Raw genomic sequence first — 72,089 nt, 5'->3', positions numbered from 1 at the left:
CATTGAAAGAGCGTAGAGAGAATTCTTACACTGATGATCAATGGGAAGGTCTAGATGCCCATGTTGTGGCCACAATTAGATTACATCTTGGTGAGACCATATTCTTCACAATTATGGACAAGACTATAGCACGAGAGCTTTGGGACTCTCTATGCACAGCTTGGGATGGAAAAACTGCTTACTAACAAAGTTTTCTTGATGGAGAAACTTATGCGTTCAAATATGAAATATGGTAGCAGTGTTAATGCACACTTGAATGAGTTCAATAGCATATTTTCTCAGCCGACATAAAAAGGATTGGGTTTTGATGATGAAATGAAGGCCATTTTCTTGTTATGTCCTTTGTCTTCTTCTTGGGATACATTCAATACTACGATTAGTAACTCCACATTAGGTGGTAAACTGAAGGTTACTAAGTGCATTGCTCGCTGAAGAAATTAGACGTCAATCTCTCGATAGTGGTGGGCATGGAGATGTATATATAGCAACTGGCCATAATTGCCATAGGCAAAGAGATGGACGTAGTCGTAGCCGCGGTCGTTCACAAGATTGTAAAAATTGTCACACTCGTAACAAGAACCGAGGTTGTGATTTGAGAAATTTAGAATGGGTTCATTGCGGTAAGAGAGGCCATTTGAAGAAAGATTGCCGTATTTTGCAGTGTAAAAAGGGCAAAGCTATTGTGAAGCATGAAGCTCCAAAGCGCAATGTAAAGATTGAGGATATCAATGTGGTTGAATCTCCACCTCCAGAAGTCGTTCCTAACGTGTAGCAACCGTCAAATGTACTTGTTTTCTTTTTTTATTTGAGTCCAGATGCGTTATTGGCTCTTGATGAGTGTTATGCAGAAAATTTGATCATTGATTGAGGTGCCAGTTTCCATGTTGTTCCCCATAGGGAATGGTTCTCCACATATACTGCTATGCATGGTTCAGTCAAGCTTGGAGATTCCTATCAGCTTGATATATGCGGTATGGGAGATGTCAAGTTATGCATGACAAATGGCACAAAATTTGTGCTTTGGAATCAGTTGGTCAGCTTGATGCTCTAGGATATACTATTATTTTTGGCAATGGTTCATGGATGGTGCGTAAGGCAAATTTGGTTGCCATAAAAGGTCACAAATCTAGATCATTGTACTCTTTGTATGTCTTTTCAATCAAAGAGTGTTCTATATATGTAGCCGAGCAGCCTTCTACTAATATGTAGCATAGCCAGCTAGGCGATATGAGCCAGAACGGAATGAAAATCCTTCAACGTTTGGGCTACTTACCTGTGTTAAATTATTCTGATTTCAATTTATGTGAGCATTGTATCTATGGTAAGGGTACTAGGAAAACTTCCTCGCCATTACATCAAGAGTTGGAAAACCCTCGAAATTTGGTTCATTGCAATTTATGTGGGCCTATGACACACAAATCTCTAGGGGGAGCACTATATTTCCTCACATTTATAAATGACTCTACTCAAAAAGTGTGGGTCTACCTCTTCAATGGAAAAGATGAAGTGTTTGCTACATTTCAAAAATTCTTAGCCATGGTTGAGAACCAATCTGATACAAAGATAAAAGCTTTACAAACTGACAATGGTGGAGAGTAGGTCTCCACAGAGTTCAAGAATTTTTGTAGTAAACAAAAGATTCAATGACAGTTTACTACGTCGTACACACATGCTCAAAATAGAATTGTTGAGCATATAAATCGTACGTTTCAAGAAAGAGTCACAGCCATGATATTGATGGCGATATTACCTCCTAAGTTTTGGGGAGAGATTGTTATGACAACGGTACATATCATCAACAGATCGCCTAGTACTCCATTGAATTTCAAGATTCCGCAGGAGATGTAGACTTGCAAGAAACCAACTTATGATAGATTACATGTGTTTGGGTGTGAAGCATGTTCACACATTCCCAAAGAACTTCGCAAGAAGCTAGATCCCAAGTCACACAAGTGCATCTTCATTGGTTATGGTGCAGATGGAGAGATGGGATATCATCTCTGGCACCCAAAATCTAGAAAGGTCATTCGCAACTCACAAGTGATATTCAATGAATTTTAAATGCATAGACAACTTGTTAAAGAGGTCGCATCTCAAAAAGTCAGATTTGAGGATGTAGCCTCCAAAAATTTGGGAAAACCAACTCAGTCTACCAGTGACATTCCTACCACTAGTAGTGCTCAAGAGAGAGTGGAATCCAGTAGTCATGAATTGAGGAGATATACATGTGTATCTCGTATCCTTGAGAGGTTTGATCCAGAATTGAACTATGTGTTAGCTACTAACTACAATGAGCCACTTGTAACAAAGAAGTTATTTAGATGGAAGATAGCATGAAGTGGAAGCAAGCTATGCAATTTGAGTATAATTCAATTTTAGCCAATGAAACTTGGGAATTGACAAACTTTCCAAAGGGTAAATAGGCCTTGCCTTGCAAATGGGTGTACAAGAAGAAGTACAAAACAGAAGATCTCGAGCCTAAGTATAAGGCTAGATTGGTTGCTAAAGGCTTCAAGCACAAGAAACGCATAGATTTTGACAAGATATTTTCTCCATTAGTCAAGATGAGTACAGTACGTCTTGTGCTTGTTTTAGTAGCCACTCAGGACATGGAATTGGTCCAAATGGATGTGAAGATGGTGTTTCTTCACGGGGATCTTGAGAAAGAACTCTACATGAAGCAGCCAAATGGGTTTGAGATCAAGCTTGAGATGCCAACAAGGGAAAAACTAGTGTGTAGACTCAAGTGTGTGTAGGCTAGTGTGTAGTGGGAAGCAATGAAACATATCTTGAGATACAACAAGGGTTCAACCAACAAGTGCTTACGCTTTGGGAATAGTGATGCATCCATAGTTGGATACACTGATTCGGATTATGCGGGTTGTGTGGACACTAGGAGATCCATATCCTGACTCCATTTTCCTGTTTGCTAGAGTGGTAATCCCTTGGAGATCAGGTCTCCAAAATTTCACTTTGTCTTCCACCATTAAGGCTGAGTATATTGTAGTTTCTAGTGCTAGCAAGGAAGTGGTATGGTTATCTCGTGTAGTGGGATACCTTGGTATACACCAGATTCCAGTGCTACATTGCGACAACCATAGTGTGATTAGATTATAAAATAACCCCGTGTTTCATTCCAAGTCAAAACACATCGAGGTCAAGTATCATGTGATACGAAATATTTTGGCTAGCAAACGCATTGAGTAAGCCAAATTTCACACGGATGACAATCCTGCAAATGCTCTTACGAAGAACTTAGCCACAAAGAGTTTTGCACATTGCATTGAGATGATTGGCGTAAGTTGAAGCCTCAATGCTTCACTAACATAGGCCACTTGGGTCACTATGGCCTTCAAGTGGGAGATTGTAAGTGTGCATGCCATATTGGTTGGACGCCAGGTGTCGTCCAACTGTACACTAACCTTATTATTTAATAACGAGTGCAATAAGGAGTAGTGGTAAGTTATCCACTCAAGCTCCACCCCAAACCCAAGCGTACTATCTCCTACACAGCACACCACACTCCTACACTCGCACATGCGCATCCGCTCACCTCACAACCTCGAGACAGTCCCATGAAACCCATGCACAAAATTTACAAGGTAACAATGGTTACGCTCAATGTTCAATCCAAAAAGGATCCAATGAGAAATATTTGCATCAAAATATGAATTTAGCTATCATTCATACTATAGACACAATACCTAAATGATGACAAAAACAACAAAACGCTTACTTTTCATTGCAAGAACTCTGTATCCATAAGAATATCTAGCATCCTGTTTCGACACCTTGCAACAAAATTAGCATGTTGTCTCATATTTTCTCTTCGGTCAATGCTTTTAGGGCAGCTACAAGTTTTTCAAAAAACCTGCAAGATTAAACAAAGGGTCAAAATTGCAAAACTAACTAAAGTACAATTGTCTCCGAACAATCTGTGAAACTCGTGCACAGAATTTGGACGAGTACAATGCTTACACTCAATATCCAATCTAAAAGGCTCCAATGAGAACTATTTGTACCAAAAAATGAATTTAGTTGTCATTCACATTAGACACAAAAATGAGTTTAGCAATCATTCATAGTAGACATAATACCTAACCAATAACAAAGACAGTACAACACTTACTTTTCATTGTAAGCTAGAAGTAAAACTTTGGACGTGTCCATGTGGATAGTATTGAAACCAATCAACAACATTGATCAAGGAGATAGACTTTAAGGTGAGCACCATTGATAGTTGTTTATCTAGCACAGCTACCTCCAATTGAAGATTCCACAAGAGGTTTGAAACCAACATGCTGTGAGTAGAAAAAACTTGATTAAGAGAATAAACATGTCTGATTTGAAAACCAAGTTTTGCACCAAAAAAAATCATATACCATAGACCAAAACTTATAATTTGGTATGTCAATTCCTTCTTACTATCTCACGATGGTAATCTAAAGGAAAAGTGCAAAATGCGTCTCCATGCAAAAAGTGCAACATCAAAATGGGGACCAAGAAATATCAGGGCTTCCCTGTTGACTTCACCAATGGCCTCCGCTATCTCTCTATCTCGTGATTCATCGTAATACTCTTCATCTATTGGTTCTTAGACCCGTTCCATGTTCAAAGGTACTTATATACGTTACCTTCACTTTACTTATCAGAGGGATTGTCAAAATGGTGTCAAGGTTTTATCAAAAATTCGACTCCGACACAAGGGTTTTGTCATATTAGTAATGCAAGAGCCTTAGATGAATTGATATTCTAAGGTATCAAAGTCACTCTGTGGACCTGGGTTGTGAGTACATAGATATCTTGAAAAATGTCAATAAGAAACTTTTTGGTGGCCTCATGAAGGCAACCCATTGCCCTTCTAGCCCCACCTGAAATTGAGGTTGACTCTCTCATAGATCTCGCACGCAATTCTTTGAAAAGAAAGCTTAGGGATAGCAAGGAAAATATGCCTTTGGAATTTTTAAAGCTCAAGTAGAATGACTCGGTTCTACTCATATCTTGACTCTGTAGACTTCTATGTAAATTTAGCTGAGTTTTGTCTATGGGTATACCTTCCATGTTGTCTACTTTGTGCAAGCCATGTGAAATAAAAAGAAGATAATTGAGTGATCAGAGAGAACTAGCACAAAAGACATGTTTGAAAGGAGAGGATAGAGGTCTAACAATAGCGGAGTCTCTAAAAATAGAGGTGTTATATATGTGGGTGGACATCATCATCATTTATTCAAAAAGCAACTACTATATTTAATAGGCTTGATCATTGTGCGAGGTTTATTGCCTTAGGAAGTGTGAACAACACACATGAATAACATGTGGTAGCATTGTCATGCTCAATGACTTGTGGGGGTGGTGCCAAAATGACAATGAAGCGGTTGTGCGCTACATCGCAATATAGAGGGGTCTCAACCAACCTGTTGGAATTATGGCTGCAGGAAAACACACACATCTTGGAGAAGACAAAGGAAGCTCAATGCACACAACAGAAAGTGTATTACTTAGTGTTGTGGTAGCATTGTCATGCACAATGACTTGTGGGGGTGGTGCCAAAATGAAAATGAAGCGGTTGTGCGCTACATCTCAATAGAGGGGTCTCAACCAACCTGTTGGAATTATGGCTGCAGAAAAACACACACATCTTGGAGAAGACAAAGGAAGATCAATGCACACAACAGAAAGTGTATTACTTAGTGTGCAATGGAAATATTGATAGCCCTAGAATGATGGACGTATATACAATGCACGGGGGAAAAACCTCCTTATGATGAAAAAAATGCCCCGGTGGTCCTAGGTGTGTTCACACACATCACTACCACATGTATATGGTAATTAATCCCCTTTGGAGTGATGCATTTAACGAGAGCTGGAACATAGAGTAAAGGGAAGTGACATGCCCTGAGAACATGATTAGTCCACAAGGGGCTTAAAGAAGAAGTTGTGAAGCCTCAAGTTCAGGGTTTAGGTGTAGAAGCGGTATCTAGCATGTTAACTGAAGATTTGACAAAGGGTGAGAAGGAGATCTATGTTCAATTGTGTGCATCCTATCTTAACTTGTTTGCAAAGGAGTACAAATATTTGAGAGGAGAAAAAGTAGTAGAGCACAAGATTGTTCTCAAGGAGGGATACAAGGCTAAAGCAAGAAGTTGAGAAGATTAGGGGAGATTCAAAAATAATCCCTTTTGCAGGAGATCAATAAGCTATTGGATGGAGGTATCATATACCCTTTGAAAGATTCACAATAGGTTTTTACAGTACTTATAACCCTAAACAAGAATGGGACTAAGCCCAAAACTTTGCAAAAAACTTCAAACTTCTCACGAGACAATGCCTTTGTGAAAAGATCTGCAAGGTTGTTCTGTGTTGGCACATAAGCTAAGCTAATCTCTCCTACTGAGAGCCTCTCCCAGACATAGTGGTAACTCACCTCAATGTGCTTTGTGCGAGCATGAAAAACTGGGGTCCTCGCAACTGCCAATGTACTCTAATTGTCATTGTAGATAGTGTTGCCAGTGTCCTATCCAACACCCAAATCATCCATAAGGCGTCTGAGCCAGACACACTCAACCGTAGTTGTGAAGACTTCCCTGTACTCAGCCTCACAACTAAAAGTGGCCACATTAGGTTGCTTCTTGCTCAACCATGATATACATGAATTGCCAAGCATGAAACCAAAACCACTGGTGGACACTTGCATGTCAAAACAACCAGCCCAATCTGAGTCCAAAAAGCATGTAAGTCTGGCGGCAATGATCCCCCCTTGGAATAAAACAAGCCAAGATATAAAGTGACACTCAAGTAGCAAAAAGTACTCTTGACAGCAGCATCATGAAGACTCAATTTCAAACCTGTTTCCATGGGAGTGGCAATAGGTTTGCAATCCTCAAGTTCAAATTTACATGGCAATGTACCTTTTCTAATACAAGGCAATGCCACGATCACACTGCTTAAATTATATACCCAAGTAATGATGCAACAGCCCCAAATCATTCATCTTGAAAGTAGCATTCATATCAGTTTTAAATTCAGCAATATGTCTCTCATTTGGTCCAGTGATAAGCAAATCATCTACATAGAGAACCACAATGACAAGTGCATCACCCTCACGCTTTACATACAATGTGCTTTCTATTGGACTATTACAAAAGCCTCGTTTGACCAAATGAGTGTCATCCTTCTCATACCAAGCACAAGGAGATTGCTTCAACCCATACAAAGATTTCTTACATATGCATACTTTATCCTCTTGTCCTTTCTTGTGACAAAACCACGAGGCTTTGTTACATAAGCTTCCTCAAATATGTTAGCATTCAAGAGAGCAGTAACAATGTCTGATTGATGCACATCCCAACCAAAATGAGTTGTCAATGCATATAGAAAACGCACAGTAGTCATACGACAAGTGGGAGCAAAATTCTCTTCATGATATTTGCCTTTTTGTTGTGCATATCAATCTCATGATCTGGCTTGCATTTCAACTTGTAAACCAACTTCATACTAATGGCCTTTTTGCCAGGAGACAAATCACATAAAGTCTATGTGTCATTCTATAAGTGCATCATATTCTAATTGCATGGCAGCCATCCAATTTTTTGAATTTTGTGCTTCATCAAAAGACAGAGGTTCCTCAACGTCATGTAAGCTAGACACAACCAAAGCATAACAATCTGATGCATAAGATGCATGGCGAGTACGACTAGACAAAGGTGCATCCAATTCACTGTCATGCAAAGTATGCACCAACCATTTTGGCATACCTCTAGCTTGCTCATTTTCAGCCCTTTCCTCATCAAGTACATCATGTACATCTACATCAATAATAGACTGATCTGTAACATTTTTAGAAACCTCCATAGGCTGTACATTTACCTCAATGGAATTTACATTAAAACTTCCACCACAGAAAAGAGGCAACAAAGTGTCATAAATATCATGTGAGCTTACATTACTGTCTCTAGTACATAATACCAAGGGCTGAATAGAATCTTCCACAAACACAACATCTTGTGAGACCAAGATACACTTTGTTTGTGGATGATAAAACATGTAACCTTTGCTTTCAGCACCATAACCAAAAAAGTACATTTGAAAGCCTTATCATCCAATTTCTTATGCTACATTTGTGGCACCAAAGCATACGCCAAACAGCCAAAAACATGCATGTGCTCAATAGAAGGCTTTCTATGATGCCATGCTTCATATGGAGTCATAGACTGAGGACACTTGTTTAGAACATAAGTGGCACACATGATGGCCTCAAGCCAAAACAAACGCGAAAAAGCTTGACTTTTGACCATACATCGTGCATTTTTGTAAGTGACCTATTTTTCCTCTCATCAACACCATTTTGTTGAGGTGTATAAGGCACTGTATATTGGTGTTTTACCCACGACTATCTAGAAATGCATTAAATTCATGAGACATATACTCCCGCCCTTGATTGGAGCAGAGGGTGTCGATAGTACATTTTGAGACATTTTCAGTCATAGCCAAAAATTGTTTGAAGTACATAAATACTTCAGACTTTTCCTTAAGAGGATACTCCCATGTATGCCTGGAGTAATCATCAATAAAAGTCACAAGCAAAGGTAATTTGTTAAATATGGAGCCTTATTTACCCCCTGTAATTTTTTAGTATTAAAAACGTACATATGTAAGACCCTCGTTATGAGGAGAAGCCATCATGCGTGAAGGAGAATCATTGGCCAAAAGATCTTAATTTCCACAGCTAGAGTCTCGAGCTTTGCTCGATACTGGCTTCGCCAAAATATTATGGCCGGCGGGCGACAGCCAGAAATTGGTCAAAAAACGACCGATCGGTTGGCTGGTGGCCGGAAGTCAATGGACGGTGACCGAATTCAATTTCTAGTGACCAATTTCAAATTGGATTTGTATTCTCAAGGACAGCCACACAAGGGTGCATGGGAGAATTCAATTAGGACTTGTCTACACAAGGGCGGCTACACACGGTTGCCTCTCATGAGAGAGGGCAACCCTTTTGGCCTATAAAAGGAGGCCTTTTCTACACACAAAATGAATTGAGAAGTAAAGCATTGTGATGCATTGTGAAGTTAATGCAACAAGGTGGACGAGAGGTGGTGAGAGTGAAGCAAGACGGGAGCTCCTAAAGGTTATAATCACTTTGTAATCTACTTCTTGTTTTGAAGTACTAAAGCCATTGAGTGGCTGCTTTCCCATGGATGTAGCCCACATTTGGGTGAACCACATATATTGTGTGTGCTCTCTCTCTATCTCTCTACTCTATAAACTCTCATGTGTAAAATTTGTCTCTCTCCATTAAGTAAACTACTCTAATATCTACTTAGCTACGTCCTATTTCCTAACAACTGGTATCAGAGCAAGGTTTTCTCGTAGCTAAAGTATCTCAAGGAAAGGATTCCTTGAATTGAGTGGGAGTAATGGCGGAGGAAGGGAAGCTCAAGATCAAGAAGTTCAACGAAGATGGAGATTGAAGATTATCTCTACCAAAAGAACCTTTATTTGTCACTATGCACTCTTGCAAAGAATCCCACAACAATGGCACGAAAGACTTGATGAAGTCACTTGACTCCCTCTACGAGAAACCATCAGCATCCAATAAGGTATTTCTCATGAAGCGCTTGTTCAATCTCAAGATGGAATAGAATGGTTCAGTTTGCAGAACACCTAAATGACTTTAACACCAACATAAGTCAAGTTTGTTCGTCATTTTTTATGACGAAGAGCGAGCTCTCCTTATACTATCGTCTCTACCGAATAGTTGGGATAGCCTTGTGATAAATCTATCTCTGACACAAATACTCTTAAGTTTGATGATGTTGTGGGTGTTCTCCTAAGCGAGGAAATGCGAAGGATAAGCACATGTGAATCATCAAGTGTTGCACTATCAGTGGAAATAAGAGGAAGGCCTAGGGAGAGGTTCAAAAATCAAAAGGATCGTGATCGCTCAAGCTGGAGCAAGTCACACACAAAGTCAGTTCTTGAATGTTAGAACTGCAGCAAGAAGGGCCACCTCAAGAAGGATTGCTAGTCCAAGAAGAAGGATTCGGAGTCTCAAGACAACAAGCGAACATCGAAGACCAATGTGGCAGAGAAAGTAGAGAAAGATGCTTTAATTCTCTCATTAGACAACGTGTTTAATTCCTGGATAGTAGATTTCGGGGCTTCATTTCATGCGACACCGCACAAGAAGCATTTCCAAGATTACACAAAAGGTGATTTTGCGTATTTATACTCGAGAGATGATGAAGCTTGTGAAGTTTTTGGCAAAGGTACATTTTGTGTCAGAAATGCTAATGGAAATGGATGGAAGCTTAAAGATGTTAGGCATGTTCCTTCTCTTCGCAAAAATTTGATCTCTATAGGACAATCTGCCGATGAAGGTCACAACATTGCATTCAGAAACAAATGGTGGAAGATCTCAAAGGGATCTTTGGTGGTTTCTAAAGGAGAAAAGGTTGGTACACTTTACTTGTGTACTGTCAGCACGCAATCTTCAACTTGTGCAATAGCTAGAGAAGTCGACAGTGCAGTGTGGCACTACCGGCTTGGGCATATGAGTGACAAAGGAATGCAAATCCTTCAATAGAAGAAGCTTTTCTCAGGTTTGAAAGAAGTGGATTTAGAGTCCTGTGAAGATTGTGTTTATGGAAAACAAAAGAGGGTAAAATTTCAAAAAGCAAAAAATAAAAGAAAAAATAAAAAACTTGAGCTGGTTCATTCTGATGTTTGGGGTCTTGCATGTACACCATCCCTTGGTGGCTTGTTGTATTATGTAACATTCATAGATGATGCAACTAGGAAAACATGGGTTTATGTAATGAATAATAAATCCGATGTTTTCATATGTCAAAGATGGAAATCCTTTGTGGAGAATGAAGCAGGTATCAAGGTTAAATGCCTCAAATCTGAGTATGGAGGCAAATATTGCAGCCAAGCTTTTGTGCTAACAAGGCATTTAGAGGCAAAGGACAACCCCAAGGACACCTCAACAAAATGGAATTTCGAAAAGGATGAACACGACAATCATGGAGAGAGCAAGAAGCATGCAGCTACATGCAGACCCACCGCTTGAGCTTTGGGCGGAAGCAGTAAGTATGTCTGTGTACTTAATCAACCGATCACCCTCGACGGCATTGGATGGGGGAGTTTCAAAAGAAGCATGGACAGGTAAACTGGTGAATTATGCATTTCTCAAGGTGTTTGGGTGCGAGGCTTTCATGCACATAGATAGAAGCCTAAGGTCAAAGCTAGACGCAAAGTCTAAAAAGTGTTTATGCATTGGCTATGGAGAAGCTGACTTTGGGTATCACCTATGGAATCCTAAAGATGGTAAAATCTTTAGAAGTACGGATGTAATTTTCAACAAAAAAAATATGTGCAAAGATTACTTGGAAAGAAAACAAGCAAAAGATATAGGTGATGAGTACATGGAGCTTGAAGACGATGATGACTCAAGGATTGCAAATGGTGACAATGTGCAACAACATCAACCAAATGAAGAGCCTAAGTGTGTTCACACACATCACTACCACATGTATATGGTAACACAACCGCACCCCTTAGTTCATGTTTTGTGGCATGACAAAATTTTATGTCGCAACACTACACGAAACAAGCAAGAGGGGTCTTGTAGGCACACCTCCATCTTGCATTGGGACAACAACAAAAATTTGTCATGCCACAACACGACATGGAGGGTTCTCTATCTAGGGTCTACTGATGTTTCGTATTGTGCCACAATAATCAATTTTTTGCACCACAACGCGAGAGACAGGAGGGGATCTAGCAGGCAAATAGCATTCTCATGTTGTGGCACGATATTTCTTTGTTGTGCCACAACATGACATGGAGGGTAGTCTGTCTAGGGACTATGATTGTTTTGCGTTGTGGCATCATATCTACTTTGTCGCACCACAATGCAAGAGAATGGAGGGGGTCTGCCAAATATACCTTCTTCTTGTGTAGTGGTGTGACATGTTTTTGTCAAAGCACAATGCGGCATGGAGGGTTGTTTTTCTAGGGTTCACATTAGTTTTGCGTTGTGGCAAGACAATCAATTTGTCGTGCATCTATGTGAGAGAATGAAGGTGTTTTAGTAGGCATACTCCCTTACTACATTGTAATGCAACATTTCTTTTTCACCACAACTCGATATATAGGATAGTCTCCCTGTTTGCTATAGATGTATCGCATTGTGACTCAAAAATCATATTGTCGTACAAAAAGGACTGCTACACTTGTTTTGCATTGTGGCTTGACATAACTTAACAATACCTTTTGCATCATCACCGAGGACCAAAAAATGCAAACATTAAGGCAAAGAGAAAGGAGCAAGATGGTATAAATAGCGCATATATCCAAAGAAAATTTTACATAGACTTTTCCATTATGCTTTTAAGACAAGTACAAAAAGTGATTAATGCATTAGCTTGTTTTTCTCCTTTTCTACTATTTCCCTTCTTCCTTCGTCTTTCGTGGCTTTTTGTCCTCTATCTTTGCATTGTTGGTTCCCACAGCCTTTGCCTTCTAAAATGCGCTGATCCTTTTTCTCAGCTCCTTTTGCATTGTTTTTGCCTCAAAGAGAATTTTCTAAACCTCCCTCAAGTCTATCGTCGTCTTATCAAAAAACTTCACTTTTCCCTTCTTCTTGTCCTCTATTCCTTCCTTGTGTGTAGATTTGGGCGAGGTCACGATTATGCACTCAAGGTGCTCTATATGTGCGATGGAGGTCGATTCATTTATAAGCTACTATTTTGGCTGCATAACTCATTCCAATTGGACACATGTCATATGCTATGGTTGAGCTTTGCCTCGAGCTATGTGCCACATTTATTGTACGGGTATTAATGCAATCATTAGGACAGATGACATGACATGAAGGAATTTTTTAGACTTCTATAAATATAAGATTTTTCCTTCATAAAGAGCCCTAAAAAATTGTTAAAGACCCGCTTCTTGCCCCTCATATGTTTCTAAATTGCATTGATCTCATCGACATAATAGGGCCACATTATGCGGTCTTGCACAACCATTGCTTTTTTGAACCCATGCAACCACTCTACCCTTGAAATCATGTCATCCAAGAGGAATCCACTTTAGAGTAGGAGACGCACATAGGCAAAGCAAATTATATGATAAGTAAATTGAGTGTTTGCTGCGTATATATCATAAAAGCGTATTTTTTACTAGTTTTTGTTATTTTTTCTCTTAATTTTAGCATAATGATGAGCCGAACAAACCATATCTCTACCATCAAGAGGTCCAATTAGAATTTGAGAGATTAAAGTATGAAAGAAGAATGCTGGCTAATTTTTGGACCAGTGATTTGTTATTTAGAATGATTTTCTTTTTTTAGCCAATTTAATTCAAAAAAATTAAATAGCAATAAATATCACCAAGAAATTTGGAATCAAAATTTAGAAGCAAATACCAAATCCCCAAACCAAGTACTTCAAGCATATCCAATATGGAAACATCCAAAGGATGTCAAATTCTGGACCTAAGCAAATCTAGCATGAATTGTAATGGAATTGGCCTATAAACTTTGAGAGTAGTGGAAATTAGAGAAAGTACTTTTGTGGAATTACTTTGTGAGCATAAAGGGTGAACTTAATTGATGGTAGCAACATAAACATAGCATTTAGTTAACTTAGTATGAACAATACTTTTGCGAGAGAGAGTTTAGAGAACATGACAACAATTGAGGAATGGATTTATGTGGAGCCGGTCCCCCCTCAAATAGGCATTTGTATTATAGTTTCTCCTTTCAAGAGAGGTACAATACAATCTTTGTGTTCCTTGTGACCTAGGTGATGCAATGAAGATGGAAAGCTTCATGCATCACGAGCATAACATAAACTTTGTGGAAAGCATTAACTATCCCAAGCCTCAGTCCCAAGGCCTCAAACACCTTTGAAGGTGGAGAGAGCTAGTGGGGTATGAGGGTACAGAAGAGGAAGAAGAAACATTTTGTAAGAGAAAGAATTAGTTCCTCACTTATCATCACTCTTCTTGCTAGCATACATAATAGCATAGTAATGAAGATGGAGAAGATGACAACCTTAAGCATTGAAGCATGGCTCTTGGTTGGATTTGCATTCCATAGCCAAGAGTGTTGGTGTAGGCTCTCAATTCTCTACTAGCTTGGAGAAGAAGATGGAGCTCTTGCACTTTGCACTTCACACAATGAGAATGTGTGTGAGTGTGTGTGGAAGAGTATATTCCCTAAGCATGCCCCTAGCTTCCTTGGTCGACCCCCCCTTGTAGCTCATGCTTGAAGCTCATTGGACCCCTCCATGCCTAACCAATCACAAGCAAGAGGCATATCAAGCAAGCATACTAGTCTTGGGACAAGTGTCCCCCTTCCCCCTTTGAGAGACGGGACTTGTTAAATGCAAAAACAATCAATTAAATTAACTAATTCATCTTTTGGAGGCCAACAAATAGGCTTTAGGCACACCATGAGGGCAACATGAGCAGGAGCTTGACAAGTGTCCCTTTTGCTTTCTTTGTACCAAGCTTGCCTTGTGTGAGGGTGTGTGTGTTCTCTCTCATCACCCTAGCTTTAGGGCTCATCCCCTCTCTTGTAGGGATGGGATTTGACTTTTTGGACACCTTACCCCCAAGCACCTTAGTCAGCAAGCATGACAAAGCACCTCAAGCCTGGGTAGTGTTCCCACAAGCACCTCAAGCTCCCTAGTCGACAAGCACGACAAGCACCTCAAGCATCTTATTCGACAAGTACGACAAGCACCTCAAGCTTGGGCCGGATTCCCACCTCAAGCTCTCAGCCCTAGCTTTCAGCCCTAGCTTACCTAAGGTCAAAGGACTTTTTAACACTTACCTTTAATAAAGGTCTTTAATGAAGCTAACCCTAGTGTCTTTAATCTCCATTAGCATTACTCTTTGATAGACCATCTCTCGTTTGGACCCATAACCGTTGGTCCCATGCTGAGATGCATCTAAAGCACATACCTAGATTCTAACCCTTGTTCCCGTTTATTCTCCCACATTAAATAATCAGTCTAATATGAGAAAATCATTTGGGTTGGTTAGATATTAGTTTTTATGACATGAATGGTCAAGAACACGATATGCACCCATCAGTTGTCAGAGTTACAAGCCGTTTGAGACGCATGTAATGTAAAAGGGATAAAGAGTCAATATAGCAAATAACACATCATTATTCAGGTAAGTGGGCTTGATATGGGAGAAATAGGCCTAATTATTTGGTTTTTTCCACTATGAGAGAGAGTGAGAGAACACACTGGCTATTGACGCATTTTTGCACCATAAAATCTGATAGGGCCACCACTATTCACCAATTCAAAGTAAGGTCTTTGTCTATCCTAGTGTCTTTCAAATTGCCACATACCTCCAAGATCCAAGCATAGTTGATCGCATATAGAGAGATGTGCACACTTCGCATCAATTGAAAATAATCTAGAGCTTCCTGGCCCTACCTCTGTTTGACAGATCCTGCAATCAGTGCAATCTAAGAGAGCGACGCATGTAAAGGGTGCTCGTTATAAATAACGATGCATAACTTTCCCAAGAACTCTAACTCGCTCGATCATTGGCATCAACTCCTCCATGCTAAAAACGTAAGTCGAAGTTTGAGCTTGGATTTGCGTACACCTATAGCGATCTTACGAGGAAAATTGAAGGTCAAAGTCACAAAGCGAGTAAGGATTTTGTTCTGATATATATGCTTTCAACATGCAAGCATAGATGATTACATCAGAAGAAGAAAATGTCCTCGCTTTGCATGTTAGAACTAGCTAGTCAAAGCTTCTTGGCTCCGTCCTCGCTTCGCACATTTCTCAGCCATGTCCTCACTTCGCATGTTGGAAACAGCCAACTTGGCCCCGTCTGTTGGGCATGTTCCACAATCAATGCATTTGAAGAGACGACATCCCGAACATCAAGGCAATGCCACATGCCTTAAAGACGAAAGCATAGGTGATTCCATCTAGAGAAATGCCCTCGCTTTGCATCTGCTGAAAATTTAACCAAGGGCTTTTGCCCATCTCAGCATCTTCCAAATTGCCACATGCCTTCAGATGCAAACATAGGTTATTACATAAAAAGATGTGAGCTCACTTCATATAAAGAGATGTGCTCGCTTCGCATCAGCTGAAAATAGCCTAGAGCTTGTTGGCCCCGCCCTTGTTCGGCACATCCCACAATCAATGTGTTTCACGAGGCGGCATTCCGCACAAGAAGCTCCCTCACACACTTTTTGTGCTTTATGAAGAACACCATATTTGGCATACATGTCGTCCCAGGCAATGCCAAGCACAATTTTTTCCAATTGTCCCTGACTAACAATATCATCATGAATTTTGTTGCCCATATTAATTGCTTGCGTAGTGCCTCATGACTTCAAGAGGAAAATATAGGTGATTGCATTTGGTGCGATGTCCTCGCTACTGAAAACGGTCGCATTTGGCATACATGTCCAGCAAGGCAATGAAGCATAAAGATTAGTTGATTGCATCTAGAGAGATGCGCTCACTTATGTAAAGAGATGTGTTCTTTCGCATCAGCTAAAAATAGTCTACAGCTTGCTAGCCCCGCCCTTGTTCGGCACATCCCGCAATCAGTGCGTTTCAAGAAGCGACATTCCGTAAAAGAAGCTCCTCAAGCACTTTTTGTGCTTTATGAACAACACCATATTTGCCATACATGTCATCCCAAGCAATGCCAAGCACAACTCCCTTTTCAGTAGCCCCTGACTAAGAATATCATCGTGAATTGGGTTGCCCATATCATTGTCTTGCATAGTGCCACATGACTTCAAGAGGAAAGTATAGGTGATTGCATCTAGAGAGATGCCCTCGCTTCATAAGAAAAAACCATGATAGAGAGAGAGAGAGAGAGAGAGAGAGAGAGAGGTTGCCAACCTTGCATGACACGTATCTGTATCTAGATGTGTTGCACCGAGCTGATGAATTGTTGAGATTGCCAAACGACCTGCTCTAATTGCGACGACCTGCTACAATTAAAAAAGCGAGCACTGGATGCATCTCTGCTTTCACTAGTGCTTACCATGTCTAGGGAGCACAGCTAAAAGTAATGAAGAGATCTCTACTGTTGTTCCATTTCGTCGGTGGCTCCAAACTTTAACCACCCTTATAGCCAGCAGAAAAACTGCTTCTCATAAAAAATGTTCTTTTCGACCACATTGCACCGTGCCAACAAGAATGGCACTAAAGTGCACTAAAAATAGCACTAAATTAAATCTATAGCAATACAGACATTGATAAATGCATAACGCAGATACGTTTTCGACAATAGGTAGTGATCAAAAACACGAGAAAATATTGAAAACAACACATACATAAAGAATAGCAAGAGGTGTAATTTACATTCAGTATGAACTTATCAAATTATCACACTAGAAGCATAATCGTTCTCAGATTCTTATACAACAAATCTCATGGTACAACTAGCATTACTCAAATCACAAAACGTAGAGGAGACCCCGCCCACCTACACCTAAATTGTGTCAGTTTCTACCACAGATTAAATTCCCTAACCACAATCAAAATCTGGAGAACACTATCAAAATCTAACAGGCGACAAGCATATCATCTAACATAACAAAATTTAGTCTGCTGGTTTAGTACTTGAATCTTGTAGACCTTCAGTTTTTATCTTCATAAATGGTTTCAAACTCATGGTTATTTGGAAATGGTGGCCCAGAACGAGTGATTGGGCAAGCCTAGTCGGCTTGACAAAGAGGAACGCGACTATCCCGACCTATTGCAAAAGTAGAGAGATGCCACGAGGGCAGGAGTGAGGCAGGGTCTTCACATCACTTTGGGAGCAACAGTTGTCTACATTTGAAGAATTGTGTGTTACAAATGTATGAGAACCTTGTCGTCATAATATCACCCATAAAAGAGAGAAGCCCCCCCCCCCCCCCCCCAAAAAAAAAAAGTGAGGGTTGAAGCTTTTTAACCAGGATCGGTGCATATAACCGACAGAACGCATCTTAGAACAAAACATTCTTACTAGAGGTTCACAAGGAGGCAACAACAAAGTGACATTAATAAACCACTAGGCAACACCCCAACCATGTAGTATACCAACCACAAACAACAAGACCATCTACACTAACTTGCTACGATAGGAGTTGACGCCCATTTGCCCTTCTCAAGGCATTTCTTCTATCATACGAAGGTCAAAATTTTCATTAGAAGGGCTTGTTTTTAAAATGTCCTCCTATAGGAATGGGTAAATAGGGTACCTACCAATGGAAGGGGAGTGCGTTACTTCATCAAAAATGTCACTTAGTGACAACAATTGCCTAGTGATTTTTGAGATATTTTGTCATCATAAGGGCCAAATGAAAAATATGCCCTTCCATAAAAGTAGAATTTCCTACTGCACATCTTTTGAAATAATAGGGAGCCCTTCAAATCCTAACACTGGTCCGACTCACGAAGGCTCTCCCTTTTACAAAGGCTTCTACACACCACTAATCAAAACCCCCTATGATTATGGGTCACCAAAGCACGACATGGCCCCTACCTTAATGGCAGTGCCAACAAAAGGCTACGAGAACCCCAAACTACATGAATTACTCCAACCTACACTCAGATGACAAGACGGAAAAGATCATGCAACCATTAGATTTGGCCACATGATCACCTATTCACACCAATTCAACTTATTTTGCTTCTTGAATCCAGGAACTCAAAACCAGTAGTCATGTAAATGAAGTTGTGATGCAAATTGTGTCGACCTACCAACGCCCCCCCCCCCCCCCCCCCCCCCAAACCAAAAAAAGAAATAAAAAAAGCTTTTTATTCCATAAAGTAGGTCCAATGAGAGGGCTATCAAGACTATTCAGCACTCATCCCGAGATTTGACACATAAATAGCAAGGTCGTAGCCACCAATGGCACAGATGTAAATTTGGAGAATCCCAGAAGATGTATGATGGAGGTTTTCCTCAAAAGAACATTGGGTGGCCCAGTAGCTCTGCAAAGGTGCAAGGTACGCATGCGTATCTGTGTCCGTGCACATGCGGGCGTTGTCCTTGTCGCCTCTTTTGTTACTCTATGTTTCTATATGACCTTGGGCGCGGCGCAAAACCATTAAAAGACAGTCCATAAAATTTTGATACACAATCATAACTTCAAAAACCCAGCCCTTTGTAAGTCCCAACTGAACTCATGTGTCTGTGAGGAGGAGAGGGGGGGGGGGGGGGGGGGGGGGGGGGGGGGGTGTCTCTTCCATATACTGAACATGACACTTAATGTTTACTCACGAGCAGGCCTTTTCATGCTACGTGCCAGAAAACTATTTACAATGTCTTCGTTTTGTACCGATTGACAACTTCCGCTGCACTACCTCAGGTTCCTGTGAAGAATAATCATACACATGCTAAGCGTGCCATGGCAAATTCTCAAATAAAGCTGCTGAAAAAATAACTGCCATGGACGCTGCCAATAGTGAAACAATCCCAGAAGGACTGCCTTCCTTCTTTGATAAGCATCGTTCCCCTGAAACAGAGAAATGAGCAACACAGTTAGAAACACTCTACCCTTCATAAAGAATAGCCACATGCTATCATTAATGGCATTCTATCTCACAGGAATAACAAGTATGTGCAGCATAACGTATTGAAGTTCTAAGCAACACGGAAATCATGAGCATCAGAAAATGCTGTTAAATAAAACTGCAGACCAAAAGATACCAGGCAAGAACCAAACGCGTCGCACCAACCGTATACAATCCTCCTAATGAATGGACACTAACCCATTCACATGCATAAAAAAGAGAAACTGGCACATGGACAAGTAAGAAAAAACACCTCAATTCTTGCACTAAATAATGCCAAAGTCATTAAATATTTCAAGTCTTCAAAAATGCCCTCATTCACCTCATCTGTGAGTAGCGAACATAATCTTTTTCTAGTTACTCTTCTTCATATACCCTGTATAGGGCCCTTATTCCGTGCTCCTCATGGTGAACCATCTGCTGCAGTTGGATAAATTTTTTTCTCTCTTCTACTTCTGGAGGATCTTCTTGTATAGGTTCACTAGGAGGTGCACCAACATATGGTTTAAGTGAACTTACGTGAAATGCAGTATGGATGTTCCAATTGGCAATCATGACGATTGGAAAGTTTTATAACTTTCAGCTTGTTTTTTTAATCTTGCCTTCTCCAACTTGGAGAAGACCAATTGGCCTAACATCAAGTCTAGGCATCTTCTTTGCTTATCAGCTGGTTTCTCATGCTTTTCTAGCTCTCCTTACTTCCTCATAGGCGACGTCTAAATCTCTCAAAAACTCATCCCCATCAAATATCGCATCCTTCGTAAGAAGAATAGGGGGCAGAATAGGCTTTCCATATATAACCTCGAAAGGAGCCTTACCTGTAGTGGAGTGCACCATATTGTTATAGGCAAGTTTGACCAAAGGAAAGTATCGTTCCAAATCAGATTGTCTATCTGAAACATACGACTGACAATTTCGCTTTGCCCATCAGTATGAGATGATATGCTACAGGGAGATTTAACTTAGTGCCTAAGATTCTCAAACAAGGCTCACCAAAAGAGGCTGGTCACGCGAGGATCGGACTATTGACTTGACACATCCCGTGATGCTTGAAAACTTGGGCAAGACAAATTCTAGCCATGTGATCTGCTTGTATGGACTTCTTAACTCATATGAGATGTGCTTGCTTACTGAATCGTAGTCACCAGAAACGCCGAATTCTGGGCCCAAGAAACATTTCCGGCCATTTCAGACCAGCAGAAACGCCGTTTCTGGCCCCAGTTTTTAAAATGCCACAAAAGCGTGCCGATTGGGCATTTTCTGTAATCACTGCAGTTTCAGCTGAGATTTTACAGCACTGTGCCTATGCAGGGAAATAGGGGTGAGGGCTCGCAGCCTACAGGTGTCAAAGCTGGCACATTGTCAGGTGTCAGGCAGGGAGTTGCTCAAAGCTCCAAGCTCTCCAGTGACCATATGTATAGCTGGTGCAAGAAATTGCCCATGGCTTCTGAGTCTTGAAGGCAGAAATCTAAGACAGACAGTGGCTATCTTCCTCATCAGTGCTCAGCCCTACTGATACAAGTGTGCCCATCATGTCAAAGAACTAATGGCGATACCTCACCAAACTGGCCGGATACAAAGAAGTAGGTAGTCCACAGAAATGGAAATGTAATTTTTGTGAACAGTTGAAATCTGGCAGTGCTACACGCATGAAGGACCATCTTGGGCACATGTCTAGCAAGGATATGTCACTTTGTGAGTGTGGTCTGGCTTATGTAAAAGGAAGCCTAGCAGCATGGAAAGATAGTCCCTTCGCTTTGGTCGGCCCAAAAGATGAAGAAACTAAGAGCTCAGAGTCAAGGAGAGGCAAGCTCAAAAAGAAGTAGAATAGAGTCAGCTGCAGCAAGTGCATGTGTTATCTACTTCTGGTAGTGGTCTAGGTGCAAAAAAGACTGCTTTGCCATCGATTGATATGCCACAGAAGGGGGTCACTACAAGTGCAAGCTTGAAAGCTAGCCTTCAAAAGCAGGCTATGTCAGTAGCCACTAGAGAGGTTACACTTTTGTTCATAAGATCTGCTACTCCATTCAATGTGGCAAGAACAAAACAATGGAAGAAGACAATGAGGGCCATGAGCTACAGAGGACATTAATGGGAAGGTCCTTCATTGGAGACCTTGCATAGACGGGAGCCTAGAAAGGAAACGGCATGCATAGAGGTGCAGCTTGAATTCCAAATGTGTTGATTTCTTCATGCAAGGAAACTATGTTTTGGAAAGCCATAGATGCTTCCGGTGTTGGGGGTCATTGTCACAGGTATTTATTCTATGGACACATTAGACAGGTGATCGTGCAGATTGGGGTTGAGCATTTTGTGCAGGTGGTGACTGTCAACAGGAGGTGTATTTTTCTTGTTGCCTTCAATAAATAAGTACTATATATTTTTATTTATTTTTATTTTTACTTGTTTCCCCGGGGCCCTTGAAAAGGTGCAAGTGGACATTGCATGGCCAGTGTGAAACGGCTGCGGCCGAATAGGTTTCTCACATCGGGAGTCTGGGTCGGTCAGTCTAGGACTGGTTGGGCCAGTTAGCACTGCATTCTGATGAGTATGGAAGCTTGTGCCCGCCAAACGAAATCTGGGCCACTCGGAATGTCACTTACAACTTTGTAAGTGAGTGGGAACTAGGGAATTAACTCAAAGGGGCAAACTGGACACTTGGCAGGAGGAGGTCAATCTGCAGGATACCTCAGTAAGAGGAGGCGCCCAATTTGAGAGAGGGGCTGATTTTTTCACTGACAAGTGACCTACAGTGTGTGTGTGAGTAGTGGGTGCAGGTCTACAGCTTTAATGGAAAGCTTGCCTTCTCCTCTGTCTCATGTAGCGCAATGACTTGCTCTCGTGCATCTCTCTCTCCCCTTTGGCACATATGGTAATGCCCCACTAGTTGGGCTACTCAAATGAACATGTACAGTTCTGGGGGTTTATGCGCGTTTTCCAAGGCAAGAGCCTTCTGAACAGGAACCGGATTAGCTAATTGCTAATCCCCCACAGGTACGCACAATTCCATCGCGAAAGATTGCGAGTTCGGAGAGTTTTCTCGCGTGAAAACTCGTCCAATTCACAAGGGAACTGTCCCATTGCGTGCGGGAGCCCTTGGGACACGCGTAAGCGTGTTCGAACCTAAACTGCAAGGGAACCCCAGGGGAGCCTCGTGAGAGCCTTGGGATGCGTGTACAGGCTTTTGGGCACCCGGCAGTGAAAAACAGAGAATTACAGCCCGCTGAATTTCTGTGACAGCTCACCAGAAAGCTTCCAGATAGCGAGGGAATCCGTCCTAGACAGGTGCTTTTGACCTACAGGGGTTTTTGCGCCATTATGCTGCCGAAATCCGGTCGAAAACCTGCGTTTTCAGCCCTCGCCAGGTTTGGACAGCTTTGTGAAAGCTTGTGCTAAGTGGTCGGATCGTCTACCTTAATTTGAATAAAGAAATACCGAAAGGGGCGCCAATCTTTGGGGCCTACAGGGTGTCGGTCTCGTGTGCGCAGTGACATTCTAGTCGCTGGACGCAATTGTGTTCTCTTCCCTTCTCAGTGCTCTCTGTAAAGTTAACAAGTAATTGAAATAGTAACGCCCTCTACGTTGTAGAGGCCGGTTTTATGGTTCCATTGAAGGGATAGTCACTTTTTCTTCAAAAAGTGCAGCGTGGATTGTTGTGGGTGAAAGCAACACAGAGCTTGTCGTTATGGCACAGAAGAGAGACCAAGTACCTGAAGAGGGATCTTCCTCGCATGGCAGGGAGAAAGTTACTTCAACTCTTCAAGAAGAGGACAGGTTGTTTAGAACTCAACTGCGTTGCTGCATGGACATGTTTCAACAGTTGGCTAACAACCCAAGGATGCAGGAGTTCTTACAGGCTCCGACACAGGGTTTTCAGTCTCCTACACAAGGCATGACTGAGCCGTTGCAGGAAAAGGAGGTACCAATGCGCAGAGGACTCATGATGCTCGAGGGAAAGCCCATGTGGTTGAACAACTAGCGGTGTCCAATGATCCAAAGCAACTTGCTTTAGCTGGACAGGAACCGTTTGTGAATGGTCAAGGGAGTAATGAACACGCTATGCGTCAGACACAGATGCCACGGAGCTGTGCAGAGCTTGGAGCAAAGTTAGAGACCAAACAGTGTTGGTTTTCTTTGATCCAGGAGCCTGTGCAAATTTCATATCACCAGAATTGGCATCAAAGTTGGGCATTCGTGCAGAGGAGATGGGTATGACAAGGGAAGCAGGTTTGGCATGCCCAGGTCATTCAGAGCCCGTTACTCCCATTTTGGGGAAGCTTCGTCTGCACATTCAGAGTTATGTGGATGCGGAAGAATTTCATATTATGCCACTTGAGGGCTACGATGTGTTACTGGGTATCCCATGGTGTTACAGGTAACATGCTATGGTGGATACTTACAACAAAAAGATTACCCTTGTACATAGAGGAAAGACTCATGTCCTTGATGTAAAGCTTAAAGGCGAGTCTGTTCCAGTTGTTTCTGCTTCTGCTATTTCATCTGTAATAAAGAATCATCTTTCTGCGTACTTGATCTTTGCAAAAGAAGTACCTCAAGTTGTATCTAATTTGTCTACATTAGATAAAAACAGGTCAACTTTTTTGAGTGGTTTCGGTGATTGTTTTTCGGATTCTTTGCCATGGGAGTTACCTCCTGAGAGACCTGAGGATCATACCATAGATCTTGTGCCAGGTTCTAGTCCACCGAATAGACCACCATACAGGGTTAGTGCAGCCCAACAAAAAGAGATTATGAGTCAGGTCAACGAGCTTTTAGAGAAGGGGCTGATTCAGCCCAGTTCATCCCCTTTTTGTTCGCCTGTACTCCTAGTGCAGAAGAAGGATGGTTCATGGTGCATGTGCACTGACTATCGCGCCTTGAATAAGAATACCATCAAGAACAGGTTCCCCATACCGAGGATAGATGACATTCTTGATCGGCTTGATGGAGCGTCATTGTTTACAAGGATAGACCTAAAGAGTGTCTACCATCAGATACGCATTAGGCCAGAAGATGTCCATAAGACTGCATTCAGGACAACATTTGGTCTCTATGAGTTTCTTGTCATGCCATTTGGTCTCACAAATGCTCCTGCCACGTTTAATAGAATGATGGATAGAATTTTTAGACCACATAGAAACTTCGAGGGTACCTTCTTTGATGACATGATTGTCTATTCGAAGTCTGAAGAGGAGCATAGGGATCACTTGACTGCAGTTTTCAATGAGTTACGTAAGAACAGGCTACTCATTAATGCGAAGAAGAGTGAATTCTTTTTGCAAGAGATTCACTTCCTTGGGCACATTGTTTCAAAGGATGGGGTACGCATGGATCCCGCTAAAGTGGAAGCAATTAGGTCATGGCCGGACTTGAAGTCCGTACATGACATTCGAAGCTTTCTAGGCTTATGTTCCTACTACAAGAGGTTCATCCGAAATTTTGCTGACATTGCTTCTCCACTCCATGCACTGCAAGGAAAAGGAGTTACTTTCAAGTGGACAGCCAAAGAAATTTAGCGTTCAAACACTTGAAAGAGAAGCTGACTTTAGATTCGGCAATCATTTTGCCAGATCTTTCGAAACCTTTTGTGGTTCAGTGTGATGTGTGTGGCCATAGTCTTGGTGCAGTTCTAATGCAGAATGGCCGAGTAGTCGCATATGAGAGCAGAATTCTTTTGAAGACTGAAAGGAACTTGCAAGTCTATGAGAAAGAATTGCTGGCAGTAATTCATGCTCTCACTAGTTGAAAACACTATCTGCTAGGGGCTGATTTTGTTGTCCAAACGGATCATCAAACCTTGCGATATTTTCTCACACAGACGAAGTTGTCTGAGAAGCACATGCGATGGGCAAACATCTTGTCAATGTTCCATTTTCAGATTGTGCATGTGCAAGGGAAAAAAAACGTGGTGGCTGATGCGTTGTCACGAAAGCCCCAAATTTCAGCAGTGTCAATTCCGTACCATTGTGAACTAGACGAAATGAAGACACAATATGCTGAAGATTCAGATTTTGCAAGGATCTATGACCAGCTTGTTGATGGGCAACATCATGAGTACTATATGCTTAAGAATGACTTTCTCATGATGCATGGAAAGTTATGCGTTACTAAACAATTACGGCCAAAGATTTTGATGGAAAGTCATTCTCCACCTTATGCTGGGCATCGTGGAATTGATGCGACAGTGAAAGGGGTTGAGGCATTCTCCTATTGGCCAGCTTTGCGTCAAGATGTTGACACATTTGTAAGATCATGCTTAGTATGCCAAAAAGTCAAATTTGACAGACAAAAGCAACCAGGATTGTTGCAACCATTGCCGATCCCAGATAGGCCATGGGAAAGCATAGCAATGGACTTTATCTTTGATCTTCCAAGGACGCAAACAGGCAATGATGGGATTTGGACTATCATTTGTAGGTTCAGTAAGCAAGCCCATTTCATTCCTGTGAGGAAGAAGATAAAGCCAGAACACATGGTCAAGATATTCATGAGCAATATCTTCAAATATCACGGGATGCCTCAGTCAATTGTCAGTGACAGGGATCCACGTATAACCAGTCTTTTCTGGAAGGCATTGTTTGAGAACATGGGCACTACGCTAAAGTTCTCTTCTTCGTTTCATCCGCAAACTGATGGACAGTCAGAAGAGGCAAATTCTATTGTCATGGACCTGCTCAAATGTTATGTGTCAGAGCACAAGGCAACTTGGGAACACCACCTTCCATTGGTTGAATATGCTTACAATAACATTGTGCATACGTCAACAGGTAAGGCACCATTTGAGATAGTGGAAGGAGGGAAGAAAGTCCCGCCCATTTTACAGACTAAGGACAAGATATTTGAGGCAGACAAGTATGTGCAAGGTATGGATGAAACATACAGGAAGATAAAGATTGCTCTTGAGAAGACTCAGGCTAAGCAAAAGAAAGTTGCTGATCGTCACCGTCGTGAACTTGTATTTTCACCTGGTGATTGGATGCTTTTGCGCTTTGAAAAGGCCAGGTTAAGGAAAAGGAAAGGCAAGGAACGCTTGTTTCCTAAGCTCAGTATGCGATATTATGGTCCTTTTCAGATTTCAGAAAAGATCAGCGATGTAGCTTACAGGTTAAAGCTACCAGAAGGCTGGAAAATACATAATGCTTTTCATGTCAGCCTTCTAAGACCCTTTGTTGGTAATGTGCCAGAGAATATGCTTGATGAGGAACAACCCGAAGTGGAAGAATTGGATGAGATCCTTGTTCTTGAACAGATATTGGCACATAAGGAAAGAAAGGTTAGAGGAAAAGTTGCAACACGCTATTTGGTGAAGTTCAAAAACTATCCATCGTTGGATGCCAAATGGATGGAAGAGTCTGAATTGCTTGATTCACCTCAGCTATTGCAATTGTATCTTGAAGCCTTTCAGATGGAACACATAGTGACTTGATGTAGCCTTTTTGGAGCAAGGCAAGAGCATGGTTCATGATGCTCAAGAGAGTAGTTAAGCAATTGTATCTACTCTTTCCATACAGAATTTAGCTAGAGAAATTTGTGCTTCAAAGTACACTAGAACGCTTCTATGCTTGATATATGTGTCGTAGCCAGGTTGGTGGGATTGTTTAATCGTCCAACGCTACATTTCCGGAAGCATGTATATCTTGGATTCCCATCATAGAATATATGTGATATCAGGAGATACCGCATGTATTATTGGCATGCAAGCGAGGTCGCTTGCAGTATTTCAAGGATGGGGTGTGTCACCAGGAGGTGTATTTTTCCTGTTGCCTTCAATAAATAAGTACTATATATTTTTATTTTTACTTGTTTCCCCGAGACCCTTGAAAAGGTGCAAGTGGACATTGCATGGCCAGTGTGAAACGGCTGCGGCCGAATAGGTTTCTCACATCAGGAGTCTGGGTCAGTCAGTCTATGACTGGTCGGGCCAGTTAGCACTGAATTCTGATGAGTATGGAAGCCTGTGCCCGCCAAACGAAATCTGGGCCACTCGGAAAGTCACTTACAACTTTGTGAGTGAGTGGGAACTAGGGAATTAACTCAAAGGGGCAAACTAGACACTTGGCAGGAGGAGGTCAATCTGCAGGACACCTCAGCAAGAGGAGGCGCCCAATTTGAGAGAGGGGCTGATTTTTCACTGACAAGTGACCTACAGTGTGTGTGTGAGTAGTGGGTGCAAGTCTACAGCTTTAATGGAAAGCTTGCCTTCTCCTCTGTCTCATGTAGAGCGATGACTTGCTCTCGTACATCTCTCTCCCCCCTTTGGCACATATGGTAATGCCCCACTAGTTGGGCTATACTCAGATGAACATGTACAGTTCTAGGGGTTTATGCGCGTTTGCCAAGGCAAGAGCCTTCTGAACAAGAACCGGATTAGCTAATTGCTAATCCCCCACAGGTACGCACAGTTCCATCGCGAAAGATTGCGAGTTCAGAGAGTTTTCTCGCATGAAAACTCGTCCAATTTACAGGGGAACTCTCCCATTGCATGCGGGAGCCCTTGAGACACGCGTAGGCGTCTTCCCGCTCCGCTAAAAACGATCCGAAACAGCGAATTACAGCCTGTTGTGTTTTTCTGCAGGTTTAGGGTTTCGCACCTAAACTGCAAGGGAACCCCGGGGGAGCCTCGTGAGAGCCTTGGGATGCGTGTACAAGCTTCTGGGCACCCGGCAGTGAAAAACAGAGAATTACAGCCCGCTGAATTTCTGTGACAGCTCACCAGAAAGCTTCCAGATAGCGAGGGAATCCATCCTAGACAGGTGCTTTTGACCTACAGGGGTTTTTGCGCCGTTATGCTGCCGAAATCTGGTCAAAAACCTGCGTTTTCAGCCCTCGCCAGGTTTGAACAGCTTTGTGAAAGCTTGTGCTAAGTGGTCGGGTCGTCTACCTTAATTTGAATAAAGAAATACCGAGAGGGGCGCCAGTCTTTGGGGCCTACAGGGTGTCGGTCTCGTGTGCGCAGTGACATTCTAGTCGCTGGACGCAACTGTGTTCCCTTCCCTTCTCAGTGCTCTGTGTAAAGTTAACAAGTAATTGAAGTAGTACCGCCCTCTACGTTGTACATGCCGGTTTTAGTGACACCGTGATAAATAATGTAGCAATTGTGTCTCTATGGGAAACGTGTTGGAAGATGAGTTCCCTACCATTGTTCGGACCCCTTACACATCTCATTCTTTACTTGCTCATTGAGGACACTAAGACATTTGCCACAGCTAGGAGGATGGTGAAGTTTCTTACAAGGGCTCAAAACATTGAGCATGTATTGGGCTAACAGCAATCTTGAGTCCTTCAAGTTGCTTCTATGTTTATTGTTCTTGAGCACCTTATTAGAGTGCAGCCAAATCTTTTAAGCACCATTTCTAGTGATGAATGGCTTGCCTAGAATGAAATCAGTCTTCCAAAATTCCAAGCTTTCCAACTTAATGTGTTCAATGAATCTTGGTGGATTGAAGGAGAGGCATTGGTGAAATCATTAACCCCTACTTACACAGTTTTGTGCATCATTAACATGGAGAGAAGCACATTAGGCCTCTCTTCGAGTACATGGATAAGATTGGCAATGCTCTCAAGAACAATGTCTATTTGACACAAGAAAAGTAAGCCACAAAATTTACCATAATTGCCTGATTTATTTCGTCATTTAAGGAGGATAAAGGATGATTTTCTTGCATTTCAACCACTTTGGTCGAGCCACTACGAAGCTTAGAGAGACACGACTCTAGCTTATCTCATGGTGGGAGAAAATATGGAAATTGTGCTCCTACTTTGGTAAAGAATCTTCTCTCTCGGAGTTGAATCTATGAAAAGAATATAAATCCGAATAGCAGATTATACGTTCCTTCTTTATTTGCGAAAACGTCTTGCCCTTCAAGTACTCTCACAAGACTATGTTGTTGGTCCTTGTGAGAGGAATTGGAGTACTCGGGCTCTCTTCCATACAAAGAAGATAAATAAGCTCACAACCCTGCAACTGGAGCGATTGGTGCAACTTGAATCTTCTTCACAAGCTTTCTGATTCCCCTGAGCCTACACAAGTCAATGTCGATAAAATCAACATTGAGAGGCGCGTGATATTCCGATATCCCATGTGATTTGTATGCCTTGCTCTATGAGGAGACTATTGCTCCAATTCATGATACGAGGGGACAGCCAAGGCCAAGGCGACCTCACAATGTTGGCACCAGTGCATCGATGGCTTTAGAGCCATCTTCCTCTACATCTAGTGAGGAGAGTTAGTGTCACAAACTGGTGACATGGCAACCCTATAAAGTTGTCCTAACTTATGGCCAAGTGACGAGGGGACACTAAAACTCAAGTAAGCGCTTGCTAACGTGGCCGGCGTACGGATTTCCGCGAATTGCGCCGACTGTATGGATCTTCACAAATCGCATTGACTGCCGTACGGAATTTCCAAAAATTATGTTGACTGCTTTTGGCAGTTTTTGGAAGACCGGTTGCTTTTGGAAAGTTCAAGTTTTATTTTTAAAAGCTTTTGGGGCTCTGCTTTGGGGCATCCCTTGTAAGAATAAATAAGCCTTAGGGGCTTACTTCTCTAGGCATCTAGACACAGAGACTGATAGTGAGCACCCGCCGGCTCTTTGTACTTTGCACACAGATTAATATAAAAATAAATACCGAAAGGGGCGCCAGTCTTTGGGGCCAATACCTCTTGGCACGGAACTATGCCAGGCCGTGTCGTCTTTTGTAAACTGTTTTGAAGTGAATCTCTGCTGTGTTGCGGTAGAATCTAACTTGGGGTGTCCAAGTTTGTTACAGTGGTGTCAGAGCACCGCCGATCCTCTTTTAGGGAAATCCGATCCTTTTCTCGCGACACTTATGGATTCCGAAAAGAATCAATCAACTTCTTCTGCATCTGCTGATGCGGGAGGAGATCACGAAGAAGATTCAACCGAATTAACAGAGGAAGAGTACGGGCCACCTCGCCCTACTTAATACGAACTTCAAGAGATGGAATGTCGACAGCACGTTAACGAGTGCACAAAGCAAATGATTAAATTTGCGAAAGACCCTCGGTTTGCAAAATTTTTGTCTCAGCAATCCATCGTTGAAGTGCACACTCAGTGGCAGAAAGCCACCGAACCACCCATCAAACCGGCAATCAAGAAACCTCCTTCTTCGAGGATGTTTACAGAACAAGACCTACAGGAGGTGGTTCAGACTCAGATCAGTTAGCCTTTGGACGCGAACAATCAATCTAAAAAGCAAGTGAAAAAGCGCAAAAAGGGGACTAATTACCCTGGTTATTTGGGCCGTTAATCTTCTTGCATCCAGTTCTTCTTCTTCCTCTTCTTCTGACAGTTCTTCTAGCTCTTCTGACTCGAGCCAGGAGGGCACAAAAGACAAAAAGCGAAGAAAAAAGCAAAGCTTTGTAAAGGGCAAGAAAAAGGCAAAGAAACCCAAATTTCGCCCCGTTTGTGACAGTTCTACAAAGAAGTCATCCTCTGATAGTTCGGACTCCGATGACCATATGTTTTATGCAAAGAAGAAGCATTTTTACAGAGCCAACTAATATGACTTCCTTAAAGATAAAAGCAAGAAAGCAAAAGAATTCAAAGAAGGTGGACAGTCGATTAAATTTGAATCCTTTTCTAGGTTCCGAGATGCTCCGAGGGCTTTGGCCTTCATCCAACAGTTTGACATAGCCTTCTCTGGAGGACATTACTCTGAGCACTCCAAGATTAGGAGGGCTACATCTTTTCTTAAAGGAAATGCTCGAACATGGTGGTCCACTCTTCTTCTGAGGAAGGAAGCTCCAGTCAAGTGGTTGAAATTCAAAAGGCTCTTTATTTCTTCTTGGCTGACCCGCGAGTACGAACGAGATATACGAACTGCTTGGAACCATCTTAGGGAGAAGGTCTCTTTTAAGGAAGAGATTGAGCAATTTTGTTGCGAACTCTCTACAGAGATCCGAGACTACTGCCTTGAACAAAAGTCAAATTCTATTCAAGAATTAATGGGTCATGCGAAACGGGGTTTCTCGATACATTTGGGAAATTTGACTTACCCCACTGATGAGATTCTGACACAGAGAACCCGACAGACCTCCAACAATGAAAGTAGAAAGAAAAAGAGTTCCCAAGAAAAAAAGGATGAGGATACACGGCCCCGGCTCACTCTTTGAGAGAAAGCCAATTATATCAGAGGGGAAGTGTGTTGGTTGCGGGGAACATGGGCACATCTCCACAAAGTGCCCAAAAAGGCACAGCAAGAACAAATTGAAGACAAGCCAGAGAGTTCGAGAGCAGCAAAGGAACGTGGTAGAAAAAGGCAAGATGAAAGTAGGACTGGTATCAGATTGCATGGGTACTGACCCAAGCCTCATTAATGAAAGTACAGAACTTTGTCGAGCTTGGGGCAAAGTGAAAGATCAAGAAGCCTTGATTTTCTTTGATGGAGGAGCCAAGGCCAGCTTTATTTCACTAGAATTGGCAGCGCAACTCGAGATTACACCTGACAAAATGAGACCACCAACAGAGGCAGTTCTAGCGGCACCCGAACTGGACATAGCCATTACACCTGTCATTGGCAAACTTTGATTGCATTTGCAGGGGTATTTAGGGCACGAGGACTTCTACATAATGCCCTTGGAAGGTTGTGACGTCCTCCTAGGAGTCCCTTGGTACCATAAGAACAACGCTGTGGTCGATTATCGGGCAAAGAAAGCAACTTTGACGAATGAAAAGGGCCGAAAAATTGTACTTGATGTAAAACCGAAGGGCGAGTCCGTCCCTATTGTATCGGCTTCGGCCATTTCCAAATTAATAAAATCCAGTCTCTTGTTTACTTGATCTACTTGAAAGAGTTAAATGATAAACACAGAACGAACATGTCTGAACTTGATAAAGAACGCCAAGATTTTCTCCACACACATGCTGATTGTTTCTTTGAGGGCCTCCCAAGCGAGTTGCCACCATCTCGACCTGAGGATCACACCATTGATCTAATTCCTGGAAGCACACCACCGAACCGGCCACCTTATTGTGTTAGCCGAGCCTAGAATGAAGAGATCATGAACCAAGTGAAAGACCTTCTGGAAAAGGGTCTTATACAACCGAGTACTTCACCCTACTGCTCTCCGATGTTGTTGGTATTAAAGAAAGACCGATCTTGGAGAATGTGCATTGATTACTGAGCTCTCATAAAATCACCATCAAGAACAGAATTCCGAATCCAAGGATCGATATATTCTTGACAGACTTCAGGAATCCTCTTGTTTCAGCAGGATTGATTTAAAAAGCGGATATCATCATATCTGAATCGCTCCGGGAGATGTCTACAAGCCTTTCGGACGAGCTTCGGTTTGTATGAATTTTTGGTGATGCCCTTTGGCCTCACCAATGCTCTAGCGACTTTCAACCGAATGATGGATAGGATTTTCAGAGAGTATAGATCATTTGTCGGCACCTTCTTTGATGACGTTATAGTCTTCTCCAAGGATTAAATAGAACATAGACACCATCTGCTACAGGTCTTTCAGGTATTGCGAGATCACAAGTTAGTTATCAATGCCAAAAAGAGTGAATTTTTCTTGCCAGAGATACACTTTTTGGGACACATCGTCTCAACAGCAAGAGTACAAATGGACCCAGCCAAGATTGAGACTATACGTGATTGGCCCGATTTGAAGAATGTTCTTGGGCTTGTGTTCTTACTATCGGCAGTTCATTCAAAAGTTTGCAGAGGTAGCTTCCTCTTTGCACATTCTGACACAGAAAGAAGTCCGTTTCTTGTGGGGACCCACAGAGGTGACTGTCTTTCAGACATTGAAAGAGAAATTAACTACTGGACCAGTATTGACTTTGCCGGATTTGCAAAAGTCATTTAAAATATATTGTGATGTGTGTGGTCATAGTTTGGGAGCAGTCTTAATGCAAGAAGGCCATGTGATTGCCTATGAAAGCCGATTGTTTTCAAGGCCAGAATTGACAACACAAATTTATGAGAGAGAGCTTTTGGCAGTGATCCATGCTCTTACTCAGTGGCGACATTACCTACTTGGAGCTGACTTTAAAGTCTTCACTGATCATCAGAGTTTACGCTACTTCTTGTCATAGAAGCAACTTCAAAAAAGCAGATGCAGTGGGCTAACATCTTGTCACAGTTTCACTTCCAGATTGTCCATGTTCAGGGACAGAAGAACTTGGTGGCAGATGCTTTGTCTCGGAAGCCGCTAGTCTTGGCTATTTCCGCGATTCATCATAGAAGCTTCGAGGACATGGTTGATCAGTACGCCACAGATCCAGATTTTTCCGATGTATTCACTCGAATATAGAATGGGGAGGTAGTAGCGGGATATTCCATACAAGATAGCTACTTGATAAAGAAAATGATGTGCGTCACACAGTCGTTGAGAGAAAAGCACCGACTAAGTGCCATTGTCCACCTTTAACGGGCCACCACGGCATCGACGCTACCTTGAAAGGTGTGGAGCGTTACTTCTTTTGGCCGAGACTCAAGAAGGAAGTGGACAACTTTGTACGCAGTTGCTAAGTATGTCAAAAGGTCAAGTTTGTTGACAAGCATAAAGCACAGGGATTGTTACAGCCTTTACCCATTCCCACCCGCCCCTCGAAAAGTATTACAATGGATTTCATTTTTGATCTCCCGAAAGCACAGAGTGGGCATGATGTAATGTGCAGCGGAATGAATGTTATTCTTTCTCAAGATGAGTGATCCATATTTACTCAAGGTTCCTTTTAATTCTTACGGAAGGGAGAGCCTTCCGTTCTTAATGGAGAGTGCTATGATCACGAACAAAGTGAGTGGACACTGTGCGTGCAAGTGTATGAGACTGAGAGATAGAGAGAAGAGAGATACGACACCAGAGACGTAAAACCCTCCTCCGAAGGCCCCACTCTCGCGTCTACTATTGATTGTACAAGTGGGAGTGGGTACAATGATGATGCATGGAAACTGATGCAACTTGGGGCTATGTCGATGACGACGACGGGAATGGCGACACTGACCTAAGGGCTGAAATCTGCAAGCTTCTGACGGCTGTCCAAAAATGCTAACTGCTGCATTTTCGGGTCTGTTTTGGACTGTTGCATGGCTGCGTTTTTCGAGGCTGATTTGGCTTGTTGAAATGAGATTCCTGCTGTAAATCAGGGCTGAAATCGCTGCTGTCCTACTGTGCTTGATGCTGAAAAACGCAGCCTGATCTGCTATGGAAAACGCTGGATGGAGCAACCCTTTAGCGATTTGGAAAAACGCTAGAATGCAAGGGGGAGCTTCATGTGTGTGCTGAAAAACGCCAGGTGCAAGTAGATGGCGATGTTCCCAAAAACGCTAGGCAATGCATTGTAGGGAAAACCGCCAGATGAGGGAATCTGCTGCTTGGAGGGAAAAGTCCACCAAGGTTCTTGTGAGAAGTTGCCTGTTGAGCTTGGCTCCTGTTGCCTCTTCTGCCATTGAGTGCTAACTTGGGTTTGCTTATATATTAACTTACCCAATTTGCTTACCTACTTTCCAACAAAAAGTCACTTAAAAATAATAAGTGAAAAATGTCAAAAATAGGTAAATAGGCTAAATGTACTGGAAAATTCCCCTGACTGATTCTGATGGATTCTGATGGGAATGCTTATGATCATAGTGTGTGCAACCAGAGGATATGCATCTACACTAAGTGACTGGGCATACACGGTCTACGAATAGACTCACAAAAGTGTCAGATCACTTCTAGATCTAGACTGACGGACTGACTGAACCCTGCTATGCTGTAGCTTGTCCACGGACACATAGGGTTGGATGTGTCACGTGACATCCTCTCCTTTTCAAAGTGAGACACTGGTACCGAACTCTATGGCGTCGAGGGAGATCGCCAATAGCATCCGGAATCCTGGAAGGGACTCTTCGCCGGCCCACTCTGATGTGTGGGTCGTGCGGTACTTGAACTTCATAAATGTCTGCAAAGCTTGCTTCTTTGGGCTGCGCCGAAAGCGACAGTCATTTGTCGCTCCTTCGATGCTTCAACTTCGTCTAGAGTCCTTTTGTCTTCTTCAAGAATCTCCATGGCTGAAAATTCCTGAAACCATTTCCAACACAAAACCATGAACATACCTATTCCATGTAAAGTGAGTGGAAACAATCTTGTCTTCCTAAAAGACTGTGAATGCAACGTGGATGAACAAAGAGACGGAGTGCTAACCCGTTCACCACAGACACACAAACAATGAGATCGAATCTTGGGTTCCTAATTTAAATCAATCAACTGTGGCAATTCACAATGGAAAAGCCTATGCTTGATGCTCAATCTTTCTTGTGCTCTTTCTACGAATGTGTCATGCCAAGGAAGAGACATGGAAGGTGACTTCCTTGAATGCATACTTTTCAGCTTTTCATGAAAAATCCACATATATTCGTGCTCATTCATGATGGAAACGTGCTCAACGTACAATATGTCATGCCTAGGAAAAGGGATCACATAAAGACGCTAACTAAAATACAAGAAACGATCACGAATGAAACATTCGATCACTGCGTGCGTACTAATCATGCGAACACATAATACTTCTTGTGAGGGTTCTTTGGACCTAGGCTCGAGAGCCAAAATCGGTTCTTCCGGAAGCGGTGCTTTGGACCTAGGCTCGAGAGCCAAGATCGATCCTTCGTAATTGGTCAAATCTGCACAGAGGTTAGCTTCGCTAGAAAAAGCATCCACTAACTCATCATCCTTGTGAACAATCACATCTTCTTCATGAAACTCATCATACTTGTGAGAAATCACATCTTGATCATGCAAATCATCATGCTTATCATTATCATCCAAATCATCATGATGCAAATCATTAAGCTTATCATTGTTATTCAAATCATCATCATGCAAATCATGTGTGTCATGCTTTGGAAAAGAAGAGACTGAGAGAGTCTCCTTCTCCTGAATCCGTTCAATCTTGTGCTGCATATTAGCAATGAGAGAGGGAGAATGAACAATGTCCTCTCCCTGAATGACAATGGGAGAATCACTTTTGGCATTGAGAATGAAAGTGTTAGCCTCCCAATTAATGAGAGAGTTAGCATCACAAAACCATCGAATGCCCAAAATCATATCACATCCTGAGAGAGGAGAGACAACAAATCTCTAGTGAAGGCAGCTTTTTGAATTGCAAACAACACATCAAGGCACTCCTCCGTGATGAGAGCGTCCATACCAGGAACAAAGCCAGACACCTCAATAGGAGATCTCTGACTAACTTCTAGGCGGGCTCTCTCAACAAGAGAGGGACTGATCACATCATGCATACTACCTAGGTCAAACAATATGGCAAAACACTGCCCCATCATATGACCATAACATTTAATGAGAGAATCATCAATGGAAGGGTCATGAGAAACTTGGGAAACACTTGTGTTATCATTAATTGCATGACAGAGGAAGTGGGTTCTATGGATTCTTTAGATTCATTCGATTCAAGCTTAGGACATGTTCTTTTTATGTGACCCTTAATGTGACAATGAAAACAACGACCTTCCTTAGAATAAGTGCTTTGCTCTTCCAATGTGATGTATCCTCCTAAAATTCCTTGTGCTACCTTTTCATCTGGAGTAAGCTTAGGTTTAGCAATTGTGTTAGCCTTACCCTTAGGTTCATTGGAAGAATTCTTTTCTGAAAAACTATTGGAAGATTGGTTAGAAGAGTTACCATTCTTACAATTCTTACCGTTTTGAGGGTTCTGAGAAGTCTGCGAGGTACTTGTGGAAGTCTTGTTCTCCTTAGGCTTTCTCTTGTTGTGCTTCATCTCTTGGGAGAGAGCGGTCGCTACTGCCTTGTTGAGATCCACGGGGTCAAAGACTTCGACATCAAACTTGATGTATTCGTCTAACCCATAGGGAAAAGCCTCTTTGCGTTCATCATCCGATTTGCGTAATTGAGTGCCGAGCTGCAAATCACGGTTAGAAAAAGACATGACTGGCATACCATGTTGCTTGAGATTGCGCCAATCCTCTTTCAATCATGCTAGGTACTAAGGTGGCATAAACCGCGCCTTGAGCTTGTGACTCGACCATCATCTCCATAGGGTTTGGTACACTTTGTGGCGTAGATGGCGAAGAGGGAGGGTTGGAAAAATCTCTTGGGGGAGAAAACTCTTCGTCGCCTCTCTCATGCTCATCACCTGTGTGAGAAGTATCCATTCCACTTCAGGTGACGACCATGCATTATGATCTTTGGTTCTTAAGTTCACGAGGAACTTGGGTTCTTGGGGGTCTTGGGTTCTTGGGTTCTTGAGGTTCTTGTGGTTCTTAAGAGTCTTGAGGTTCTTGAGGTTTTCTTTTGCTTGCAAACTGTGTTTGAGAAGGATCTTCTCTTTACCCGAGTTGTACTCCTTTCCGCGGGCGCACCCCTAGGCGGCCTTGCGCTCACACCAAGGTTGCTTTTTCCCACCTCACCTCGATTGGCCGGCCGCTAAGTGCACGGTCCGCTCTCAATGAGTGAAAAGAGACACAAGGGGAGGCTGGACAAGCCCTTCTTTCTTGGGTTTCCTGTCACTCTTCAAAAACACGATTAGGAATCGACACGCCCAAGCGAACTTGGGTTCGTGCGATCGCAACAAGCAAAAAAAATTCTTGTGATTCTTTCCTTGAGTGATACAGAACACTACCAAAGCTCTAATACCAATGTAATGTGCAACGGAATGAATGTTATTCTTTCTCAAGATGAGTGATCCATATTTACTCAAGATTCCTTTTCATTCTTACGGAAGGGAGAGCCTTCCGTTCTTAATGGAGAGTGCTATGATCACAAACAAAGTGAGTGGACATTGTGCGTGCAAGTGTATGAGACTGAGAGATAGAGAGGAGAGATACGACACCAGAGACATTGTAAAACCCTCCTCCGAAGGTCCCACTCTCGTCGGCGAGAGTGGTCTACTTTTGATTGCACAAGTGGATACAATGATGACACATGGAAACTGATGCAACTTGGGGCTATGTCGGTGACGACGACGGAAATGGCGACACTGACCTAAGGACTGAAATCTGCAAGCTTCTGACAGCTGTCCAAAAACGCTAACTGCAGCATTTTTGGGGCTGTTTTGGACTACTGAAAAACGCAGGTTTGGCTGCAACTTTCGAGGCTGATTTGGCTTGCTGAAATCGCTGAGATTCCTGCTGTAAATCAGGGCTGAAATTGCTGCTGTCCTACTGTGCTTGATGCTGAAAAATGCAGCCTGATCTGCTATGGAAAACGCTGGATGGGGCAGCCCTTTAGCGATTTGGAAAAACGCTAGAATGCAAGGGGGAGCGGGAGCTTCTTGTGTGTGCTGAAAAACGCCCGCTACAAGTAGATGGCGATGTTCCCAAAAACGCTAGGCAATGGTAGGGGAAAACGCCAGAAGAGGGAATCTGCTGCTTGGAGGGAAAAGTCCACCAAGGTTCTTGTGAGAAGTTGCCTGCTGAGCTTGGCTCATGTTGCCTCTTCTGCCATTGAGTGCTAACTTGGGTTTGCTTATATATTAACTTACCCAATTTGCCCTACCTACTTTCCAACAAAAAGTCAATTAAAAATAATAAGTGAAAAATGTCAAAAATAGGTAAAATAGGCTAAATGCACTCGAAAATTCCCCTGACTGATTCTGATGGATTCTGATGGGAATGCTTATGATCATGCTGTGTGCAACCAGAGGATATGCATCTACACTAAGTGACTGAGCATGCACGGTCTACGAATACTCACAAAAGTGCCAGATCACTTCTAGATCTAGACTGACGGACTCGAAAATTCCCCTGACTGATTCTGATGGATTCTGATGGGAATGCTTATGATCATGCTGTGTGCAACCAGAGGATATGCATCTACACTAAGTGACTGAGCATGCACGGTCTACGAATACTCACAAAAGTGCCAGATCACTTCTAGATCTAGACTGACGGACTGACTGAACCCTGCTGTCACCAGCGTGTGACTACTATCTATCCTTTTTGTTGATTTCTTTCTTATTATCTATTTACTTTCACTTTTTGGAAACACCCCTCGGGAAATCTAACTGCCCTGCATTGCATAGCTAGTGTGGAACTGTCCAGAGGGAGTCCAGGCCTGAGGGCAAGAGAGCACTAAGGTTGGACAAGGACTATGGTTAGCCAAGTGGGGTCATTGACTAGCCAAAGTGGAATCCTTTGCTACAGAGGCTACATTTCAGTTCTGGATGTGGCCGCAGTGTACAAAGAGGGTCGGATGACCTAGAAAGATACAATGGCAGCATCTCCTAAAATTTAGGGAACTGCTATTTTGGGACCTGAAAATGTGTTGACGTCATTACCTCCGGAATGACAAGGGGAACATTTTCTTACTCTGCCGTGAAGTCAACTGGGCAACCGGTTGGGATATTTTTAGGTGGCAAACCCGAAACGGGAAAATGCTTGTAAATGTGCCAAGTGGCACATTCTGGTGCACTTGCCTCATGCAACAAGAAGTGGCGCTGAATTTAGGAGGGGGAGAGCCTCATTTTCAGATTTGTCACAGGTTAAGAGCTATGGAGTGCTTGCTTTCCCTCTTATGCACAGTGCGGTGCCAGGAGTGATGCCCTGCACGCTACGCACTGCCCTCTCTCTCCCCTTTGGGAGTATGTTATGCCCCTCTAGTGGGCTCTTCATTTGACCAATGTACAGTTGTGTAGGTTCATGCGCGATTGCCGAGGCAAGAGCCTCTTGCACAGGTACTGGATTAGCTAGCGGCTAATCCCCCCGCAGGTACAGGTGAATTCGGAGAGGCTTCCCGCCAGAAATCTCGTCCGATTCAAAGGGCAAGTAGCCCTACAGGTGCGGGAGCTCGAGGACTTGCTACGAATGTGACTGGCACGCGAAACGGAGCCCGAAACAGTAAATTACAGCCTGCTGTGTATTTTTGCGGGTTTAGGGTTTTGGCCCTAAACGGACCCTAATACCCCCAGGAGGTTCGGGGACGCAAGGGGACCGCTGTACCGGTGATCTGGCGCATTTTCAGGGCTGAAAACAGAGAATTCAGCGTGCTGCAGATTCTCGCCAGGTTTTGCAAAGTGCCCGTATGCGTCGGGAAAGTCAGTCAATGCGTGGGAATACTGACTGTGAAGGGTCCTAGTACAGTTATGCTGCCGAAATCACGCCGGAACAATTGAAATTCAGCCAAGTTTGTGCGGGGCAGCTTGTAGGGATCCACAGCATTTATTCCCTCTTTTAAAGAATAAAGAAATACCGAAAGGGGCGCCTAAGTTAGGGGCCAATCTGATGTCGGTCTTCTCATACAAGTGCATTCTAGCATCTGTATCCCATTCCCCTCTCTTGTGTCACTATAGCGCATGTATAATAGACGACTAATAATGGGTGAAAGCTAAATCAAGGTTTGAAGTAAAGTCTACCGCCCTTTTTGGATTGAACAGGCCGGTTTCACCTGCTATGCTGTAGCTTGTCCACGGACACATAGGGTTTGATGTGTCACGTGACACATGATGGCATTTGGACTGTCATCAACAGATTTAGCAAGCAAGCTCACTTCATTCCAGTAAAAAAAACAATCAAGCCTGATCATTTAGCGCAATTGTTCATTGCACAGATTTTCAGACTACATGGCATGCCTGAGACAATAGTCTCTGACAGAGATCCCCGATTCACAAGTTTGTTTTTGAGGGCTATTTGAGAGAACATTGGTACACGGTTGCAATTCTCGTCATCGTTCCATCCGCAGATAGATGGGCAATCTGAGATTGCAAATTATGTTGTGCTGGATTTATTGAAGTCTTATCAGAAGACTCAACGGGAAAAAAAATTGCCCTGGGTGGAATTTGCATACAATAACACGATCCACTCTTCGAGGGGGAAGGCGCCATTTGAGATCATCGAAGGTGCTCCAAAGGTTCCACCCTTCCTTAGCATGAAAGATGATTTTTTTGAAGCAGACCAGTACACGAGAGACTTGGACATTGCATTTGCCAAGGTCCGGGAAGCTTTAGCAAAATCTCAAGAACGACACAAGAAGGCACCAGATCGACACCATTGCGATTAGAAATTAAAGGAAGACAATTGGGTGCTCTTACATTTTGAGAAGGAACGCCTAAGAAAGAAAAAGGAAAAGGAGCAGCTTTTTCCAAAGCTTAGCATGAGGTACTATGGCCCTTTCCATATAAAAGAAAAGATAAATGATGTCTCCTTTAGATTGAAGCTGCCCGATACTTAAACGATTCACAATGCATTTCATGTGAGTCTATTGAAGCCTTTTAAAGGCGATGTGTACGATGACGGGGAGCCAGATGAGCAACCCGAAGTGGAGGAAAGCGAGGAGATACTCGTTCCAAAACAGATTCTTGCACACAAGGACAGAAAGATAAAAGGTAAAGTGATTAGGCAGTTCTTGGTTGAATTCAAGAACTAAAGTGAATCTCTACTACGTCGCGGTAGAATCTTGACTTGGGGTGTCCAAGTTTGTTACAGTTAGGAGGAGGAGGAGGTGCACAAAGAGGAAGGGGATGATTCTCAAGACTCGGATCATCTAGTGAGGAGAGTTAGGAGCAGGAGGAGGTGCACAATGAGGAAGGGGATGATTCTTAAGACTCACATGCTTGAGTATGTTGGTGCTATTCCTAGTAGATTATGATTATGGACCACTCTTTTTGTATTTGCGGTGATTTACATATCTTAACTCACAAGTCGCCACTTATGATTCGGTCACTTTTTGCTTGGTTCATGACATTGGATTATGGTTAGCATGACTCCTTGCATCATGACTCGTCTACTTTTTTTGCAGTATGTATGATGTATCTTGGTTTGAACTTTGGAATTTATCTATGACATTGGAACTTGTAGCTTCCTAATCATAGTCTTTCAATTTAATGTCGTCAGAATTGATCTCGAAGCAATGTGGGCGTGCACGGAAAGCGAGAGCGAGAGAGAGAGAGGACACACAGTTGGGTGGAGCTCCTACAACATGATACGTTCTACAGGTCCCTTTTCCTTCATATGGATGTAATATGTGTCAGTAAGTTAGTGGGCGATCGGACACTAAATGTCTGGCCACGGCGTCTTGGCCCTTTAACCCCAACAATCTCCCACTTAAAGGCCAATGTACCCTTAAGCAAGCCTGTTAGGTGCAACGGAATGAATGTTGTTCTTTCTCAAGATAACTGCTCCATAATGTGCTCAAGGTTCCTTTTTGTTCTTATGGAAGGGAGAGCCTTCCGTCTTTGTGCAATGATCACGAACAAAGTGAGTGGATATTGTGCGTGCAAGTGTATGAGACTGAGAGATAGAGAGAGAAGAGAGATACAACACCAGAGACTGTTGTAAAACCCTCCTCCGAAGGCCCCACTCTCGTTGGCGAGAGTGGTCTACGATTGATTGCACAAACTGGTACAAAGTGAATGCATGAAACTGATGCAAGTCTAGACTATGTCGACGACGACGACGGGGATGACGAGGCCGACACTAGGGCTGAAAACTGGATGTCTTTATCTGCTGTCCACAAACGCTAAAAGCTGAAATCTGCTGCAAATCAAAAACGCTGAAGTTGGGGGCTGATCTCTGCTGCTGAAAACGCTGATCTGGCAGTTAAAAAACGCTGATTTACTGCTGCGCTTTTATGCTAAAAAACGCTGATTTGGACTGCTGCGTTTTGGGCTGAAAACGCTAGGGTATTGCTGGCGATGGGGAATCTGGAAACGCTAGGTGTCACCAGCGTGTGACTACTATCTATCCTTTTTGTTGATTTCTTTCTTATTATCTATTTACTTTCACTTTTTGGAAACACCCCTCGGGAAATCTAACTGCCCTGCATTGCATAGCTAGTGTGGAACTGTCCAGAGGGAGTCCAGGCCTGAGGGCAAGAGAGCACTAAGGTTGGACAAGGACTATGGTTAGCCAAGTGGGGTCATTGACTAGCCAAAGTGGAATCCTTTGCTACAGAGGCTACATTTCAATTCTGGATGTGGCTGTAGTGTACAAAGAGGGTCGGATGACCTAGAAAGATACAATGGCAGCATCTCCTAAAATTTAGGGAACTGCTATTTTGGGACCTGAAAATGTGTTGACGTCATTATCTCCGGAATGACAAGGGGAACATTTTCTTACTCTGCCGTGAAGTCAACTGGGCAACCGGTTGGGATATTTTTAGACGGCAACCCTGAAACGGGAAAATGCTTATAAATGTGCCAAGTGGCACCTTCTGGTGCACTTGCCTCATGCAACAAGAAGTGGCGCTGAATTTGAAGGAGGGAGAGCCTCATTTTCAGATTTGTCACAGGTTAAGAGCTATGGAGTGCTTGCTTTCCCTCTTATGCACAGTGCGGTGCCAGGAGTGATGCCCTGCACGCTACACACTGCCCTCTCTCTCCCTTGCCCCACTAGTGGGCTTTTCATTTGACCAATGTACAGTTGTGTGGGTTCATGCGCGATTGCCGAGGCAAGAGCCTCTTGCACAGGTACTGGATTAGCTAGCGGCTAATCCCCCCGCAGGTACAGGTGAATTCGGAGAGGTTTCACGCCAGAAATCTCGTCCGATTCAAAGGGCAAGTAGCCCTACAGGTGCGGGAGCTCGAGGACTTGCTACGGATGCGACCGGCACGCGAAACGGAGCCCGAAACAGTGAATTACAGCCTGCTGTGTATTTTTGCAGGTTTAGGGTTTTGGCCCTAAACGGACCCTAATACCCCCAGGAGGTTCGGGGACGCAAGAGGACCGCCGTACACGTGATCTGGCGCATTTTCGGGGCTGAAAACAGAGAATTCAGCGTGCTGCAGATTTTCGCCAGGTTTTGTAAAGTGCCCGTATGCGTCGGGAAGGTCAGTCAATGCGTGGGAATACTGTCTGTGAAGGGTTCTAGTACAGTTATGCTGCCGAAATCGGGCTGGAACAGTGGAAATTCAGCCGAGTTTGTGCGGGGCAGCTTGTAAGGAACCACAGCGTTTATTCCTTTTTTTGAACAATAAAGAAATACCGAAAGGGGCGCCTAAGTTAGGGGCCAATCTGGTGTCCGTCTACTCATACAGGTGCAATCTAGCAGCCTGTATCCCTCTCCCCTTTGTTGTGTCTTGAAAGTACAGGTAAAATAGACGACTAATAATGGGTGAAAGCTAAATCAAGGTTTAAAGTAAAGTCTACCGCCCTTTTTGGATTGAACAGGCCGGTTTCATGGTTCCATTGACGGGACTAAATCACTTTTTCCCATAGAAGTGAGCCTTGGTCAGTTTTGGGCTTGAAGACACAGGGGATCATAGACCAGACACAGGGAATTGCAATTATGGCTGACAGACCAGATGATGTGATTGAAGAGGTTTCCTCTTCACAGAGTCAACAGACACATGAAGTGGGTGAGTCCTCAAGACCACCACAGACTGATGACGATATATTCAGGACCCAGTTGGCTACTGCTGTGGCTATGTTCACACAAGTAATGCAGAACCCGAGGTTTTTAGCCTTTCTGCAACCTCCTGTTCCGTCTCAGCAAGTTGGGTCATTGGATCATATTCAAAAGCCTGTTAAGGCTCGAGCACAGGTGATTCATACCGCACAGTCAATGGAAACACCTGTACACTTGACGGAGAACATGCAGTCTCCACAACCTATGCCTAAGGTGCAAGAACACGTGGCTGAGATGCCAGTCTTTCAAGCTGTACCAGTTCAGCCCGCCACCTTTCAGCAGCCTATAGCTGGTTCTAATGGGCAGGGAAGCAACTTACAGGCTATGCAACAGGTCTTCCCACCACCTTCAGTACACCCTGGCTATTTTGGAGGTGGATCGGTATTCCAGAGCATGGCTGGTCATGCACCTGGAAATCAGTTTTATACGCCAGGAACAGTGTTCGAGGGTGCTCAAACGATGATGCCTAACCCCATGTACAGTGTCATGGATATGCAACCAGGGTTTCAGAGCACTCAGGGCCAATTTGGGATGCCACAAGCAAATTTTGGTATGGCTGGAATTACAAATCAGCAGCCAAATATGGCATTTTCAGGTCAAGTTAATAGCGGCCAAGGAACACAGATGAACCCTAATAGTGTTCCCATGTTTCAGTCACTTCCATATGACAATTTAACGCCGCTGGAGAGGCCAACTCCGTACAAAGAAGGTGGCAAAGGTGTGTCATTCACGACCTTTACAGGGTTTGATGACAGGAAGAAGGCTCTCTCATTCCTCCAGCAGTTTGACAAGGCCTATGCAGGGGGAAACTTTACAGAGGCTTCAAAGGTCCGCAAGGCAGCCACTTTCTTTACAGGGAATGCGGGACAATGGTGGACAACTTTATTGCTTCAAGGGCAAGCTCCGTCCACATGGATTTACTTCAAGCAGATTTTTGCAGCAGCATGGTTATCTGATGATTTCGAAGCAGATGTCATGACAGAATGGCACCAGCTTAATGCTGCCACTTGCAGAAATCTGGATGATTACAATCGGAAGTTTTGGAAAGCTCTACTTCCAGTAACTTCCTATAGGTTTGTGCCATTGACAGAACAGATTGAAAAATACTGTTGTGGCCTACCTAAAGGATTGAGAAAGTACTGTACGAAGACAAAAGTCACTACTTTGACGCAGCTCATCGAGGTAGCAAACACTGGCAATGGTTTGCTCAAGGGAGAAGATTGTGAATTTAACACTGGCGTCAAGGCAAGATCAGGCAAGAAAAATTCAGCCAAGAAGCACGTTCCCAATGAGGCTCCTAAAGGGACTCAGGAGTCAGCCAACACAGGGAAAGACAAAGCTACGGTTGAATCAGAAAAAGGACCAGCAAAGAAATGGAAAAGACATTTTCCTCACAAGTCAGAAGAGCAAAAGAAGGTCCTTAGGACAGAGAACAAATGCTTTATATGTGAGCAGCCTGGCCACATTGCTTACAATTGTCCTACAAAGAAAAGGCCAGCTGATTCTGATGACAAGGAAGACAAGAAAGGAAAGAAGCCCATGGCTGGTCTAGTGCCAGATATGGTGGGCGACAAGCCAAATTCAGATGCAAGTGAGCTTTGCAGAGCATGGGGAAAGGTCAGGGATCAAACAGTGCTTATCTTCTTTGATCCAGGTGCCAAAGCCAACTTTATTTCCCCAGAATTGGCTTCAAAGTTGGGAATCAGACCTGAAGAGATGGGGTATACAGCAGAGGCAGGTTTGGCATGTCCTGGCCATACAGAGGCTGTGACACCCATCATTGGAAAGTTGCATCTACATATCCAGTCCTATGTAGATGCTGAAGAATTTTACATCATGCCACTGGACGGATGTGATGTGTTGCTAGGTATTCCTTGGTTGTTTCGTGTACAGGGAATCATGGATGCCTACAACAAAAAGATCACTGTACAGAGCAGGGGAAAGACTCACATTCTGGATGTAAAGCTTAAAGGGGAGTCTATTCCTACTGTATCAACTTCTGCTATTACTTCTGTAATGAAAAATCATCTTTCTGCGTACTTGGTTTTTGCACGTGAAGTGTCAGATTGTGATGAATCAAGTTTATCTGTGCTAGATAAAGAAAGGTCAATGTTTTTACGACAGTATAGTGACTGTTTTTCCGATTCATTACCGTCTCAATTACCGCCAGAGAGACCCGAGGACCATGCGATAGATTTGGTGCCAGGAAGTAGCCCACCAAATAAGCCTCCGTACAGGGTTAGTGCGGCTCAGCAGAAAGAGATAATGGGCCAAGTACAGGAGTTGTTAGAAAAGGGGCTGATTCAGCCCAGTTCATCTCCATTTTGTTCTCCAGTGTTGTTGGTACAAAAAAAGGATGGCTCATGGCGTATGTGCATCGACTACCGTGCACTGAACAAGAATACCATCAAGAATAGGTTTCCTATACCTAGAATTGATGATATTATGGACAAATTAGAAGGAGCAGCTATGTTTAGCAGGATAGATCTAAAGAGTGGGTACCATCAGATTCGCATTAGATCAGAGGATGTGCACAAGACTGCTTTTAGAACGACGTTTGGCCTTTACGAATTTTTAGTGATGCCCTTTGGTCTCACAAATGCTCCTGCTACGTTCAATAGGATGATGGACAGAATTTTCCGTCCACACCAGCAGTTTGTTGGTACATTCTTTGATGACATGATAGTCTACTCAAAGAATGAAGAGGAGCATAAGCATCACTTGGCCATTGTGTTCAAAGAGCTACGCAGTCATAGGTTGCTCATCAATGCAAAGAAAAGTGAGTTTTTTCTGGAAGAGATTCACTTTCTGGGACACATTGTCTCAAAGGATGGTGTCAGAATGGATCCTACAAAAGTTGAAGCGATCAAGTCATGGCCAAATTTGAAGACGGTGCATGATGTCCGAAGCTTTTTGGGACTATGCTCCTATTACAGAAGGTTTATCCGAAATTTCGCTGAGATTGCTTCACCTTTACATGCTCTTCAAAAGAAGGCAGTCACCTTTAGATGGACACAAAAAGAGATTTCAGCTTTTAATATCTTAAAGGAAAAGATGACTTCAGATCCAGTCACTGTGTTGCCAGATCTTAGAAAGTCATTTGTGGTCTAGTGTGATGTCTGCGGTAGTAGCATTGGTGCTGTGCTAATGCAAGATGGCAAGGTTGTAGCCTATGAGAGCAGAATTTTGCAAGGGCCAGAGATGACCATGCAGGTCTATGAGAAAGAGTTACTGGCTGTGATTCATGCGCTCTTAAGTTGGAAACACTACCTGCTAGGTGCAAACTTTGTTGTCCAAACGGATCATCAGACCTTGCGATACTTCTTGACACAAACAAAGTTATCTGAGAAGCATATGCGATGGGCAAATATCTTGTCCATGTTCCATTTTCAGATTGTGCATCTGGAAGGCAAGAAGAATGTTGTGGCTGATGCCTTGTCTAGGAAGCCACAAATTTCAGCTGTGTCAATTCCTTATCATCATGAACTTGATGATATGAGAGAACAGTATGCAAATGATGAAGATTATGCAAGGGTCTTCGAGCAACTAATGGATGGACAACGTCATGAACACTATCTTCTCAAAGATGGGTTCATGATGATGCATGGCAGATTGTGTGTCACAAAGCCATTGCGACGCAAAGTTATGGAAGAGAGTCACGTCCCACCGTATGCAGGGCATCGTGGTATTGATGCTACAGTTAAAGCGGTTGAGACATTCTTCTATTGGCCTACATTGAGAAGGGATGTGGATGCCTTTGTGCGAGAATGCCTAATATGCCAAAAGGTCAAGTTTGACAGGCAAAAGGCACCAGGGCTATTGCAACCACTACCTATTCCAGATAAACCATGGGAAAGTATTGCTATGGATTTTACCTTTGATCTTCCGAGAACGCAGACAGGAAACGATGGTATTTGGACCATTATTTGCAGATTCAGCAAACAGGCTCATTTTATTCCTGTCAGGAAGAAGATAAAGCCAAATCAGATGGCACGCTTGTTTATGAGCAATATTTTCAAGTATCATGGCATGCCACAGTCGATTGTTAGCGACCGTGATCAGATCAGATGGCACCACGCTCAAATTCTCTTCGTCATTTCATCCTCAAACAGATGGGCAGTCAGAAGAGGCAAATTCTACTGTCCTAGATCTGCGGAAGTGCTATGTGTCAGAGCATAAAGGAAAGTGGGAGCAGTATTTGCCATTGGTGGAGTATGCATACAATAATACAGTGCATTCATCAACTGGCAAGGCACCCCTTGAGATAGTTGAAGGTGGCAAGAAAGTTCCTCCCATACTGCATACAAAGGACAAGATATTTCAAGCAGATAAGTATGTTCAGGACATGGATGAAATGTACAAGAAGGTCAAAGTGGCCTTACAAAGGACTCAGGCAAAGCAAAAGAAAGCAGCTGATCGTCACCGTCGTGAAGTGGTATATTCACTTGGTGATTGGGTGCTTTTACGCTTTGAAAAGGCAAGGTTAAAGAAGATGAAGGGCAAGGAAAGACTGTTTCCAAACCTCAGCATGCGTTACTATGGGCCTTTTCAAGTATGCGACATAATCAGTGATGTTGCATATAGGCTGAAATTGCCTGACAGTTGGAAGATTCACAATGCGTTTCATGTGAGTCTTCTCAGACCCTATGTGGGTGATGTGCCAGAAGATATGCCAGCTGCTTCAGCTGGAAGTCGAGGAACTTGACGAGATCTTGGTCCCGGAACAGATTTTGGCACACAAAGAAAGGAAAGTGAAAGGCAAGGTTGCTAGGCGTTACTTGGTAAAGTTCAGAAACTATCCACCAATGGATGCTAAGTAGATGGAAGAAGGTGAACTTGCAGAGTCACCAACTGTGTTATCACTTTACCTGGAAGCCTTCGATTTGCAACCTACCTTGACCCCTTGAGTTTCAAAGCTAAATGGATTGTCAGTGTGACAATGGCTTCTGAAACAAATGATGTACATGGTATTTAAAGTGAGCTCAAATGAAATACCTGTTACATGAATGTTAGAGCTGTACAGATTGTCAGTTTGGCAATTGCTCTTATGGAATGTCCAAAAGTTTGGTTAGTGCTATAGAAGTGAGTATTTCTTGTCAGTTTGTCAAGGATACAGTGATTGCTTCTATTCAAGAGTACATGTGTAACTGCATTCTTAAACTGTCGGTTTGGGTATGCTCGAAAGTGTTACGGGATCCAACGTGTACTATAAGACAGTGGCAAAATGTGCAGCTACCATTTTATCATTGGAAAGTTAGTGACTCAAAGCAATGGCAGAGTGCGAAGCTACCACTATGTCATTGGGACAGGGTTCACACGCAGGCAATACATGAGTCGACGAGGTGTTGAATACACCAGGGTTGACAATGAGCATGTATGTGTCGTACATGTGTCAATAGGTGTTGAATACATCAGTCTTGACTAGGAGCATGAACGACATAGATGCAAACGAGGACGTTTGAGATTTCAAGAGGGGGATATGTCACCAGCGTGTGACTACTATCTATCCTTTTTGTTGATTTCTTTCTTATTATCTATTTACTTTCACTTTTTGGAAACACCCCTCGGGAAATCTAACTGCCCTGCATTGCATAGCTAGTGTGGAACTGTCCAAAGGGAGTCCAGGCCTGAGGGCAAGAGAGCACTAAGGTTGGACAAGGACTATGGTTAGCCAAGTGGGGTCATTGACTAGCCAAAGTGGAATCCTTTGCTACAGAGGCTACATTTCAATTCTGGATGTGGCCGCAGTGTACAAAGAGGGTCGGATGACCTAGAAAGATACAATGGCAGCATCTCCTAAAATTTAGGGAACTGCTATTTTGGGACCTGAAAATGTGTTGACGTCATTATCTCCGGAATGACAAGGGGAACATTTTCTTACTCTGCCGTGAAGTCAACTGGGCAACCGGTTGGGATATTTTTAGACGGCAACCCTGAAACGGGAAAATGCTTATAAATGTGCCAAGTGGCACCTTCTGGTGCACTTGCCTCATGCAACAAGAAGTGGCGCTGAATTTGAAGGAGGGAGAGCCTCATTTTCAGATTTGTCACAGGTTAAGAGCTATGGAGTGCTTGCTTTCCCTCTTATGCACAGTGCGGTGCCAGGAGTGATGCCCTGCACGCTACACACTGCCCTCTCTCTCCCTTGCCCCACTAGTGGGCTTTTCATTTGACCAATGTACAGTTGTGTGGGTTCATGCGCGATTGCCGAGGCAAGAGCCTCTTGCACAGGTACTGGATTAGCTAGCGGCTAATCCCCCCGCAGGTACAGGTGAATTCGGAGAGGTTTCACGCCAGAAATCTCGTCCGATTCAAAGGGCAAGTAGCCCTACAGGTGCGGGAGCTCGAGGACTTGCTACGGATGCGACCGGCACGCGAAACGGAGCCCGAAACAGTGAATTACAGCCTGCTGTGTATTTTTGCAGGTTTAGGGTTTTGGCCCTAAACGGACCCTAATACCCCCAGGAGGTTCGGGGACGCAAGGGGACCGCTGTACACGTGATCTGGCGCATTTTCGGGGCTGAAAACAGAGAATTCAGCGTGCTGCAGATTTTCGCCAGGTTTTGTAAAGTGCCCGTATGCGTCGGGAAGGTCAGTCAATGCGTGGGAATACTGTCTGTGAAGGGTTCTAGTACAGTTATGCTGCCGAAATCGGGCTGGAACAGTGGAAATTCAGCCGAGTTTGTGCGGGGCAGCTTGTAAGGAACCACAGCGTTTATTCCTTCTTTTGAACAATAAAGAAATACCGAAAGGGGTGCCTAAGTTAGGGGCCAATCTGGTGTCCGTCTACTCATACAGGTGCAATCTAGCAGCCTGTATCCCTCTCCCCTTTGTTGTGTCTTGAAAGTACAGGTAAAATAGACGACTAATAATGGGTGAAAGCTAAATCAAGGTTTAAAGTAAAGTCTACCGCCCTTTTTGGATTGAACAAGCCGGTTTCACTAGGTGACTGCTGCTTATGCCGATGATGTGTCTGCTGAAAAACGCCAAGGCATGGGAACCTGTCGTCGAAGGCTTGTGTTATCCTTGCTCATCTGCCAAATAGTGCTAAGCTTGGTTTGCTTATATATTATCTTACCCAATTTGCCCTACCTACTTTCCAACAAAAGTCACTTAAATTAATTAGTGAAAAGTGTCAAAAATAGGTAAAATAGGCTAAAATCACCAAAAATTTCCCTTGACTGATTCTAATGGATTCTAATGGGAATGCTTATGATCATGCTGTGTGCAACCAGACGATATGCATCTACACTAAGTGACTGGGCATGCACGGTCTACGAATAGACTCACAAAAGTGCCAGATCACTTGCTAATCTAGACTGACTGGACTGACGGAACCCTTGTTATGTTGTAGCTTGTCCACGGACACATAGGGTTGGATTTGTCACGTGACATCCCCTCCTTTTCAAAGTGAGGTACTAGTACCGAACCGAATGGCGTCGAGGGAGATCGCCAATAGCATCCGGAATCCTGGAAGGGACTCTTCGTCGGCCCACTCTGATGTGTCGGTCGTGCGATACTTGAACTTCATAAATGTCTGCAAAGCTTGCTTCTTTGGGCCGCGCCGAAGCGACACAAAGTCCTCTGACTCTCCTTTAATGCTCCCACTTCTTCTATGGACGTAGGTCCACCTTCTTCAAGAATCTCCATGGCTGAAAATTCCTGAAACCATTTCCAACACAAAAACATGAACATACCCATTCCATGTAAAGTGAGTGGAAAAAATATTGTCTTCTTAAAAGACTGTGCATGCAATGTAGATGAACAAAGAGACGGAGTGCTAACCCGTTCACTACACACACGCAAACAATGAGATCGAATCTTTTGCTTTTGATCTAAATCAATCAACTGCGGCAATTCACATCGGAAATGCACATGCTTGGTGCTCATACTTTCATGTGCTCGTTCTACGAATGTGTCATGCCAAGGAAGAGACATGGAATGTGACTTCCTTGGCAACGTGCTCAACGTACAATATCTCATGCCTAGGAAAAGGGATCACATAAAGACGCTAACTAAAATACAGAAAACGATCACGAATGAAACATTCGATCACTGCATGCGTACTAATCATGCGAACACATAATACTTCCTGTGAGGGTTCTTTGGACCTAGGCTTGAGAGCCAAAATCGGTTCTTCCTGAAGGGGTGCTTCGGACCTAGGCTCGAGAGCCAAGATCGATCCTTCGTAATTGGTCGAATCTGCACCGAGGTTAGCTTCGCTAGAAAAAGCATCCACTAACTCATCATCCTTGTGAACAATCACATCTTCTTCATGCAACTCATCATACTTGTGAGAAATCACATCTTGATCATGTAAATCATCATGCTCATCATTATCATCCAAATCATCATCATGCAAATCATGTGTCTTGCTCTAGAGAATTAGAGACTCGGAGACTCTCCTTTTCCTGATTCTGTGCAAAGTGCGCCTGCACTTGAGATAAAAGTCGCCACAACTCTTTCATGTGTTGATCGCTCTTCTCTTGTCTTGCTTTGTTCTCACGGTCATATTCTGCTTGTCTTTCGTTGTTCTCGCGATCAAATTTGGCTTGTCTTTCTTTGGCTTCCAAGCGTGCTTGCTCGCTCTCACACGCTATGGCTGCCATTCCTTCTTTGTATTCACGATCTATGGCTGCCCTTCGTTCTTTGTAGGCCTTTCTTTCTTCTTCTCTTTCTGCTTTTCTTTCTTCGCGTTCTAACTGTCTTTCCATAAACAATTGCTCCAACTCTTCCATAGGAGTTAGTGCAATCCTTGGCGTAGATGGGGAAGGGGGAGGGACGGAATAACCTCCTGCTGGGGGAAATTCTTCTTCGCCTCTCTCATGCTCATCACCTCCAAGCGAAGTATCCATTTCGCTTCGAGTGATGACCATCCACTGAAGCCTTGGGTTCTTGTGGGTTCTTGTGGTCTTGGGTTCTTAAGTTCATGAGGAACTTGGGTTCTTGCGGGGTCTTGGTTCTTGGGGTTTGTGAGGTTCTTGAGGTTCTTCTTTTGCTTGCAATCTGTGTCTGAGAAGGATCTTCTCTTCACCCGAGTTCTGCTCTTTTCCGCGGACGCACCCCTTGGCGGCCTTGCGCTCACACCAAGGTTGCTTTTTCCCACCTCACGTCGATTGGCCGGCCGCTAAGTGCACGGTCCGCTCTCAATGAGTGAAAAGAGGCACAAGGGGAGGCTGGACAAGCCCTTCTTTCTTGGAATTCTTGTCACTCTTCAAAAACACGATTAGGAATCGACACGCCCAAGCGAACTAGGGTTCGTGCGACCGCAACAAGCAAAAAAAATTCTTGTGATTCTTGTGGTTTTTTCCTTGAGTGATACAGAACACTGCCAAAGCTTTTATACCAATGTTAGGTGCAGCGGAATGAATGTTGTTCTTTCTCAAGATGAGTGCTCCATAATGTGATCAAGGTTCCTTTTTGTTCTTATGAAAGGGAGAGCCTTCCGTCTTTAATGATAGAGTGCAATGATCACGAACAAAGTGAGTGGATATTGTGCGTGCAAGTGTATGAGATTGAGAGATAGAGAGAGAAGAGAGATACGACACCAAACACTGTTGTAGAACCCTCCTCCGAAGGCCCCACTCTCGTTGGCGAGAGTGGTCTACGATTGATTGCACAAACCGGTACAAAGTGTATGCATGAAACTGATGCAAGTCTAGACTATGTCGACGACAACGACGGGGATGAGGAGGCCGACACTAGGGCTGAAAACTAAATGTCTTTATCTCCTGTCCACAAACGCTAAAAGCTGAAATCTGCTGCAAATCAAAAACGCTGAAGTTGGGGGCTGATCTCTACTGCTGAAAACGCTGATCTGGCAGTTAAAAAACGATGATTTACTGCTGCGTTTTTATGCTGAAAAACGCTGATTTGGACTGCTGCGTTTTGGGCTGAAAACGCTAGGGTATTGCTGGCGATGGGGAATCTGGAAACGCTAGGTGACTGCTACTTATGCCGATGATGTGTCTGCTGAAAAACGCCAAGGCATGGGGAGGAAAAACGCTAATGGTCCAACAGAGGGAAATCGCCCAAGTGCTTGGGGAGTCTTGCTGAGAGAGAAGGGGGAACCTGTCGTCGTTGAAGGCCTGTATTCTCCTTGCTCATCTGCCAAATAGTGCTAAGCTTGGTTTGCTTATATATTATCTTACCCAATTTGCCCTACCTACTTTCCAACAAAAGTCACTTAATTAATAAGTGAAAAATGTCAAAAATAGGTAAAATAGGCTAAAATCATCGGAAAATTCCCTTGACTGATTTTGATGGGAATGCTTATGATCATGCTGTGTGCAACCAAAGGATATGCATCTACACTAAGTGACTGGGCATGCACGGTCTACGAATAGACTCACAAAAGTGCCAGATCACTTGCTAATCTAGACTGACTGGACTGACGGAACCCTTGTTATGTTGTAGCTTGTCCACGGACACATAGGGTTGGATCTGTCACGTGACAAAGCCATAGACATATACAAGATATGTACAGTCTGGATCTCTATCCAATTTATACCTAGATGAATCCAAAAAGAGCCCAAATTTACCTATAAAGGAAGGTGCAACTTTCACAAATGTGATGACCTGGCATTTCAACTTAAAAGGAACTGTTTAACACTAGTCCTGTAATTGGACGCTCAAGTGTCCTATAAATCATTATCAATTGTTACTGAAGTGCTAAAAGTTTGTTCAATCTATTCTTTTCTATTGGCACGTGGTGCCCATCTTGAGACAGCATCTCCATTCGTTCATACTCCGTAGGCCGTGGTGGCCCGTACTCTTCTTCTGAATCATCAGAAGCCAATCGTCGTCCATTTGAATTTTCCGTTAGGTGGATTGCTCTGGTCCTTGCAGGATTCGTCGATTGAATCCATGTGTGTCGCGATATAAGGAATTGGATTCTCTGTAGAAGAATAATCAATTGAGCTCTGATACCACTGTAACAAACTTGGACACCCCGTCGGGAATCTGACACGACACACGAGAGAATTACTTAAGTAAACTTAAATTTGTTCAGTCTATTCTTTTCTATTGGCACGTGGTGCCCGTCTTGTGACAAAAAGGCTATGCGTCAGACCCTTTTGTTACCTACTTCATATCCTAGTTATTTTGGAGGTGGTTCAATGTTTCAAGCTATGGTTGGACCTTCCACAAGTTATCTGTCAGAGAATGTGTTTGCAACAATGCAATCAAGCATGGTTAACCCTATGTATGGGAACATGGGTGTCCAACGAGGTTTTCAGGGTGCCTATGGTCAATTTCAAATGCCGGGAACACAATTTGGTATGGCTCGTTCTTCGCACCCATATGCCCAAAATGCAGATATGACAGGTAAAACAGGTGATGCAAGTGCTGGAATGGTCAATTCGGACTTTTATGGGCACTTGTTTATGACAACTGACTCCTTTGAGTCAGCCTAAGGATTACAAAGCAGGTGGGCAAGCAGTGAAGTGAAACTTTAAGGAGAACTGAGGATCAACTGAAAGCTTTGACCTTCATACCGCAGTTTGATGCAGCTTATGCTGGAGCAAACTTCACAGAGTCGTCGAAGATACGAAAGGCTACCACTTTCTTGAAAGGGAAAGCGCTTCAATGGTGGACCGCATTGTTGAATCAGGGTCAAGCCCCAACAAAGTGGGTCCACTTCAAACAACTTTTTGCACCTGCATGGCTTACAAACACTTTTGAAGTGGAAGTAATGACAGAATGTCACGAATTAAATGCTAAATATTGTGCAAATCTTGAAGAGTACAATAAACAATTCTGGGGGTTTTTGTCACAAAGTGATGGCTAACTGTCTACAGAAACCCTAAAAACCTGCAAACCCTAATTCTGGAAACCCTAGCCCTAAAACTTGAAAACCATAATCTGCAAATGCCAAAAACCCTAACCCTAACTCTGCCCTAATCCTAAAAGGCTGCAGGCTGAAATGTTGACGTGGCGTGGCTTGGCTGCCCCGAAAAACGCGGAAACTGCTAGCTGTACGGAATCCCGCTTTTTGCGGCGCAATTTACGGCAGGACAACATGCTTTTTTCTATGCAATTTCAGAGAGAGAGTACTCCTTTGCTTTATTTTTAGAAGCTCAAGAGAGCTTGAGAGAGAGAGAGCCTTTGCTTTATTTTCAGGCTTTTGATTTTAAGCTTTTGGGGCTCTGTTTCTGGCATCCCTGTAAATAAATACGTGGTTTGGGCTCCCACTCTGCAAAGCATCTAGACGCAGAGTCTGAGAGTGAGACCCAACCACTGTTGTACTTTGAACTCAGATTAATAAAAAAATACCGAGAGGGGCACCAGTCTTTGGGGCCAATATCTCTAGGCACGGAACTCCGTCGGGCCAATGTAAATCTATTGTGAACTGTGAACTGTTGTGAAGTGGTTATTTGGTGCTATCGCGGTTGATTCTTGACTTGGAGTGTCCAAGTTTGTTACAGTGGTATCAGAGCACGGCCGATTTCTCTTCTACAGGAAATCCGATCCCAAAAAAAAAAATTATGCCGCACCTATGGCTTCACGAAAGGGTCAGTCGACTCCCTCTGCATCCGGAGATGCGGCAAGGGATCACAACGAAGATTCCGGCAGAGAGTATGGCCCGCCTCGGCCTACTCAGGCGGAGCGACGAGAGATGGAGCGTCGTCAATTGATTGGCGATGCAACAAAGATGATGCTCAATTTTGCAAAGGACCCAAAATTTACAAAATATATGAGCGAGACTTCTTTTCAAGAAGTGCATGAGCAGTGGCAGAAAACCACAACACCACCCCCGAAACCCGCTCTCAAAAAACCTTCTGCTCACAAGAAACAATTCAGAGAAGGAACTAGAAGAGGTGGTTGATGCATGGATTGCTCAGCTTTTTGACGCGCAAAACAAAGCTAAAAAGCACGGCAAAAAGAAGAAGAAAGGCATTGACTTCCCGAGATATTTGGGTCGTCAATCGACATTTGATAAGGCAAAGAAACAAAAGAAGCGTGTTCGATTGAAGGAGTACCCAGTTCTTCTTCTTCTTCTTCTTCTTCTTCTTCTTCTTCTTATGACAGTTCTTCTAACTCTTCTGACTCGAGCGAAGAAGACAGGAAAGGCAAAAAGCCAAGCAAGAAACAACGATTCGGAAAGGGCAAGAAAAAGACAAAGTCTAAATCTCGCCCAGTGAGTGACAGTTCTACAGAGGACTCGTCTACAGACAGTTCAGACTCTAATGATGGCAACTTTTATGCAAACAAGAAGAATTTTTCTAAAGCCAACCAGTATGACTTTTTGGAAAACAAAAGCAAGAAAGTCCGAGAGTTTAAGGAAGGTGGACAGTCAATTAAATTTGACACGTTTTCGGGATATAAAGATGCTTCGAAGGCTTTGTCTTTTGTACAGCAGTTTGACATCGCTTTTGCGAGAGGACGCTACTCAGAGCACTCCAAGATTCGGAGAGCTGCCTCTTATTTTAAGGGGAATGCTCGAACTTGGTGGTCCACGCTTCTTTTAAACAAGACTGCGTCAGTTAAATGGCTGAAATTTAAGAAGCTTTTTATTTCTTCTTAGCTAACTCAAGAGTATGAACGTGATATACAAGCTGCTTGGAACCATCTTCGGATGACCAAGAGAGATACAATGGACGCTTATTGCGAGAGATTCTGGAGCTCTTTTCTACCCGCCTCTTAATTCAAGAAGATTTCGTTCAAAGAACAGATTGAGCGGTTTACCTTGGGTCTACCTACAGAGATCCGAGATCACAGCTTGGAACAGAAGTGAGCTTCTATTCAGGAGTTGATGAGCCATGCTAAACAGGGTTTTGCCACTCACTCTGGCAGTCTGACCTACCCCACTGATGCGGTCATGACACAACGAGCCGAACAAACTTCAGCGAATGAAAGTAGAAAGAGAAAGAGCAACCCAGAAAAGAAGGATGCACGACCCAAGCTTATTCCTCAGGAGAGAGTTCGCTTCATCAGGGAGGGGAAGTGCTTTGGAAGCAAGAAACATGGACATATCTCCGCGAAGTGCCCTAAAAAGGCACAGAAAGAACAGAATGACAAGGACGACGAAAGGCCTAAGAGTTCGAGAGCAGCTGAGGAACGTGGAAGAAAAGGCAAGATGAAAACACGACTGGTTCCAGATTGTGTGGGTACCGATCCCAACACCATGGACGAGAGTACAGAACTTTGGCGAGCTTGGGGCAAAGTGAAAGACCAAGAGGCCCTGATCTTCTTTGATGGAGGAGCCAAGGCCAACTTCATTTCACCAGAATTGGCGGCGCGGCTCGAGATCACTCCCGATCGGATGGGACGACTTGCGGAGGCTGTTCTAGCGGCACCCGGCAGGGACGTAGCTTTCTTTGAAAGGCTACAACATGTCCTTGATTTAATATTGCACCGATGCACTCACCAAAAGAATCACAATGTTCTTCAAAAAGATTTTTTAGATCTAGAACTATCAAAACAGATCCATGACTTATAACGTACTTTAGCTTGTTGAAAGCTTCTTTTTGACGTGTTCCTTAAGTAAGAGGAATCTTCTTTGTCAAATCATGGAGAGGAGAGACTACGTTGAAAAAAATTTATATGAATCTTTGATAATATGAATAGAGGCCCAAAACCATACGTACATCATGTACTATACATGGTGTTGGCCAATATTTGATCACCTCAATCTTAGCCGCGTCCATTCTCACTTGATTGTAAGTTGTGAGAAACTATATGGCCCAAATAAAAAACCTGTGTTAAGAAAAAATCACTTTTCTTGACATTGATGTGTATGCTTCCAATGTTCTTCTTCAAATCTCGAACAACTACCATACTGCAAACACATATGGGTATGATATTTAAAGAAGATAAGAGGCACACATGGTATCACCATGAGCTTGAGAAATGCCCATGGAGAATTTTTAAAGTGACATTATGAAAACGTTTGAACCAAATTTAACTAGTTCCACACAATAAAAATGTCCGAGCATGTTTATATTTTAAATATTGTATCCTAAACACACTTGCATATGAGTATTAAAAAAAAATCAAAACATACATGTATGTTAAAAAGTATGCTCCAATTGCTAACAAACACATTAGGTACCTGTCCAGAGCATTACTCCGATAGAAGCCCCCAGACCAATGATGTAGGCATCCAGTCCACTTTGACTGCATAACATACTACAAAGCATAAAACAGACATTCCCGAAAAATAAACGAAAAAGTTGGGTTCAAGGCTAACTTACTTGTTCATGCGCACAGCTGCAACTGCCAGAAGCAAGAAGAGACAGATACCCGTCCTAAGAAATCCACTGTCAAGAGTTTCATCCTTCAACCACACTGCAATGCAGTAACCTAAGTGGAATGCAGCAAACGCAATTGTCAAGAGAGGTAGAATATCCGGGCGTGCATTTCCACCATCATCCCCACCACCCCCTCCGCCATCACCCCCATCATCATCATTCCCTCCATTGCCACCTCCTGTAGGCCCACCTGTAAACTGTTTGGCAGTCCGCTTGTCTGCTTTCCCAAATCCATCCATCATACTCACTGCCCATGGACTGTACCTAATCTCTAGCTTCGTTCTGAAAGTCAAAGTCCCTCCATCTTTATCAAACAAATGCTCAGGAAGTAGCGGATCATCATCACAAAAACAACTAATGGATGGACAGGAAGCAACTGGAAGGGATCCTTTCTCAGAGTTTGGAACCAAAAGCACGTCCTCCAATGCAGTGGGAAAAAGGAACGAACGTGCAGCAATGCTAGATAAAGCTCGCATCGTGTGGAAGGCATTGTAAGAGGACAAATGTTGATGAAGAAATTGATGATGTGAGCTTGCATGCCACCACTGCGCCATGAGCTAATAATTAGCACGGCCGATCATCAAGGACTCAATTCTTACGGTGTGATTATGCAGAAAGGAAATCCTGCGGCTTTTGAGGAAGAAAGATCCTTCAGGTGTCCTAAACAACCGCACTATGAAAACAAAGAAAAAAATGTGAATCTTGCAAGTTACACAAAGAAGATGCTCTCAGTGAAGCTATGTGATCCTAGGCTCTTTTGAAAGCTTCACAAATAAGACAGAGAAGCACATCGCTGAGCACCAGAATGTGCCACTTTTCCAATATAATGCATCTAAATATCAGCCATATTCACCAAAATGTAAGTGACTGAGGTGATTAAAACTTGGTCTGAAGAAAACCCTAATAATGTCAAATTCTAGAAATCAATGCGAATCACAGAACGGCAAAAGTGCAAGACTAAGCAGAAAACCCTAACTGCGAATCCAAAAATGAGAAGTACTCTCTCCCTCCCTCTCTCTCTCTCGCTCTCTCTCGCGCGCGCGCGGAAGCTTACGAAGTTGCAGAGACGTCGGCGATGGCGATGCGCCTGCAAATTGATCCCGCTGAATTTAAGTCACTGTCTGAGGTGGCTTGTTTTCCAAACAAACTTCAGTGGCAGTAACGAGCCCAAGCCCACAGAAGCGAAATGTTCGGACGACCTACGAAGCAGAAAAACATTACTAAAGATAAGTTGTTGTTTTAGTCCATTTGGAGACCCTTTTCGATGCTACGCTATGCAATATTAAAGGAGGAAGGGATTCCGGCCCCCACTTGTCATACTCTCCTTCGTCCATGACGGAGTTTAGGCTAGTGTGCAACGAGACGGCGAGACGCAAAGAGAGAGAGAGAGAGAGAGAGAGAGAGAGGTGCCACCATCGGAGGCAACACCTACACACTAGTGGTTGTAATGACTAAACTGAATTTAAATCATATTGGTCGTGGGTGTGTGGTATATGCCTCAAATAGTCCAAGGCTCAAGCCTGTCACACTAACTTTCATGTTTGCTCATTCATGCACATTTACATGATTGTTGCCTATAAGGGGCACTCCACTCTTAAAATGTCACAAGGACATCCTTTTTCTTCATTTTTGGCATGTCTCTATATGTCATGGGGTTACTTGGCTACCCAACCTCTTTTGCTCAGCCTTTATATAGGCACCACAATCTCCATGTTGCCATTTTTTAATCAGCTTTGCAATAAGCACTTGTAAAGCTTTCTATTTCTTTTTTCTCCTTTCATTTTGAATCTAACACCAGGTTTCATATCTCTCTCTCTCTCTCTCTCTCTCTCTCTCTCTCTCTCAGTGCAGCCGTTTTTTGACCTAGTAGACAGCAGTCCACTCTTTTGATCATAACTTCTTCATCCGAACTCCGATTTGGGTGATCTATAGCCTCAATCGAAGAGCACAAAGTCCTCTACGCATTGATGTAAAGACAGAAATTTTCAGAGTTATGGAAGGCGTTTCTGTAGCAGCATTTCCGAAGTGAACAGGTTCAACAAAATTGATTCTCATCTCTTATTTTACATACAATGTCTTCCGGCACTCGCAAGGGTTCTTCTTCTTCAACAAGGTCCACAACCATTGTGGAAAATGATCCAAAATCTCCTAAGTATGGAGATAACAACACAACCACCCAACCAACGACATCGGAAACCATGATCATGGCGTACTTGGTATCATTGCAAGAGACCGTAAACAAACAAGGCGAAGACTTACGAGCACTTGCAATGGAGAATGGCACACTAAGGGTACTTGTGGTTGAGAATGAGAATCTCAAGAGGACACTTGAGATGCAAACAACACGTTTGATGCAACTTGAAGAGGAAGTCAAGGAATGTAAACGCTCTCTTGTGGACTTGAATGCTTTGAAGGAGCGGATGAGCAAAGTAGAGCATGACCATGTATTGAAAGAGGAGAAATTTGACACTATGAGCCGGGATGTATGCGACATGAAAAATGTATGCACAAACAAGTCTTGGGCTGATGTATGTGGTAGCAATGTGGTTTCTAATTCCTCACTCATGCAAGCTATGGTTCAAACAAAGAATGTTGAGAATGTGGATGTGGAGGAGTTGAAAGAACGGGAGCGACGTTCCAAGAACATTGTTATTCGTGGAATTCCCGAAGAGAAGTTAGAGACACCTCCTTCTCTTGCCATTGTCATTGAAGATTTCTTCAAAACCCACTTTGGCATGTCCGGAGTTATGGTCTATGGAGCGCATAGAGTGGGGAAGCAAGGAGCTCCTCGCTCGGGAGAACGGCCAATTGTATGCATCATGCCGGATGAGACCAAGCGAAAGATTATCCTTGATAATAGTTGGATCTATTTGAGGGATACAAAATGTTTTGTATGTGAAGATCGCACTATTAAGCAACAAAATATGCGTCGCAAGGCATATGAGGAAAAGAATAATAAAAACAAAGAGATCTCTCATGAAGAAAATGTGCCCAAGGAGGAGGCAAGTCTCTCAAGAAAATAGGGATGCGTGACCTATGAGACCGAGTTACAATTGAAAATATGCTTTTGGAATTGTAATGGATACCCATGGAATGCGGGGGTTGGCATTGATGAACTAACAAGCAAAGCCGATGTTGTACTTCTTGTTGAAACTTGGGAGCATGATACACAAAGGATTAACGGCTTGGAGGATTACAATGTACATTCATTGATGTGGTCAAAGAATCTCAAGCAACGAAGAGGACAAGGAGGGTTAGCATGTATGGTTAAGAAAGGATTGGAAGATTTTGTATCAATTGTGAAAGATGACAAGTACAAACGTTATGTATGGCTGAAAATTATGACACCAAAAAGAGCACCCATTTTTGTAGCCGGTTGCTACATTCCTCATCATGATTCTCCCTTTTATGCTTGCATGGATAGAGATCAACCATTTTCTGATTTGGAAGAGGACATTGCTTATTTCAAAGGTGAAGGTGATGTTATTGTATTTGGGGATATGAATGCTCGCACAAAAACATTGCAACATGATACTCAACGATTTGATATGCCATACATTTCAAGGGAGTTGGAGGAATTTCACTTGTATGATCGTACTTCAATGGATGAGAAAGAGCCGGATCACTATGGAAAGTTACTTTTACACATGTGTAATAGCACGGGTATGCTCATTGCCAATGGTGTATCTTTGTGGAGTGGAACCAATGGATTTACATGTAGAAGACATAATGGGGATAGTGTGATTGACTATATGCTACTCTCTGAAGCCATCATGTATCGCATAAAGAGTTTTATGTTTGGTCAATGGACCCCGGAATCCGACCATCGCACCTTATGTATTGACCTTTCATGTGGAGAAGCAACTAAGCATGATAATCTCAGCCAAAGGAAAGAGAAGTTATCACTATGTATGGATTTCAAACGGGCACCAATGTACATTGAAATGGTTGAGCAAAAATTATGGATGACAAAGCTTCAATGTGATGCACCATTGGAAACTAAATGGGAAGCTTTCAAGAAAGCTATTTGTTCTTGTGCGGAAGAATGCTTTGCCATAAAGCATCTCCATGGTATCCACAAAGATAGATCACGCAAAAGGTGGTTTGATAAAGAATGTCAAGATGCTCGAAAGTCCTTGATAAAGCTTGATGCAACTATGGACAAAGACAACTATCAAAGTCATTTGCGTACATACAAGGCATTGATTCAAAAGAAGAGAAGAAGATGGGAAGTAAAGCAACAAGAATTTCAAGTCCAAGAAAAGGCACATGCATGTGGAAGATTTTGGAGAAACTTGAGAGGCAAGCGGGTTGAGAATTTTGGTAACTTGAGTCTAGTGGATATGTACACACATTGTAGGCAATTATATGAGCAAGAAAATACTGAAAAAATGCCATTTTATGGTTCACTCCCATGTATGCCGTCTTTTTTTACTATTGAGGATGTATGCGGTGGGCTTGAAAAGTTGGCCACTCGCAAAGCGGGAGATCTTCAAGGTATCAAGCCGGAGATGATCAAATGGACGGGAGATTTTACCCATGAGTGGATGTGTGATATGTTCAACCTTGCACTTCAACATGGTATGCCTTATGATTGGAGTACTAATTGGGTTAAGCCTTTGCATAAAGGAGGGGATGTAAAGAATGTAAGCAACTACCGGACTATAATGATTGGGTCTCTTATGGCAAAGTTGTTTGGGTGCATAATGGAGATGAAATTGAGTGATTGGGCTGAAGAGAATGACAAGCGTGCAAAGGGACAAGCGGGTTTTCGTCGATGCCATAGCACCATTGATCATCTTGTCACTCTTCGTGTTCTCATGGAGGAAAGTCGGTTGAAAGGCAAGCGATTGTATTGTTGTTTTGTGGACTTTAAGAAAGCCTTTGATATGATTCCACGTAACAATTTGTGGAGAAGGATGGAAGAACTCCAAGTGCCAAGTGAGTTTATGCTTGCGGTTTCTCGAATCTATGAGAAGGTGATTTGTCAATTGCGCATGGGAAGAGAAATTTCAGAAATTTTTGTAAGCACTATTGGGGTTAAACAAGGATGTCCATTATCACCAACTCTCTTTGGTCTATGCATCGATCAATTGGAACAAATGGTACTTGACTTTATGCAAGAAGAAGGCATTGAAGAGGTCACTATTTGCAATGCGGTAATCATGCTTTTGTTGTATGCGGATGATGTAGTGCTTCTAGCACACACTTTAGAAGATGCACAAAAGCTTATGGTTGTCCTTGAGAACTTTTGCTTGCATAGTGGGCTGATTGTAAATGAATCCAAAACAAAGGTTATGCTTGTGAAAACCAACCATAAGGAGAAGCCATGCATTGTGTACAACAACGAGACACTTGAAGTTGTTGAGAGCTTTAAGTACCTTGGCCTTGAGGTTCCATCCAATCACAAGTGGCATGAATGTGCTATGCGTCGTTTGGAAGCGGGAAAGAGAGCATATTATGCATTTGAGAACATGTGTAATGCGGGAAACATCAAGTGTTGGGTTCTCAAGAAGTATCTTTTTGATGCATTGGTGACACCGGTTCTTCTTTATGGAGTTGAAGTGTGGGGCGGGAGCATCTCAAAATCTACTTGGAAAGAGTTTGAGAATGTCCAAAAGCGTTTTCTTACAAACTTTCTCCAAGTTAAGACACGAACACCATATATGCTCTTACTTCTTGAGTCGGGATCTCTTCCAATTGAGGTTATGGGCATGGAAAGGGTTGTGGAGTACATGATAAAGATGCGTCAAAACCCCTCACATCGACTTCCTACAATTGCATGGGAAGCAAGCAAAAAAGTTCAAAAGACGCATAAAAGCAAGATCTTGAGCACGGGATGGATGCAAGACATAAAGAAGTGGTTTGGGAGATGGGATGCATTACACTTGCTACATGATGCTTCAATTGACTCTCAAGTGAATGAAGCTTTTCTACAACGCCAATGTATTACGGCTTGGGAGAAATCCGGTGGGTCACGCTTCATACATTACACCACCTATATTGCCCCCAACTACAAAACCATGTTCTTCGCTGAGAGAGGAAACCGTACTCACACTTACATGCTTGAGCCTATTCCCTTGTCCGCGATACGCACTATCGCAGCAATTCGGCTTAGCTCCCATTTCCTTCGATGCGAGATAGGGCGTTGGGGCAATGGAGAAGAGTCAAATCGATTGTGCACATTATGCTCACTGCAAGTTCGAGAGTCTGAGTACCACACACTACTAGAGTGCTCAGCTTTTGATCACATCCGAACTTGCTTCTCTCACATTTTCAGCCATAACTTAGACCTACACACTTTCCTCTCCCAGCCAAAGTGTGGGCTCTCCATTGCGACTCTCATCACTACAATTTTGGAGCATCGAGAGTCACTCATCAGCCATACACATACTACATCACATGTAACTTTGGTCCCATAGGTCATATTTGACCTCCGAGGACGATAATAAAATCTATCTATCTATCTATCTATCTATCTCTCTCTCTCTCTCTCTCTCTCTCTCTCTCTCTCTCTCTCTCTCTCTCTCTCTCTCTCTCTCTCTCTCTCTCAGTGCACACTGGTGTGAACCCCGTCAAACACAAGAGAGTATGACACGTGGAGGCGAGCAAGCAATAATTTTGAGCAAGCACTTCACATTCTCCATGATTATATCAACTTGTATACTATAAATTATGCAACCACATGAATGAAAAGCAACTATGAGTGCTTTCTTAATGGATGGATAATACATGTGAGTACCCCCTATGATCCATTCTCCAGCTTGTAATAGATTTTTTGAGGCTATATCTACTCGATCATCCATCTAGAAGCTATACTAAGTTGTCTAAAATAATGTTGGAATGTCTAGAGTAGCGAATGTATCAAAGTGAATCCAAGATTTTCATTTTCTATTATTAATTTAATCAAATCCATTCCTAACCTCAACCCACCAAATAAGATCTTAGATATATGATACATGAAGGGGTTTTGTACCTAGACAATATATATTCCATTATGGAAGAATGGACACATGCACCTCCTCGTCAATGAGAAATAGAAATGGGTCATTTCCTTGCCATCATCTTCTTTAACAAAGTGGAGTAAGTTTGTATAGTACCTCATAGACCTTTGACTATTAAAACTCACTAGTTTGGTTGCCATCTTGCAAGAACAACATTCCCAACACAATTCCTTTTATGTTTTCCCAAGATAGACGAGGACACATTTCAAGCATGTTTAGTTTATGCTTTTGAGGGGTTTAAAACATACAAAGGTGAAAAGAAATGGAAAATTATGGTTGCTTACATAGTTAACCAGAGTATACAGGTTTGATAAATGTTATGCAAGATGCAAAAATAGGCATTAATGTCAACACCTGTTATAGGCTTTGATTGTAACCAAATGGGTCTTCCTTTCCATCATGTCGTCTATAAGAGTATTACATTCAAGGATAGATTGCCAACATCCTAGCACCTAATATACCTACTCACACTAGCAAGACTATGGAATGTGTGTTCTCAGCTAGTACCATAATTTGCATAAATGTGGCGATCATTTTGGGGCATGTGTTGGTTCCAACATAGCAATTGGTAGCTCAAGGAGCACTTACTAACTCATCTTATAGATATATGTCATGGCCATGCGTCCTTCAAATCAAGCCTTTATGACAAGCCACTTTATAGACATGAGCTTGTTGAGAGTTTTCTTGTGTACCATCGCATCCATGGACGTCATTTGAGCATTGAAGATGTTTAAGAACTCACACAAGAAAGAATTAGTAGAGTGCTTGATCTACCGTGTTGTTAGACAAGCATACTTCATTTGATGCAAGGCAAGGTGCTTGGAGCTATTGCAATTTACCTTGTGAGAATCTCTCTCTCTCTCTCTCTCTCTCTCTCTCTCTCTCTCTCTCTCTCTCTCTCGCGTACCCTCGCTCTACCCTCTCTTCTAGAGCATGAGCTTTCTAATTAATTTCATGTGTAACCATTACCTCTATGGACATGATTTAAGCATACATGATGCATAAGCATTCACTGAAATAAGAACAATTGGACTAATAGAAAGAACGAGTCAGTCACTTGGTTTTCCATGTTGTTAGGCAAGTGAATATATGTCCCTAAAAGGCTATACTAAAAACTTCATTTTATGCAAGGTAAAGTGCTTGGATCTACAACAATTTAACTTGCAAAACATACAAGATTCATCAGAGAGATGTGTGTGTGTGTGTGTGTGTGTTGGGGGAGGGGGGGGGGGGGGGGGGGTAACTACATTATTTAGTATGTAAAATAAAAATCTACTCATACCAAATTACACTATACGGATAAGATAAGACACACATGACAATGCAACAAAGTGGAGAGAAGATCTAGATCCTACACAGTTGTTGGGGGGGCCACCTTGATTTGAGCGTGGCTGCCCAATTGTTGCACTTTCTACTCTCTCTCTCTCTCTCTCTCTCTCTCTCTCTCTCTCTCTCTCTCTCTCTCTCTCAAACACCCTCTCTCCCAACAAAGGAGATCGTTGAGCAGCAGGGAGATCATACACATGTGGGGACATCCTCCTCAGTGTTCCATGCAAGAGCTTTGTTATTGGCATGTTGCCTTTGCTCATTATGTTGGCTGAATGTTGTTAAGCCTAGCCCAATGTTCACAGCATCACCATGGTTTGTGCATCACGCATGTGGCCAAAAGTGTCGGCCTTAGTACTGGCAAGCTTGCATATATAAGTAGTCGCCGTTGGCTTCCTGTAGTAGCACCTTTATAGTCTATCAAAACCTACTACATTTTGAGAGGTAGTAGGTTGAGTGCAACTCCAACCTACTGCATTTTGAGAGGTAGTAGGTTGAGTGCCACTCCAACCTACTGTGTTTTGAGAGGTAGTAGGTTGAGTTCCACTCCAACCTACTGCATTTCAAAATGTATTAGCTTCAACTAGTGGGACCTAACACGAACCTGCATTGTCGGTGCCCTATAGCCAGCTCAATCGAGAGAGAGAGAGAGAGAGAGAGAGAGAGAGAGAGAGAGAGAGAGAGAGAGAGAGAGAGAGAGAGAGAGAGATTTCTAGTTGCTCCTTGATTTGAAGACGGCCACTTGCCCAAACTTGATTGCTACTACTTCTATCTCAAATGCCCCAAGTTATTTTCACTCTTTGAACCTTGGAACTTCATGTGGTTTCATGTGAGGCCTACGTGGAAGTATGCAAAGAGGGTATTTCTTTACAGGAACTAGGGTATGTAAATGATTGCACCAAGACATGTGTGTCCAAAGTGAGTTAGTGTGGATGTACCTAGACTAGGGTTTGGGTGAAACTTTAAGTGGTGGTCTCCATGGCCTCATGGTGAGTTATCTAATTGCCCCTCTTGTTACAAAGCTCTTTAAGATATGGCTATCGCTTCTTATCTTTAGTATTAGTTCCTTCTATATTTAAATTTTTCTCTATTCTTGATGTTACTCATGCCCACACTCACACACAATCATCCTCCCCCACACACAATCTTTTCCCTCATGCACAACTCCTCTTTCCTCTCACATGCTTCCTTGTCTCCCTCTTGCCTTCTAGCTTTCTTGCCCCTACGTAGCCCTCGCTAGTCGTTGAAAATGTTTTGCTCAATGAAAGTAAAGGCTCCTAAAAAAATCACAAGCACAACTTTTGGCATCAAGCAGGAAGGCTCATGTGCATGCACACCACACAATCACATATATGTATTCGCTCTTGCACTCTCACACACCCACACTCACATGTTCACACACACACACACACACACACCCTCTCATTTTCTCACTCGCTTGTGCACATACTTGCATTGTCCTACATTCTTGCTTCCCCTCTTATAGTCTTGCACTTTTCCTTTCATTTTTCCTTTGATCACATGCAAGCGCCCGCTTGCACATGCTCATTACAACAACACTGTTGGATGAAGGACCCAAACCTCCGTCTCAGAGTGACTCTCATGTAACCCCCTTGCCCATCCTCATTGAGGCACATGCTTGCACACGCTCATTACAATAGCACTATCATATGAAGGACCCAAAACCTTCGCCTCAGAGGGACTCTCATGCAACCCCCTTGCCCATCCTTGTTGAGGTTGCCATTTGACTTCCTTAAATGTCTCCAAAGAAGAAAGTGAGCCTAGTAGCTAAGGTCAGTTGTCTCTAATCAACCTCTTATCATTTGTAGGATTGTCAACATATGCCCTAGCAAACGGGGAGTTTGTGATTTGTTGCAGGCCTTCCTTCTAGCAAAGGTGGGTAAGATCATCGATGTGCAGATTATTAGATGAGGATATTATAAGATTGAGGTTGGGGGGCTAAATCTAGTGGGCATAAGTTATCTAAATGAGTCTAGTGGCCTTGGGAAACACGTGGGGCTATTTTGACAATGGCGCAATGGTTTTGCCCCTGCATTTGAAGCAATGGCCACGGAAGCAGACTACTTTGTTTTGGTCACCATCGAGAGTACCTTCGCACTTTCTCGGATGGGCAGTCTCATTGATTCTTATACAAGGTCTTTGTGGACCTTTATTCCTATAACTCTAGCACAAAGAAGATTCATACCATCTAGGTTTTGCTATGGGAACCCCATGCTCTCTTGCAAGAAATTCTTTTTTTTAATGGTTGGCATGAATGGATCAAGCAATGAGTGAGTATTTGGACCTGCCAAATCATTGTTCTAGTTGTGGTCTAATGAGCCATTTGGCAAAGGCTTGTCCTTGTTGGAGATTGAGTGTAGCACAACCGCATCAAATTCAACTTCGGGTATTAGACTCAACCTCCACAGATAGAAGCCCTTGCAGAAATGCTAGAGCCATCTATCACAACAATTTAGGAGGAACATGACTAGCAAGAGGTTTGAGGTTGTCAAGTCTTCACATAAAACCTCAAGGAGGATAACAACCAGCTCAATCATAGGGTTTTTATAGGGAAATGCTTTGATCCTCTTGGTTAACACAATGAGACTCTTTAGAAGGAGGTAGCCAAGCCCACAAAGACACCGTATCCTAGAATGTAGGTCTTGTGTCCCTTCCCAATCCTCTTTTCCTCCGCCTCAAGTGCCTTCACTCCTAGGTAGGTGCTACCTTTTCTCCAGTGCTACCCTTAACCTCCAACCCCCTCCCTCACACCCCACCCATAGCCTCTCACTCCTCTCCTCCTTGCCCATTTGTTGCTCCATCGTAGCCATCATTTTTCTCTCAATCAACTAGGATTGTGCTACCTCCTACAAAGCATTACTTATTGGGTGGGAATTTTTCATAAGTTACCTAGGAGTAAGACTCCACCCCTCAAGTGATGCAGATTCATACCTTCTCCCCCTTTGGGGAATACGTGGAGGTTTGATTGGTTTTTTCACCTAAGCAGTCAAGGTGGGTGCTTTAAGTACTCCTTCACGCAATACATTGGTGATACAAAGGTAGATACAAGACCATATTCTCCTAGTCCTAGCCAAGAGAGACGAGTCTATAGAGTTTGTGATAACTTCTCCTTTCCTTTGTGTTAGAGGAGTCAATAGGAATGGTCGATGGCTAATGTTATTAGTTTCCTCAAGGCATTGTCTAAGCCACTTGAAAAGATTTCATGTTTTTCTACTCCATTAGCCTCAATCTTTTTAGGTTGCCCTTGAGGATCGTCTCATGGAATGTGTAGAGGTTGGGGGATGTCAATTTATGTGCTATTATTATTAGTAGAGATGAGTTATATCACAATTTAGTGGGGGGTTGCACTAATTTTTTTAACGATTGAAAGAGCACCATTGTGTCAGAGCCTTATTCAACATTGCTAGCAAAACTTTGCATTTATTATGAGAATTTTTTATTTGCTAATTTTCTATCGAAAGGCTTGAGTTATCTCAAACCTAAGGAGGAAAAGTCTCTATATGATATGTGATAGTGGTGACCTATCATGATTCTAAATTCAAGTTACAAAATTGTGGCATAGGCTTTCAGTTTGAGGGTCCAA

General features: G+C 43.0%; 1 protein-coding gene across 1 annotated transcript; it reads right to left on the bottom strand.

Annotated features, from left to right (window-relative positions):
- Positions 1–18,792: 18,792 nt before the first annotated feature.
- LOC147432382 (uncharacterized) lies at positions 18,793–61,368 on the bottom strand. The gene is made up of 4 exons (XM_086491573.1): positions 61,210–61,368; positions 60,099–60,828; positions 59,957–60,021; positions 18,793–19,513 (listed from the first exon to the last, which is right to left on the bottom strand). The coding sequence occupies exons 2-4, from the start codon at positions 60,707–60,709 to the stop codon at positions 19,395–19,397; spliced, it is 795 nt and encodes a 264-aa protein (XP_086347699.1). The 5' UTR covers positions 60,710–60,828; positions 61,210–61,368; the 3' UTR covers positions 18,793–19,394.
- Positions 61,369–72,089: the final 10,721 nt, after the last annotated feature.

The sequence above is a fragment of the Adiantum capillus-veneris genome, chromosome 20, assembly GCF_014529385.1.
Source record: "Adiantum capillus-veneris isolate H3 chromosome 20, ASM1452938v2, whole genome shotgun sequence".
Taxonomy (NCBI): domain Eukaryota; kingdom Viridiplantae; phylum Streptophyta; class Polypodiopsida; order Polypodiales; family Pteridaceae; genus Adiantum; species Adiantum capillus-veneris.
This window is presented reverse-complemented; position numbering and strand designations above follow the sequence as displayed.

Coding starts and splice junctions, on each gene's coding strand:
- LOC147432382 (XM_086491573.1), bottom strand. CDS start 60,709: ATGGCGCAGTGGTGGCATGCAAGCTCACATCATCAATTTCTTCATCAA. Junction 60,022..60,098: donor GCAGCTGTGCGCATGAACAA/GTAAGTTAGCCT, acceptor TATGTTATGCAG/TCAAAGTGGACTGGATGCCT. Junction 19,514..59,956: donor CGGAGTAATGCTCTGGACAG/GTACCTAATGTG, acceptor TCTCTGTTTCAG/GGGAACGATGCTTATCAAAG.